The sequence below is a fragment of the Candoia aspera genome, chromosome 10, assembly GCF_035149785.1.
Source record: "Candoia aspera isolate rCanAsp1 chromosome 10, rCanAsp1.hap2, whole genome shotgun sequence".
Lineage (NCBI taxonomy): Eukaryota > Metazoa > Chordata > Lepidosauria > Squamata > Boidae > Candoia > Candoia aspera.
Genome location: NC_086162.1, coordinates 5762575 through 5823522, shown reverse-complemented (window position 1 = coordinate 5823522; position 60948 = coordinate 5762575). Strand labels below are relative to the sequence as shown.

Sequence of the window (60948 nt, the reverse complement as noted above, 5' to 3'; positions counted from 1 at the left end):
AGTCGTGTCCGACTCTAGGGGGCGGTGCTCATCTCCGTTTCAAAGCCTTGGAGCCGGCGTTGTCCATAGGACACTTCCGGGTCATGTGGCCAGCATGACTCACGGAACGCCGTTACCTTCCCGCCGAAGCGGTACCAATTAATCTACTCACATTTGCATGTTTTCGAACTGCTTGGTGTGCAGGAGCTGGGACGAGCAACGGGAGCTCACCCCGCCGCGCGGTTTCGAACCGCCGACCTTCCGATCGACAGCTCAGCGGTTTAACCCGCAGCGCCACCGCGTCCCATGCGTCCATTAAATTGAAAGCAGTTAATAAATTGAGAGATTCCACACTCATCCTTGTGAGAAATCCAGGGGATCTCCTGTGAAATTTTGCAGAAGTGCTTTCCTGTTTGTCCAGTTTATTTCTTCTTGTTACATTTCACCTTCTGTCTGAAAATGGGTGGTTTGGTGTCTTGCCTTTTGGGCTGCAAACTGGTCCAGACACAAAGAAGGTGAAACTGATCCAAGGGCCCGTTTCAACAGGAGTGTTCTTTGCATATACCTTGCTAAAGTAATGTAAAAGATCCAGTATCTCAAGAAGGAGTGTCTGAAGGACAGTTCAATTGCTCTAAGGGTGACAGAGCAAAACATGAATCTTAGTATTCTTTGACCTTAACGGTCAAACGCACCATTTAGAGATCCCTCCTCTTCCACGCCTTTAGCAGAATCACTGCTTCTCTCCACGTATGCAATGCAAACAGAATTGCTTTCTCCAGGCTTCCAAATCCAGGAATTAAGCAGGAAGTGAAACACGCTGACAGTTCCTGCCCGGTGGGAAGATAACTACACAAATATTGCAGAGAAATCAGTGAGCGCACGGCAAGCTACATAATGTCTGAAAGTGCTACATTCCTAAAAAAAAAATATTAGCAGTGCTGCCTTCCTTTTTTTCCCCCTTCTCCTTTTTTTTAAAAGGAACACTAGGAGAAAGGCCAAACCTTCTCCTCCAAAGATGCAAAAGGAAAACAGGACTGAGAAAGAAAGAAAATCTAACGTGCTATTCTGAAGTGGAATTGACTGTTGAGATGCTGTCTGAGATGTTTCAAAGATGGGAAACGGTTTACTCCTTCTCAAAGGCCATTTACTTTGAGGTGATGTAGCAGTCTTGAAACGGGCCGTCCTACCATTTTTCATAATACACGTTCCTTTTCTTCCCCCTTTCAGTTCCTCCCCCACCACCTTTTGGATTTCCCCTACTTTGCGCACCCAGCGAGGGAGGGGCAGACAGGTCTAAAATCACTGGAACGATTTTCTCTTCTTGGAGGAGGGGAAGAAAGGACGACGGGAGGAAAAGATGCGGAATATTTACAGACCGTGCTCCCGGAAGCTGTGGTAGAGCAAGGCATTCTCCGTTGTTGTGTTTTCTTCTTTAAGGACCAGACGGGCTTATGGAGCTCTCCAGTGAAGACTGAGACAGGCGCCGAGTAAGGGGTCCAATAGTGGAGTCTGCCAACGAGGAAGTGGGAAAGAGCTTATACCAACCTGTCACTACATTGGACAGGTCGAGCTCATCTAGGACGATCTGAGCCATTCCCATGAAGCACTTATGGTCCATGCGGCCATAATCTCCCCAGACAATCACCTAAAGGGAAGAAGGAGGAAGGAGGAAGAACTGAGAAAGGGGAATCAGAAAACTAGAAGGCCTTCATAGCATCAGGTGGAAATGGGGAAGCCTTTACGGTCACCCTACGATTAATCCTTGGGGGTGTTTCTGTTTCTGGGTAACACCCTGGCCCCATGTACTAGTATCGTAAGTAATTAACAGCACAGTCCCACCTACGTTGACTCTGAACTATGTTTCATTAGGTTCTAGGACTATTTCTCTTAGGTAAGCATGTGCAAGTCTGATTAACGTAATTCCTTTATACTGATTAACGTAACCCTTGCAGCTTTTGAAAACTAGGAGATATTAACATGTCTTTTGACTGGTAGTGTTAGGAGCTTTTTGAAAATACCCAATGGCCGGGTTCCCTAGCACACTTCTTCCCTTTAGTTAAAGATTTAGTGACTGCATCCACATAATATTGTAAAGCTTAGTTAGTTGTGACATTTTTCCCCCACCCCCGTATAGCACGTACAGATGGTGAGTTTTTAGTTCAACGTTCTGTGCAAAACCAGAAAAAGGGTCATTTCAATAGGTAAATTCAGAAGCACCCTTGTCATGCACCTTTCAATATTATCTTAAAGACATCCAACAGTAGGAGTCGCTGAGGAACTGCACTTTGCCCTCATCTGAAATCTAGTATCACATCTGTAATTCTTGGCTTTCCCTAACTGGGGGATAAAGATCCTGAAAAGGGGGAGAGGGAAAGGAAGTATGTCATAATTTTCTTATTCAACTGAGAATGAGTCAATAATCTTTAGTTTCAGTGCCTTTAACAATCAACATTAAAAGTTGCCTTTTAATCCCTATGAGATCCCATTGCTCAAAAAAATATCTTGCCTACACCATGAGTTTAATTAAAATTTTGTGTAAATATTTTCCAGATTCTTCACCAAAAAACTACTTCCTTGTCAGGGATGGGGAACCTGTGTTTCCCCATGTTTAGCACTGAACAATACCTCCCCTTGGCTCCTGGAGGATTTCCTTAGCAATATCTGAAGGGCCATCAGTTCCTCACTTTTTAACTTCTGAATTGAACTTTAAACTCAGCAAGTTTCTAAAGCCAAACATCTCCATTTTTGTCTGAACTGGGGTTTCACAGAAAACTAGATTTTAACATCAGTATTTGAGGCAATCATGGGAACCCGTTTCTTCAGTTGCAGTTTCCTCACAGCACCCAACCTGCCTTCTGTGGTTATGTGGCCTTCAGAGCCTCTCAGGGGCATTTTTACAAAGCAGGAATTTCTACTGGAACTATACAAGTTCTCCTCCTAAAAGCAGCTAGGATCTTATTTCCGATAAGGACACCAGAGACCTTTTCTGAGGACAATCCAACAGGAATTTCTACGGAAGTCATATCGATGGTCTGCTTAAGAGCTACCAGAATCACCTTCCCATATAGGCAACAGGGAAATTGACTGGAATTTCTACTGGACATATGAGAGTTGCCTGCCTAAAGGTTACTAGGATGTTCTCTCCCGCAGGGACACCAGGGGACTGCTCTGAGGGCATCTTAATAGGCCTTTGGTTGGATTATGGCTCAGAAATGCATATGGGCAGAAGGAAGATCCTCTTATCCTTCAAAGAGGAGGAAAGCATTCACCTGTAGCATTTTACCCTGAGGGCCCTCGTCAAACAGGAGGGCCTGCTGGTAGAGTGGGTCACAGTTCTTCTTGACAGTCTTCGTTTTCTTCTTGGCCAAACAAGCCCCATTTTCCAGCAGATACACTTTAACGTACGTGGCTGTATCGGCAGAGAGAGGGGAACATAAGCGGGTAGCTTAATAATAGCCATTATGCCCCAGGCTAGAAAGTTTTCAACGTTCTACTGGGTGCATCTGTTGGTGTAAAATGCAGTGGCGCAGATGTGTGCCTCCAGAGTGGTACCTTCTATACCTCTGCTCCGTGAGCTGCACCAGTTGCCAATTTGCTTCTGGGTCCAATTCAAGGTGCTGTTTTTGACCTTTAAAGCCCTTCATGGCAGGGCCCGGGTTATCTGAGGAACCACCTCTCCCCAGTTACAACTGCCCACCCATCAGGTCTGGCGGAGAAGGCATGCTGCGGGTCCCTTCTGCCAGGGAATTACATTTGGTGGGTCCCAGAGGGTAGGCCTTCTCTGCCACGGCACCCACCTTGTGGAATCTTCTCCCAGACATGAGATTAGCTCCACCCCTCTCATGGCCTGGCTTTGTGATCAGGCCTGAGATTCCAGGAGACCAGGGAGATTTTGCGATGCCCCCCTTACTGTGGCTGATATCACCCCCGCTTGTTTTATGTGCCTTTTTATAGTTATTTTTAATTGTGATTGTTCTTATGTATTCATTGTTTTTAATTAAGCGTTGTATGCCACCCAGAGTCACTTTCATGCGAGATGGGCAGCTATAAAAATATGATAAATGAACAAATAAATACACTCCTGCCTTCTAGTGTATGTGTGTGCGTGAATGCGTGCAATGGCAAGGATGCCTTGATCCTTGCAATAATATTTTTGGCCAGCATTTATCACAAAACTGCTGTGCCAAGAAACTCAAATAAAATATAATGGCCCTTTGGTGTAGGAGAATATAGACACAAGAACTGGGCTCAGGGGAGGTCATCAGTCCGAGGCCACAGATATTTTAGTAGCAAAGAATCTGATTAAGCACATTTTAATGCAACTGCCTCTTGTATTAAATGCTAAGCATTTGTTAACAATCCCAGTCACCCAGATGCAATACAGTATGGATATAGCAATACCTGTGTATCAAGCTTCAATCCAGCAAGCTAGACTACAACAGTTAATAGTCACACAAAGATATAAGAATTTCTGATTTATTGTAGAAAAGCCACCAAGCCGTTAGGAAAGAATTCCAGCTGCTTTCGTGTGCCAAACGGGAATTCCAATTATACTGCAATCGGTTTTCAAATTACTTCGCCTCTTTCTCCTGCCTGTTCTATGTAAAGGGCTGGAAGTGAGTGTCTTTTGGCAGGGAAAGGACAGTTTCCACTTGTTCCTTGTTTTGGCAACAGCCAGATCTGATATCAGGGTGTCTGCTTTTGAGTGGGTGAGAACTTGCTATCAAACATGCTGTCTCAGTAAAAATCTTTAGGCTCAGAGTTCTTAGAAAGTCTGAATAGACTTCAGAATATGAGCATTTGCTTAGAGCTTTTCTAAATTCATTGCGTGAATTTATCTCTGTTATATTTGAAACATCAGACAGAAAGTATACAAATAGCTTTCTATATATACCAAGAATGGTCCCATGTTGCTTTTCACCTTACCTCTATCCAGTCCTATCCTGAAGCAACTACTCACCAGGAACAGACTTGGATCCTAGTTTTGGCATGAGGCCTCGGGCTTCTATCACTTCCACCTCTAGCTGTCCATTCCGGTCAACCATCCCAACATAGACATCACCTAGGAAGCAGCAGAAAAGTCAGTACGGACACAGCTCTAGAGTTTTGTGCTGTCCATGTGTGATGGTGCAAAATAAAGAAAAAAATGGTGTGAGGAAAAAAAGAATCCTTTATTATTTCAGAAGTCCGAACACAGCTTGAATGTGCCCATCTTTAACAAGCTGTTTGATTAATACTATTCCCCTGAAAAAGAGGTCGTCTTTCAAAACCCATTGGGATTTTTTAATATAATAAAGAATAGTTCATCCCTCGCACCAACTTCTTCCCACATTTCCATGTGGGGTTTTAGTGTCTTTGCTCATCTTAATGCTCTGTAGTAGTTCTATATTTAGAAGACCTTGTTAAGTTATGGAAACCATGGATCCGTGATAGAGAATTTATGGCTCTCCAAATATTGCTGAACTGTATCTCCCAAGAAATATAAGAAGCAGGGCCAACGGTGAGGAACATGGAAAGCTGTAATTCAGTAGCATCTGGGGAGGGGGGTGGGGGTGTCACAGGTTCTTCATCCATGAGTTCTAACCAAAACAAGCTGCACTCTCCTTAAATCAACATGGAAAGTTAATTACAACTTACCCTGACCTACTCATTTCTTAAGATAAAGATGAATCAAAAATAGCCCTAGAATATTGTATATACACTGAAGTGGTACTTTATCAAGTTGAGTCCCACTCCCCTTCTGAAATTTGCTGACAGCCAAACCTGACCCATGTCAAGTTTGTTGAGGTATTAGGTGTAAAGATTTCCAAGCCCTTATTGTTATACAGATCCTAGGTATGACTTATAATAGCCTTTATGTTCACCAATTTCATGCAATATTTGGGGATTTGCCACAAAAAGCTTAGAGTATGAACCAAGGCTGGGGAGAGAATTCAAAAATTCAAATAAGGACCAACGTTCCTCAGTCTCATGTCCTCCAGATTCACTGGAGCTGCTCCTACAAATGTGACCACTGGATGAAGCAAAACTAAGCAAATTTTGCTCTGGCTGTTCAAGTTTAACCACATTCTCTAAAACCTACTTTGGATGTTACTAGAACACTGTCATAGCTTCCAAAACCAGGAGCTGCATTGGCTTTTGGAAAGCTGTTGGTTTTAGAGGGGAGATACAAAGGGATTCCACTTTATGAGTGTTCACCACCCAGAGTCACTGGTTTGAGATGGGCAGCTACACAAATCAGATAGAAAGATAGAAAGATAGAAAGATAGAAAGATAGAAAGATAGAAAGATAGAAAGATAGAAAGATAGAAAGATAGAAAGATAGAAAGATAGAAAGAAAGATAGAAAGATAGAAAGATAGAAAGATAGATAGATAGATAGATAGATAGATAGATAGATAGATAGATAGATAGATAGATAGATAAAATCCATACTGCCCATGTGGTGAAGGAGCATAGAAACCACCAAACATGCCTTACTGTACTGTCCATTTAAGGCCAACATTGCTGATTCCACACCTAATTAATTAATTATCCCGGTCAGTTCCATTCAAACATCAGATTCAAATGACTATCTGTCCTAACAACCAGGAAACACACTGAGACAAGGAACTGGTCTCTAATATTTATTGCTAGTACTTAACAGGAATCCTAACAAACTGAAGAAGCGTGGGAAAACCCAGACATATAAACCCCAAAGGTTAAGGCGGTCCCAATCTGTGTCTCTTTGAATGGCTGACCAATTCCTCAGTGCTACGCATGCGCTTGACAGTCTGGATGGGAGCCCCCTGCTCGCCACCCTTACTCATGACACTATCCCCTTAAGTGTGGCCAAATTCTGTCATGTTATATGTACGATGCACAGCAGTTTGATTGACAAATCTGTTTACCCGACTAGCTAATCAGTATCAATTTTGTGTACCCAAATGTTTTATGGACTGGTCATCGACCGCAATAAAGATTCAATTCAATTTGATTCCAGAGAGTCCATGAGATTCAGAAGTGGCTAGCTGCACCCACAAAAACTCAGATTTTCAGATAATGTAATTAGTGGTCAGGATATTCCAACCACTCCTTTCCACCACTGCCTCCCACAAAGCAGAAAGCTCAATTCCAGGCCCACCTTATTGCTCTGGAAACTTTTGAGCCACGTGTTCATCCTGTATTTTCTCTCCCCTGCTCTATTTTTGATAAGCTTTCAGACTGTAGACTTGCTGGCTCAGTCTGTGCTGAGACCATTTGAACAGCACAGATACCAACCTTTGGGGCCTGCTCATGGGAATGCCATTCTGGAATAGATTTCTTTTTGCTTGCCCTTCCTATCTTAGCCAACAGAGAACCAAAGAGAATCAGTATTCTCTACCAAGAGTGCAAAAGGAGAGAGTTTCTAAAGACCTTTAGTTAAGGAGTAAAGGAGCTGTTAGTTGATAGTCTACCAGCAGAGGGTGGAAGTATTCAGCCTTAGAAGGCTATTTTTAAAAAAAGAGCAGCAAAATCTGGTACAACGATAAAAGAAAATGCAGAGTGCATAAAACATGACACTTAACCAATCCAAGAGAATATCTGTAGCTCAGGGTTGAACTGTGGAGTCCTTGGTGCTCTCTGAGCTGGGTTGTCCAACCAAGCTCAGAGAGCACCAAGGACTCCACAGTACACACAAAAGTGTACTTTTAACAAAACTGCTCTGAATTCTTCCATTCTTGAATTGCCTTATTTTCAGCAATATCCATGAGGATGTTTTGCTACCAAGAATGCTGTTATAGGCAAGCAGAACTGGCTCATCTAGTTTGCAAATTTGAGTACACATACGCCCTAAGGAAAGCAAGCTCTGAGATCCTGACAAGGGATGAGTCTTACACATTTATTATGGTGGTTTTCCCCAGCTTGTTAGTTCAGTTTCAACTCCCATAATGTCCCGCTCCAAAGTACGCTTAACCATGCTGGATGGAAAGGATTGGAATTGTGGCACAGCACTTTCGGAGGCCATCAGGTTGGAAGATGATGGACCTGAACTCTCATCAAGAGTTCAACAAGTGTGGAGAGCATCAAGTTGGAGAAGGTTGGAATAAGTGTTTAGTGAGACGTTGTGACTAAATTAGGATCTGAAGCAGTAATTCCCACACCAGACTCAAGAACAGGTAAGTATAAGAGAGAAATCTCTGGCTAATCTGGGAATGCCCCATTCTGCCTCAGCTGCTCTCTGGGAACCAGACTTCATAGAAACCGGGGAGATACTGCACACTAGTGTTTGCACTGAATTGATCACACTAATCCTGAAAAAGCTAAGCAGGGTCGGAGCTGGCTGGATGGGACCCTACCCAAACACCCCCGCAATTTGTAGGCTAGACAGGGAAGTCAAGAAAATGTCTTGGAAGAAGGCAACAACAGACTACGTCCATGTTACCTCAAGAATCTAAATAAAGATGTCTATGAAGTCACCAGGAATCATGCTTACCTTGAAGGAGATTTTACTGAATAAATCACAATTGGATAGGTTAAAAAAAAGAGCCATAAACCATGATTTCTAAACCACTCAGCCATAAACCATGATTTCTAAACTACAGGGGCAAAAAAAAAAAGTTATGGCTCCATATATAAATATTACACCTATACAGTCCCTCACAAGACCTGAACCCAGGGAGACTGTCAATTAAGAAAGATCAAAACGAAATCCTCCTCCATCAGGTGACCCTGAGCCTCAAGGGCTGAGGCTGTCAGCACAGGTTCACTCACCCATCGGTGGAGTCGCCAGTGTCTGCCGCCCTACAATTTGCGCTGGCCCAAGACCATCTAGGAAGTCGCTGAACTGGCTTTCAACTCCCAGCTTGGTTGTGGGGAAGATAAATCTGAAGGGGAGGGTGAGAAAGACAGCGAGTGAGAGAAGGAAGTCAGAGCCCGGAAGAACGTGCCAAAAAGAGATGCATCCCTTTCCTCCTACGTTTTGTCCCACAGCAAAAAATGCCTCTCCCTGCCTTCGCATGAGACTTGGGCAAATAAGGCAACTGGATCAAAGACCATTTTCATACTTATTTATTTTATATTTATATTTCAAAGTTCTGTCACCACCCATCTCCCCCAAGAGGGACTTCCTGTTTCTTTGGTCCTGTCTGTGAACCACCATTGGCAGGACACGTTTTCCTTTAGAAAAATGGAGCCCTGGTCGTCATATTCTCTGTGCAGTGTCTACCCTTCATTCAACGATAACGTCAACCAACAGCTGGTCTTACGTGCCATCGGAGCTGTTGCTGTTAGTGCTTCCATCGGTTGACTCCCGACTGCCTTGACGGGTGACCCTGTTCCTCATCTCCACAGCAATCCCCGTCTCGGTGCTGCGACGAATGTTACTTCGGAGTTTCTTTAGGCCACCATCTAAGGGAAAAAAAGAAGCAGTAGTCACATGAATGGAGGGTGGGGCAGTCCAGGGGCACCGTCTCACAGACAGGAAAGGATGAGACTTGTCCTACAATCCATTCCAGGAGACCCAAGATGATACCGGATAGTTTCTTTCTTGCCCACCGCTAGCTTTTGAATGGATGCAAAAGGCTCTCGTCCTCTGCATTCCCACGTGAAAGTAAGCCCTCTTGAGTGAAGTAGAAATACTGCTGATTTTGCTCTCCTCCTTCCTCTCTCTTTGGAAAGCCATCAGAGGTTGAATCTGAACAGTTGCACTGGGCTGATATGTCTGCTTTAGGGTTGGCATCCACAGACAGTGTTACTGGGTATCTGCAAAGCCCATATCCCAGTAGGGGACAGCTCCAGAAGCCTTCTTCTTCTGTTTGCAAGCAAACAAATAAACAATGAAGCAAGGATGAGTACTCACCACCACATGTTTTTACCTCTGGGAGGCTGAGCAGATCAGACCCAGAAGGAGAGACAAGCAAATCGTGTTGCAGAAACAGTGGCAAGCTGGGAAAACGGATGCCCTTGGGATCAGGACCCATAGAAACATCTTACCCATGGGCTTCCCAAACCCAGGGACCAGTGCTGATTGTCCCTGCAGGTTTCCATATAAGCTTTTTCATTTTATGCCTTTGTTCCTGATCTGAGGAAATACTTGTATGCAGTTGTTTTTGTCTGTGATTTGTGGTCTTGTCTGGGTAGATGTCCACTTAAGTGAAACAACAATGTAACGGGTTTATAAGTCAGCCAGGATATTTAGTTTACTTGCCTGTTGGCTGTAAATGCACTGAAGGGCATGCATTTTAGAATAAAGCTTCAAAAGATCACTTTCTGGCTGTGCTGTTTTTGCAGGCAATAGAATCAGGTATTGAGATTCACACAAGCAGCTTACCCAGGCCAGTTACAAACCTAACAGCTGCATTTGCACAATATACTAAGCTTGACTAGTTTTAACCTTGGTTAGGGCTTTCTTGTAGTTCAGAATGTTGCCTGAATTCATTCTGTGTGGTTAGTATATGGGCTTAGTGTTAATCATAGCAAGATACAGTTGCTGTTGACTCTGAAGTCCTCTGATTCCAGAGAAATTCTGAGTTTGACTCTACATGGAGTTGCACTCCCAAACAGAGACCAGGCTTGCTATCTGGGAAACTCCTGGACTCATAACCCTTGATAGACGGCCAGGAAAGCATTAGCCCAACTTTGGCTGATGTGTTACCTTCCCTGGAATAGGCGGCTTTATTGTTGGTTATGCGTGTGCTTAGCATCTCACAACCTGGCTACTGAACTTCACTCTACATGGGCTGCCCTTGAGGACCATCCAGAAGCTACAGCTGCGTACATGGTAATAATTCAGTCCTAATTTAGCCATATAACTCCACCTCTGAAAGAGTAGCACTGTTTGCCAGCTGGCTTCCAGATGCAATTCAAAGGGCTGATTGTCACCTCTAATGCTTTATTATATGGACTTCTATGGACCTGGGTATCTGTGAGAACTTCTGCTCCAAGAGAAATCTGACCATCTGGGAAAAGCCAACAGAAAGACCTTACAGGTGTCTTTCCCTCAGGAGTGATGATGACAGAGGGACTAGAGATGAGCCATTTGTCCTTTTAAGCCCAGAAATTGATTAATTCAGGAGGCAGGTTGCATGGGTTGTATATTACACATCCATTTATAAGAGATGTTTCACAAAAAGGAACCTCTTGACATTGTAAAGTGAACAGACAATGCCCCCCCAAAAAGCAATGGGAATCATCATCTTCATCGTCGTCATCACCCCCATGTTACAGCTTGAGGTAAGGTAAATTGCAACTTACTCAGTTTGCATAATTAGCAAGTTAAAATGCAGCCCACTGGCACGAGACTGTGGTCTGTCATACAATACGGAAAAATTAGGACATTTTTCTGATTCCTAATAAGGATGAAACCGGTCACATACTGCCTCCTGGTGGTCAATGTAACTGATATCCCTAAGTAGACATCTTGGTGGATCACACTTGTGCACCTCCTGGCTCACAGCTGACTGTCTTCATCACCATACAGAGATGCCAACAGAAGAACGCCACCTGATTTGCTCCTATGCCTTTGGAGGTAGGAAGTAATGCTCTCCAAGGCACTGACATGACTACGGCTGCTCCTGATTGCTGCTCTCAGGTTGCTTTATAAAATACAGGGTCTCTGTTTCAAAGAGGGTTGGCAACCTTACTGCTTGTAAAGGCTGACATTGACAAAGCAACCATTCTCAGGCCAAATTATTATATAAACATGGAACAGGTATCTCTGATTCTCAAGGCCATGTAAGAACAGCTAAAAGCCCACTGAGTTGAAAGAGTGGGAGGAAAAGATTAGGATTTAAACCCTGCTGCTGACATCCACCCGCCCACTCCCTGCAGAGAGCTTAATTCCTATGTTCTACAGTAGACACAACTAAAGCAACTGATCTACCAGCATTTAGCACCTCAATGCAGATTTAATTTTTCTGGAAAGCCAAGATTTATCACCATGCCTGGTGGGTAGTCTGACATGCCAAACACAACTCGATCTTCCCACCAATCGTATGAAGAGCCAACTTCAGAATTCACAACAATGAATTTGGAGCAGTAAAATCTGTCTCCGCTTGAGGCTTCCTCCAGCTCTTGGGTCTAATTTGCAGAGCTGCACAGGAACTAATATCCTCCTGATCACTCAGCAAAGGAAAAAAATCCTTTGGGCTTCAGTTTTATTGCTCAGCTACCCAGCATTAGAAGTGATCTTTTCCTCCAGCAGAGATGATGGCAGCCCCAACTGGTCAACTCCCAGAATGGTGTGTGGGAAGGACCTTGGGAGACAGAAGGGATGCAGACTGGACAACGGTCAGATAAGGGGCAGCTGAGCCTGCAGAAGCAATGGGGATGTGGAAAGTATCTCAGAAGGGACCCTCCCCAGTTTCTTGGACTGCAAAGGCGAAGGAGGAGAGATGTACTTTCAGACGTGCAAGGTTCTCTTGATGTAACCTTACCATAAAGTTGGTAGTCCTGGCTGTGCTTCTTCTCTGGACTATCTCACAAGGCTGACAATCCCACAGAAATGTACCTTGCTTTGCAGACCCAGGATTAGGAGAAGGATGGAAGAACAGACAAGAGTCCCTCTTTTGGGGGAGATGGGCAGTAGCAAAATTTGAATGAATAAATAAATAAATAAATAAATAAAGGGCATTAGATAAAAGAGCAGTGCCTTTCCACTGCATGCTCCCAAAGAGATTTCTGATCCCCATATGGCCATCTCACTGTTGCAGAAATGACCCCCCGAGATCTAACCAACTTTTTTTAAAAAAGGATATTTAAAAAACTTAATGACAAAATACTTACATTGGCCTCTAGAACGAGTGCAATGCCAGACATGACATGAGCTGGGTATCCAATTCAGAACTTGTTTTTGATGTATTAACTCAGCCTGTGAGGTTATAATTACAGAAAGTGGTCGCCTCCCCTTAATCTCCAAGTCAGCAAATCCACCCTCTGCATTTGTAGCAGCAGAAACAATGGTTAATTTTTAGGCAGGAGGAAACTGCCAAATAAAATTACAACTTGCCAGATGCTCACTAGGTGGCTTTAAGAATCATTCCATTAATCACAGGGTTCAATATCAAACAAATTTCAAATGAGACTAATTCATGCAAACAGTTGCACTACATACACACACACACACACACCCAGAGAGAGAGAGAGAGAGAGAGGGAGGGAGGGGACTTCATACACTTAGGAGAAACTCTCCAGAACTGAAGATTTTAATGATAGCTAATTTGCTTACATGAATCTGCAGCTGCAAAAGGCCTACAAAGTACAAAGGCCAGATATTTGACATATCTGCCATATTCTGCCTTCAAACTTCAATGTTACAAGGACTAGAAATACATAATATCTGATTTTGCCATTTTTTTATCTTGCTCTTTTAAAGGTTCTGCTGGGATGTTTGGAGAGTCAGTTTGGTGTCGTGGTTAAGGCATCAGGCCAGAAACTGGCAGACCATGAGTTCTAATCCCAGCTTAGGTACGAAACCGGCTGGGTGACCTTGGACTCTCTCTCAGCCCTAGGAAGCAGGCAAGGGCAAACCACTTCCCAAATCTTGCCAAGAACATTGCAGGGACTTGTCCAGGCAGTTGCCAGGAGTCAAAAACTGGTGCAAAGGTGCACACACACACACACACACACACAGACATCTCCCACTAGAATCATAGCAATGAAAAAACCCAGTTGAATTAGAACCATCAGCTATCTGGCACTCACCATATATGACTGTGCAATGCTATCACACCTTCCCAACCTATGCATTCTCTTGAGCAATGGGTCCCAGCCTATGGTTTGCAAGGGCACAGGATAAGGGGTGAGGGTGGTACAGTAAAAGTATTATTACTATAACTATTTACACTTTGTGTGATTTTTGCAGTCTTGCTAGAAATATTATGAGATTGGATGTTCTCATACAGTGAAGCTTGCAAGATTTCAGCTACTTTAAAAAAAAAAAAATCATCGATCCAGTGAGAATCCTACCAATGCCCCTGGGGAGAAGCCAGGCACATTATGGCACTCCTGAGGCCCACAGCATCAATTCCCGGCTTAGAGATGCTACAGCAAAAGCTTTTGAAGATGATGTCATGGTTGACATAAAGGACTGGATTAGAACCTGCTGCATTCAATGTGCTGAGGATGCAACTTGAATTCCCAATCTTTTGTATAACTTTCTGAAATAGACAAACCATCAATACAAGCAGTCCTGCCAAAAAGGTATAGGAATCCAGCATTTTCCCCAACAAGACTGTTAAACCTTGGCTGTTATTGTGACCATCAGAACTTGATGGAGCTTATTTTCACACAAACATACATCCCACTGAGTATGAAAACTCAGTTAAACCTCAACAACGGCACTGAAGTAAAGGAGCTTGTAACATGCTAGATGGGCTTGGATGCCTCATAAAGCAAGCTGCCTTTCCTGCTAAAATTGCCCTCAAGTTGCCTTGTTCCATCTCATCTTCACTCCAAATATCGGGGGGCTCAACAGTAAATCATGAGGCTGTCTGTGAATGGTGCTATGGAGCTCATGTGGGCTGAATGTCTGCCCGGCCCCTGGAAATCCTAAGCCAAACATCTAATTTTAACCAGTTCCAGCTGCAAACACAGCCTCTGGCAGCAGCATCTCAACAGCCTGAAGCAGAGCAAGGAAGTGGGCGAGCCCATCTCCCGGGAAATGTAGCTTCCCCCCTCCAGATCTCTGAAGACCAGGTTGCAGCCAGTGGATTTATCCTGGCAGGACTGAGGTCAGTACATTGCCGAATCCTCTATCATGAAGGACGGAGAGTCCTCCAACTTTGCAGCCAGCCTGAATAACCCATACCTGTTCAATGAGCACGTCTTCCAGTTGCATTAGGGTGGTCTAGGATGGTATTTCCTTAATCAGGTGGCAACGCAAAAGGCAAAGGAACCTTGACTGCTTCTACCAGGGCTCACTACCTGCAACATCTAGCAAGACATCATCATCATCATCATCATTTATACATCACCCATCTCACTATAAAAGTGACTCTGGGTGGCTTACAAATAAAAAAGTCATAAAAACCATTATAAAGATAGAAAAAATACAAAAAAATAGAAGATAGAAGCGGGAAACTAAGAGGCGGAGAGAGCGTCTTAAGCCACCAACCACCCCCAGTGCTGCCCATCACTCTTGGGCCCCCAGGCTAGTTGGCAGAGCCAGGCCTTGACGCTCTTCTGGAAGGCCAGAAGAGGGGGGTGCAACCTCACCTCGGGGGGCAAGAGGTTCCACAGGGTGGGGGCCACGGCAGAGAAGGCTCTCCTCGACCCCGCCAGTCGGAATTCTTTAGCCGACGGGGTCCGCAACGTGCCCTTCCTGCCAGACCGGGCAGGAAGGGTCGATGTGATTGGGACAAGACGGTTCCTCAGGTAACCTGGGCCCATGCCGTGAAGGGCTCTGGAGGTCATAACCCACACCTTGAATTGGACCCAGAAGCACACCGACACCCAATGCAGCTCGCGCAGCAGACATCCTATTTAGGTGCACACCTCGTTCTAAACCATGGTTTAATGGTGGCTTATTGATTAAACCCCAGTTGGCTATGTACAAACACCTTCAATAATTGTGTCCAAACGAATGCGCCCAAAAGAGCATGGCAAGTGACGCTTGCTGAAACGCTCGCTTCTAGGCAAGGATGGAAAGTGCCCGAGCCCCCATTCTGTTGCATCTGGCCACCCTGCACCCAGCCCAGAGCTTCCACCCTCATCTCGTTGTCTCTGGAAAACACACCCCAGAGAGCCAGCATTGGGCAGAGAGGTACTCTGCATTAGAACTGGGCAACCTCTTGAAATCAGGGGTTGCCCTTAATATTTTACAGGAAGATAAAGGCCTTTGTGATAAACAGTACATAGGGTTGTTGATACATGCAAGGATGGCTGGGATTTGCAGGTTTTTCCAAGGTTTGGGTGAGACGCTGGTAGATTTTCAATGTTTTTTAATCTGGGCAATGCAGCTTTGAACTCCGCTTAGCCTCGTCTCGCATTTCCAGAAGAATCCAGCTGTTGCAAGCGCTGGAAGGAGCTAAAAAAATGAGAGCTGCAGAGAAAGGATCAAAGGAATATGGCTGAGTGAAGCGGCTTCCAAGCGTTGGCCTCACTCCATCTTCCACCAATCAAAGCATCCACTCCATGATTGTCACCGCCCCACTCTTTAACACCAACAAGCCTACTTTGGGGCTTACACTCCAGATGTGGTGTGCATCGTACTTCAAAGCAGCAGGAAGCCACCCTGCTGATTTTCAGCCGTTATGATAATTGGGGTTTGGGTGGCTTGAGGTTACCTAGCTTAGAATTAGAAATCAGGACCCTGGACCAGGCCAGCTGGGTTGATTCCCTACTGATTCTCCATTGCGCTTGGATTTGCACAAATGTAGACTCATTGATCCTAAGCATTCCTTACTTAGCAGGTGAAGTTTTGGCAGATTTCTTAAAGGCACAAGACCCTACAGGCAGTTCAATGAGGAACGCCTATGGAAGACAGCAAGCAGAGTGGTGTAGACATTCAAAAGCAAAGAAGGGAATGGTAATATCTTAGCTCCCTTCGGCACTCAATTTCTTTCCTAATCAACACTTCACATGCACCTCGGTGTCTCATTCACAGGTCGCCATGGCAACTCTTCCTCTTCTTGTCCTCCCCCCCCAAACCCATTTCTTCTTTCTGTCCTGTTTGCAAAACCAGCCTTCCAGTCACTAATACTAATTTGTGTGCCTGCATCCTCCATCAGGTCAGTCCCCAGGGGCAGGAGAGAGATCTGGCAGAGTTCCTGCAGCCCAGAGAAAGGCCGTAGGCTGCAGATTTGCAGGGCCAGATGCCAACCAGAGAGAGGCATCAAGGGTGGATTTAGAAACCCTCAATTTATGAAATCTCATCTGGCCCCAAGGATCAAGAAGGCTGAGGAGGAGGAACGGAGCAAAGGGCATCAACCTGGGATGCTGAAGAGAGAGGCGTGGGATGAAAGGTGTGGAGTTCTGCTGATGGAAGCCTCCCTTTATTTGTTCCTTCACCCCTGAATTTAGCTGCTCCCCAATTTGGAGGCAGAAGGTGAACTCTCCCCACTGTCAAGAAGAACAGCTTTTTGCCAGGCTTAATTTCAAGGGAATAAAAGACAGCCCAAGAAATTCCTTCCACCATTATAGTACCATCTATCTACTGAAAGGGGCCGAGACTGTGAGACTCAAAGATGAGCATCCATGGATTGGGAGTGGGAACTACAGAAGAGCCAGCTACCTCCTCAAGGTAAAGGAACTGAAGCCACCTTGAGTCTCCCCAATTCAGCAGCTTTTTAATCTACAAATGATCATTATGGTGGCTCTCGTTATTAACATCTCCAAAATGACCTCCTTCCATATCAACTTGTCAGGGTCCAGGATCACGCTCCGTGTGAAACCATCAGGCAACAGTCCCAACCACACTGTTATTTGTAAACCATGGTTTCTGACCCACCAATTCAATAAATCATGGTTAAGCAGACTTTGCCTTGGCAGGCTCACTGCTAGCTCTCACCCGGTCAAGAGGATGGCAAGAACATTCCATATGAAATGGTTAATCCATATTTTTGGAGGGGAATGTGGAGATAACCTTGAGGAAGAAACAGAGGAACCATTAAGGAAGGAAAAACAACTCAGTTCTGGAAAATGGGAGAATGAATCTCAAAATAACCTCACTTTGATTCTGTTTGGTATAAGAGGGGACTGAGGAAACTCTAACAGGCTTTCAAGATTCTGTTATCATACCCTACAACAATAAACTAGAATTCCTGTAATCCTGGCTGTCTCCTGACCTGACCTAAGGGCTGACAATTTTAGAGAAGCAGCAGAGCATTTTAGTCTGGTGATGGTTTTTGCAATAAAATCTTGACAACTGTTGTGGCTTTAACAATGTGGGTCTTGTTTGCTTCAGATTATTTCCCATGCAATCATATGCACTATTTCGAAGTTAATCATCTTGGCTGTGTTCACACAACAGATTTAAACAGGTCAGATGCAAATCTAGCAGCTGTATTTCTACATCATGCTTAACTTGGTAAATTTTAACCTTGGGCCTTTGCATCTAGTGGGAACCAGCTTATGTGATTAGTGTACAAATCAGTATACTCCGAAATTCAAGGATACATGTTATTTTAATAAGCATTTGAAGTGCTTATGTAAGTCCAACCCTGAGTTCAATGGTACTTGATTGCCACTGTAATTATTATTATTGTATCTCTTTTAGTTGTCCTTATTATTTCAAATGCTAGATGTAACTAATTAAATGTATTTCCATCTACATGCATGGATACCCATCACACTATTTTCTTTGGAGATAAGCTACATTATGAGAAGCGCAAAAAAGGAATAAGTAAGTCAATGAAATTAAAGGCAGGAGGTAAGAAAAAGAAAAGGAAATAACACCCAACTAGCTTACATCAGCACCAATCACTAGACCAGTGTTTCTCAACCTTGGCAACTTTGAGATGTCTGGACTTCAACTCCCAGAATTCCCCAGCCAGCATGCTGGCCTAACCCTAACCCAGCATGCTAGCTGGGGAATTCTGGGAGCTGAAGTCCAGACATTTCAAAGTTGTCATGGTTGAGGAACACTGCATTAGACCTTTCCTTACTTTTCCACCCTTGCAAATCAACCTTGTTTGGACCATTTCCATACATTGTCTCAGATACCGCCCTTTGTTGTTTAAACTTCACACCTCTCCCTTGTTAGGAAATCATCAGCTCCATCCAAATGCAACTTTCTCAGTCTTCCTCTTCTGCTCTGCCCATTCACTCTTCCTTCAACTATTTGTTTTGCAGTTTGATCCTCATTCATGCTCTCGCTATGAACAAAGGGTTTCTTCCATGCCAGTCACTAACTACTGCATTCCGTCCACAGTCCTTCAGCATCCACTCATTCTTGACCTTGTTCTTTTCTTCTGTCACTACACCACTTCTTAAGTAACTCATTCCCACTGCACCCAACTTACCTCTATGTTTCTCCTAACATATCAGACTCTCATTTCATAGAACGCAGAAGGCAGAAACAAGATCCTGTACGCCATCATTTTCATGCCTTTTGACAAATATTCTTTATTCACACAATTACTACCAACTAACTACCTTTCTAAGTCTGTCCATTTGCTTCCCTGTCTTTAGCAAACATTTTACCAAGATAAACAGATTTATCTGTCTGCTAATTTTTCACCATTTATATATAACTTGCAATCCTTCTATTTTCCCAGAAAAACCCGACTACCTTGGTCTTCAATACATTCATTTCCAGATTTACATTCCTGGTTGCATCATCTAACTTCCACTGCAAATCATTCAGGTACCCTGCCAACAACATCACATCATCTGCATATTAAAGTACATGTATATTCACATCTCCAACCAACACGCCTCTATCACCACCACAAGCATTCCTTACATATTTATCCATAAAGACAGAACCATCACACATTCTCGTCTTACTTCCTGCTCAGTGCTGAACCATTGGCTAAGCATTCACTTGATTCTCACACATTTTACTTCTATCATACACCACTCTGAACACTTCAGCCATCCACCTTTATATTCACACATAAAACTTTCTATAATTCAAGTCCATTTCCTTTACCATATACCTTGTGTAAATCAAATGTGCAATAAAATCTCCCACATTCATAATTTGTCAATGACCCAATGAAGAGAAAAACTCTGGTCTACACGCACACACACCACTGGCTCAGCATAAAGCAGCACCGCCCTTCCCAAGTTCTGCTCCTTGTTACTTGCTCTCTCTTTTTGATCAGAATTATATCAACCTCCTTCCCTGGCACACGTAAGAAACTAATCCCCTGTAGCTTTTGCATTCAGTCTTGCTATCTTTATTTATTTTTTTGCAGGAGAACAAGAACAACATTCTTCCAGTCACTGGGAGCAGGAACAAGTCACACAGCCACACCATCAACAAACCACCTTCATGCTTCATATTTCTTCAGTCATGCCATCTACTCCTGAAACCCCATCGTTCTTCTACATTCCCTCAGCATTGAGGACTCGCCACCCATCTTTTTTTTTTCTTGGATGCTAACGTTTACAATATTTGTTTCAACTTCACTCTGTCACGATTGTTCCCATACAAGTCTCTAAAATACTTCTGCTAACAGTCCCTCACTTTTGTTTTATCCCCAGTGATTTCATCAGAGTTATTTTTCATTCCACTCACTCTGGAGACTCTTGTTTAGCCCTCTTCACCTGCTTCCAAAACTTTTTTTTTTTGGGGGGGGGGGTATTTCCATCAAAATCGCTCTGCATTTTCTCTGCCTCTTTAATCTCACCCACTCCTTTCTTCCTTTGAATACATTCTTTGAAGCTTTTTCTCTGTGTACATCTTTCTCTCATTCTCTTCCTTTGCAACCACTGTTCTCTTGTATGTTTTTTTTCCTTATCCACAGCCTCTTCCACCTCATCTTTTCACCAAGCATCCTTTTTTATGCTTTCCATTAGTGTAACGCTGCACATGTTTGTGGTGTCCTGTGACATAATTCTTTGTTTTTTATTCCAAGTAACTTCCACATCCTCTTTAGTTCCACCTTCCATTCAATCTGTTGGAAAAGTCTTGTCTCTTCTAATACTTTTTCATACACACTCATTCCTTTTCTTTCTAGTATTTTCACTCTAGTTTCTCTCATTTACTTTCTTTTCTTCCATGTCATCTTTTTTGCAAGATCCACTCTTGACACTACCAATGAGCTACCCTACAGTAAGAACCTCCCATCATCCTTCACTAATTCTTTTAATTTTTCATTCTAATCATAAGGCTTTTAGATTTATACTCATTCTTGTGTCATATATTTATGCACGTTTGAACATATACCTTTTTCTAAGGAGATACTCATCAAGCAGCCCCCATTTCATTCATTCTTGAATTTCCACATGGTTTAATCACTTTTTCTGTACTCTTTTTTCTCATTCCCACGCGTCCATTCAAGTTGCTTATCCATACAATTTTCCCCTGGATCACATTCATCCAGGTGTTACACAGTTTTGCTCCAAGTTCATATCTTGTTCTTCCATTGTCACTTTTACTGGAGTACAACATACCACGGTCATCAACCTGTGGATTCCTATCTTCTTACACATACAAAAACTAGAAGACACCAATGCATTCTTTTTAAACATATTTTCAGACCTGCAATTCCTAATTAAACCTACATATTCCCTTTCCTGCATGTGTTTATAAACTCCACTCGAAAAAATCAGACCACCTTCATTCAGACCTTCCCATTTATTTTCTTACTTTCACAGGCTCACATCATTTTTTTTTCTTTGATCAATCCAGGCTTTTATACAATGCTTTTCAGTAATTTATGAACAAGGATATTAACACTCTAGGTAATTATTTTTTTAAAAAAGTCCCCACCTTCTTTCAATGTCTTGTTACATAAAGCTGATTTCACGATCTCATTGCAGAGTTTGGCCCATTCGAGAGACATCCCAGTGTGGGCACACTCCAGAAGGCATCTGAGGTTCTTCCACCAAGTGTGCTCAACAAAAATGAAGATCTTTTGTCTCAATCTGACATTGTCGGAAAAGGTGGATGATGGGAGCTGTATGTCATGTTCCCGTTCCGATGTTTATGGTTCCTCGTAACGTTTCACATGTCATATCTGCAGTTGCGTGCCTGCCTGGCCACGCTGGTAAATTTCCTTTGTGCTGACTTGTGATCTTCTGGAATGTATGTTTGGGTTATCTCTGCTGTTCAAGGTTACTTTCTCAGGCCGATTCTAACGGTTGCTAGCATCTGGGGTGGGTGGTTGCTATGCTAGCCTGAGGGGAGGGTTCGCAACGGGAGCAAGGCTTTTTAAGTTTGTAATTGGCGCGCTTTTGCTCATTCTCAGCTTTCTTCGTACTTTGCATACTATTCATTCAATAAATTAGTTTTCTCTAGTAATTACTGATGAGACTCCTTTTTTTGGAATAGGCAATCATTACATAAAGCTGAGAATCTTTAATATCAGTCTGCTAGCATCCATCCAGTTTCCTGTGAGGAGTTTAATTAGCGATGACTGAAACTGCCCCAACCTCAACCACCGGCTCGGGGGAAAGTCAGCTCTCCAGAGGTGGGGAACAAGAGCCCATGGGACCGCGGAGAGAGGGGACTCTCACGCCAGGGTCGGATGACCTCTCCGAGGCAACGGATTCCAGTTGCGATACGGAGAAGGCAGTGAAGTCAGTGGTAGTCAAGAAGACGGAGGGACCCTTGTATGGGTCGCCACCAGCCCCAGCCAAGCCGGTGTATTCCTCGCTGTTTCCGACCGTGCAGATCACCAAAAGGACAAGAGCAGTGACACCTACGGAGATGGAGACGGAGAAATCCCAGCAGCTGGAGGCGAGGATGAAATCCATAGAGGATTTGTTGGCAAAGTTAACCTTTACCAGGGACACTCAGAAAAAGGAAAAGATGGGAGGTGAAGAAGGTAGTGACTCTCCTGACACCTCCGCGTCCCCAACCCCCCCTTCCCCCGTAGACAAACAGGGAAAGCAACGGAAATATTGGGGGGGAGGGCCCCCGCCGAGCAGGCCTCCAAAGAAAGCCTCCTTACCTTCCCCAAGTAGGGAGCAGAAGGAGAGAGGACGGAGCCGGGAGGGGGGGAGATGTGTGAAACTTCGACTGGCAGAGGCTCAAGAAATAGCGCCAGAGGGGCAGGAGGAAGAGCCACCACAGCCACGAAGGGCTAAGCACAAAAAGAGACACGATAGCCCAACCCGGGTCCGATATCGAGACTTTAATGTGAAGTTTAATGGGAATCCCACAAAGCTGTCATTTTTTTTGACGAATGCACACAGCTATATGGAAGAGTTTGGGAGCGTGTTTCGTTCTGAGCGGGCTAAGATTAATGCTGTCGCGACCCAACTAGAGGAGAGGGCAGCAGACTGGTTCGTGAGACTGGTTGACATGGACGCTTTGGAGTTGGATTGCTTTGATGATTTCATGTGGGCAATGAAAATGCATTTTGGTGATCCTCTAGCTGAGGAAAAAGCAAAGGTAGCCCTAAGGGAGTTGGTTCAAGGCTCCAGATCAGTCTCGGATTATGCGCTGGAGTTTCAAGCACTCTCCGGCAAAGTACAGGATTGGTCTGCCACCACCCTTGTAGAGATGTTCAAAGATGGACTAAGACCAGATATACTACGATGGGCGGTTGTACGGGACGACCCAGCAACGCTGTATGAGTGGATACAATTGGCTGCGAAGGTTGAGCAAGCCCAAGCTAAGTATACTCAAACTAAAAGAGGTCCCAAACAACAAGCGATGGGGAAACCTACAAGGCCAGCAGCTACTGCTAGCAAACCAGTGAGACGGTCGTGGCAAGAAGAAAAAGAAAGCCGTTTTGCCAAAGGATTGTGCCTGCGGTGTGGTAAGGAGGGGCACCTGGCAGCTGCATGTCCCCGCAGGAAGCCAGAGGAACGGAGAGACAGATCGGGGGGGAAATCACCAGTGGCACCGAGGAAGCTGAAAGCGACAGTAGCAGAGCTGGTGGAGGATGCAGACTTGTTTTAGTATGGGAGCCCCCACGCACACGCAAACAGCTGCAATCGTTTCTCGGATTTGCGAATTTTTATCGTCCATTTTTGGAAAAATTTGCTGAGATTGCCTTACCCCTAACCGAATTACTCAAAACAAAGGGTGTGGGAGACACCCGCAAATCAAAGAATCCAGGGGCACTCCTAAAATGGACGCCTGCTTGTCAACAGGCGTTTGACCAACTCAAGCGACTGTTTACCTCTGAACCAATCTTGCAACACCCCGATCCTGACAAACCATTTGTGGTGCAAGTCGATGCCTCAGACTTTTCTATTGGTGCCCTCTTATTGCAAGGCAATGAGCAAGGACAATTAAAGCCTTGTGCTTATCTGTCACGTAAAGACTCCTTTTTTTGGAATAGGCAATCATTACACTGTAGCTGAATTGACCTGGGGATTCCAAATTGGGGAATGCTGACCTATAGAGGGGACCTTGTTTTGCACAATAGAAAGGCACAGTGACTATAGTAATGTGAACCCTCAAGCTTAAGTGGTTAAGGTACTAGGCTAAAAACCAGGAGACTCTGAGTTCTAGTCCTGCCTTAGGCACAAAAGCCAACTGGGGGACCCTGGACCAGTCCCTCCCTCTCAGCCCCAGAGCCAATCAGGTGTGGTATGAGAGTTCTAGTCCCGCCTTAGGCATGAAAGCCGGCTAGGCGACCTTGGGCCAGCCACTCTCTCTCAGCCCAAGAGCCAATCAGGCGTGGTAGGAGAGTTCTAGTCCCGCCTTAGGCACAAAAGCCAGCTGGGGGACCCTGGACCAGTCCCTCCCTCTCAGCCCCAGAGCCAATCAGGTGTGGTAGGAGAGTTCTAGTCCCGCCTTAGGCACGAAAGCCGGCTAGGCGACCTTGGGTCAGCCACACTCTCTCAGCCCAAGAGCCAATCAGGCATGGTAGGAGAGTTCTAGTCCCGCCTTAGGCACAAAAGCTGGCTGGGTGACCTTGGGCCAGTCACTCTCTCTCAGCCCCAGAGCCAATCAGGTGTGGTAGGAGAGTTCTACTCCCGCCTTAGACATGCAAGCTGGCTGGGTGACCCTGGGCCAATCCCTCCCTCTCAGCCCACCCACCTCTCAGGGTTGTTGTTGTGGGGAAAACAGGAGGAGGAAGGAGTATTAGCTATGTTCCCCGCCTTGAGTTATTGATAAAAACAATAAAGGCAGGATAAAAATAAATAAATTAATTGAATGTCCAAAATGCATGTTCTTCTGTCTTTCCTAGGTTTGATCTACAGTCCTCTGAGAAACATTTGTGGGAAATGTTCTGCCAGATCATCACAGCACGTAGGGCTTTCAATTCGTTTAAAGGTCAAGAGAGGACCTGCTGGAGGCTGACCGCTCTCATACTACCAGCACTACAGCAAATGGCACTGTGGAACAGCAACAACCATTGTGTTGATCCTGAAGCAAGCAATTGTTGCAGGGAAGGCCACGGGAGAGGCCAGTAGACTAATCTGATATGGCATCTCCTCCGGTTTTCTGTGGGGTGACTCATCTCCACTGATCATAACCTGAACAGCAGCAGCCTCTGAACTCTGTGAGCCATGCTCCAACAAGAGCGGCATTTCTCAGCCTTGGCAACTTCAAGACGTGTGGACTTCAACTCCCATTTGTACACTACACAGGTCAGCTGCAGAAATGCTTATCTTGGGAGGGGAGGCAGGCAGGCAACGTATATGAAGCAGTTGGTCTTCAGATTTGGAATTAATCGGGCAGAAAACTGGAGCGATGGCATCAGGCTGGATTTGGTCTAAGATGAAGTGCCTGTAAGAATTCTCTCTGATTAGCAGAGTTCCCCCTTCCCCTTGCAGGAAAACCTGTGCGCACTCAATGTTCATTGTCTATTTTATCAATAAAATTAGGCTTACAACAATGTCATACTCTCTACTACCCACAGGGACCATTCAGAGAAATAAGGGGCCAGTTTGGCAGCTGATGGACACGCAGAAAATAATGTTTTGGGTTTTAGTGTTAGCTTTAGTATTTTACAGCCAGGGAGAGAGACATTCTAGAGGGAATTCCTATCTAAGGCACCAAAACAACTTGATCCGTTTGGATATTACTTGCTGAGATGCCATGGAATTGTACTTGACACCCATTGACTGCAAGGGTCAATGCTTGCCATCTTGACCTTCCTCTGGTAATAACCCACAGCTCTTTCAAAGACATTTTCATCATCTCTTTGATCCTGTCCATCCATCTGCTTTGCTTTTCCTCCACTTGCCTCAACTTTGCCATGCATCACTGTATCTTCTAATCGACCATTTGTTCCTATTACATGCCCTAAAGTATGTGAGTTTTTCTTTGCTGATTTTTGCCTCAGGGGAAAATCAGCCTTCATTTGTTCCAGGACTGATGGATTGGTTCTTCTTGCAGCCTGTGGTACTCTTTGTAACTGTCTGCAAATCTATAATCTGGAGGCATCTATCTTTCATGGAGCTGTGCTGTTCAATAGCAAAATGTCCTCAGCTGCCTGCAACAACAATATAAACAGATGCCAGACGAGATTTCTTAATACATAATTCTTCTGTTGTCATGAAAGAAATGGCTATAGCCTAGACAAATTTGAAAGCTCAGTTTGGAAGTAAAATCCCTGGATGCTTAGTACCATGTATATTCCATCTTTATTCTCAAGTACTACGTCAGTCACACAGCCCCTGGGTAAGAACTAAGATATCATTCAGTTCCCATTGTGTCTGCAAGCTGTAGGTATCTTGAATCTGCCAATTCAGTGGGCTGTGAAGGCGAGGAAGATGCCCGTTGACATGGAGCTAGCCTGACAGGACAGCAGTTTTGAACTCCCATCATCTTAAGCATTAAAAAGAAAAACAGAATTACTCATCTCCCCAATCACCTTTCAATTGTGGTAGTGTGTTGCCCTGTCCATGGTGCTGAACTTCCCAAATGGAGATGTAAGAAGATTGGGGTAGAGCTGGAAGGCTATTGGGACCCTCTATGTTCATGATAACGGCTCTTTCGGATACTGCTTGAACCTGAATCCTTTCCCACTCTCTTCCTTTCAACTGAATTCTAACCGACAGCGTCACAAAGTCAGGGAAATAGGGAAGATCAAATAGAGGCACTAATCATAGCTACAAATGCGCTGATTTTGGACCCTTTAAGCCCCCCTCCTCCAAGCCAGACCACTGGGCAGCTTAAAATCAGCCGTTTAGCCACTGAGTTTTGACAATGCAATCTGGGGTTTCCCCGAAGTCACCACATTGGAGCTGGGGAGCTATATGGGGACTGTGAACCAGTCCATCTCTGATTTAAAATTAAAATGAGATATTACAAGGTGGGAAAGTGTGCTACTGATTTTTGGCCATTAGCTGTGGAGTTTTAAAAGGCACAGATAATGGGGGAGAATGAACAAAGGCTGCAATAAAGTGCTTGGGGGACATATCAGGCCCTAGGCCTTGGATTCTTCAGCCCTGATATTAAGGTAGAGTAGCCTAAAGGATCCGCTGCACACTTAGAATGCTGGAGCATGCTAAATATGGCAACTGTTAAGACTGGATTAATCAGTTCATTGGATTAGTTTATGTATGAACAAGAAAATGGATTGATTCAGTTCATTCATTCATTCACCAGGTCAACTGTATTGTGTGAACACTGCCTGTTTGGCAAGGGTTCTGAGAGTCTGAGAGAGACTGGCCTTATTCCCATGACATCCTTAACTGACTCAAGTGGGGACAAGGCAAGAATGCATCATGGGAATACTAAATACTAAATGGAGTCAGTTGACAGTCAAGCAATCCAAGGGGTTCCATTGAGTCCTGAGCATATTTAGTGTTACATAGGGTTAAACTACTTAGAAGTGTCATGGGAAATGCTGACTCTTAATCTGAGAATCAGTGTAGTGGTTAAAGGCATTGGGCTAGAAGCCAGGAGACTAGTCCCACCTTCGACATGAAGCCAGCTGGGTGACCTTGGGCCAGCCATTCTCTCTCAGCCTTAAGAAGGCGGCAAAGGCAAACCACTTCTGAAAATGTTGTCCCCAGAAAGCTGCAGGGACTAGTCCAGGTAATTGCCAAGAGTCAAAACTGACTTGAAAGCACTAAAACAGAACAAAACACTCTTAATTCGTCCATGATCAAGACAACGTCCTAAATAAACACTGCAAAATGAGGCCTCTTTAGATATTCTATATCCATGATGCTTCTGTTTTCACCACACCATGCAGTATATTTATGCTGGAAAACCAAGATGAACAGGTCACAAACGGGTAAGGCTTCCTTTCCCAGCCTAATCATGGCACTGTGGATTTCTTTTTTTTTTTCCCCACTCCAGTTTGTAGGGGAAAAAAAGGAGAGACTCTCATTACTGCCTCGTCCTCTGTTAAGCAGATGATGGTTGCGATTTAATCAGGCATGTGACCACAAAAACACACATACGCAGACTAAATGGCCGATTCACTTCTGTTACAAATTCACTCAGCAGCTTTGGCAAGGGACATCTTTATTTCCATCTTTATCTGGAGCTTGGAAATTGCTAAAGCAGCCCAGCTCTGATTATTGTACTACGGAGATAAAATAGATGACCATTTTGATCATTCAGAAGGTATATTTGATACGTGTTTCTTGTCTGTGATTGGCACTACAGTAGTCAATCATCATTATAAAAATTATAATTTTATTATTTTTAATACAATATTTATTATCATGTTTTATTTATTTCTCTTTCATTATTCTTAGCAGTTCTGCTATGGTTCTAGCGTTCCTTTGCCAACATTTGCAATCCTCTGTGGTATGGGAATGGTTTGCCATTGCATTCTTCTGGATTTCTTTCTTTTCCCTAATTTTCCACTCTAGCCAAAGCCCTGTATTTCCTGATGGCCTCTCCTCCCCATATTAATCAGCGTGATCTCCTCTAGCTTTTTCAGGTACTGTAGGGGGTGCCACGTACTGCGATGAATAAATGCCTGTTGTTTTAGAAAGTACTAGTTGCAGAAAAGCTGAAAAATATATTTCAAACAGTCAAAGAACAGCCTTCGCTGTTCTTTCTTCCATACAGTCAAAATGCATCAAAGGGTTTTGTTTGTTTCTTTGTTAATATCCCAAATTATTTCCCAGCATCACTATCTAGCTGAATTAGCATGGATTCTTATCATTTTCCACCTCTCTATTTATGATTTTCCCCTATTTCTTTTCTTAGCTTTTCTGAACATAATTACAACCTTTTGGAAGCATTTCAAATGCACAAGTCTAATAAGGCTCCGAATAAACTTCTTTTCAAATAACAGCTGAGCCATGAAATGCCAACCAGAACCAGAACAGAATAATGCAAGGGAAGTCACCAAGATTATAATTGTCTCTTCATACTGAGGAGGGGGGCTTTTCCCCTCCTAAATACATTGAGCACATACATTTTTCTTGAAGCTTGAACAGCTGACAAGCCTCTTTAATTCTGAGAAAAGCATTTCCCAAGCCCCTTCAGTAACTCCATGTAATGATTTCTTCTATAGATTAGTAATACTAAGCACAGAAGACTGAATCACAAAAGAATACTGGCTATTCTTCTTTTTACCCCTTATACAAGAACTCACTACAACTACTATTTGCTACGTCTTTCTTATTTTCCCTCACAGCCAACGCTGAGTTGAGCAGCAGACACCATCCCTTGGAATAGAGACGGGCTGAGAGAGAGGGTGGAATTGAATCCAGAATGCCATCTTTATAGTAACGGTTTGGTCTCTTTCACCCAAATTCCTTCTAAAAAGTCATCTTTTTCTGTGATGTCTTTGACGCTTCAAAGCCATCCCAGTCAAAATGAAGATGCCATCTCAGTAATTCATTTCAAACTGTCAAGACTCCCCAAGAATTTGGTGGAAGCTTCTCTAAGACTTGAAACAACAGGGGTGGGGTGAAACAGTTCTGGTAACTCAGGAATGGGAGTGGCTGACAGCGACTAAGCAGCCTGAGGCCGATGCAGAATTCTTCATTCAAATCATGTTGCGCACCTTTTTCAGGTGCATAACAGGCCTTCCGCTTCTCCTAGTAAGTCATCCATGATAGTTGCAGACTTACACACCCCATATTCCTGCTCTGAGATTCATTTTATTCATGTTGTTGTTTGTTCGTTCAGTCGCTTCCGACTCTTCGTGACTTCATGGACCAGCCCACGCCAGAACTTCCTGTCGGTCGTCAACACCCCCAGCTCCCCCAGGGACGAGTCCGTCACCTCCAGAATATCATCCATCCACCTTGCCCTTGGTCGGCCCCTCTTCCTTTTGCCCTCCACTCTCCCTAGCATCAGCATCTTCTCCAGGGTGTCCTGTCTTCTCATTATGTGGCCAAAGTATTTCAGTTTTGCCTTTAATATCATTCCCTCAAGTGAGCAGTCTGGCTTTATTTCCTGGAGGATGGACTGGTTTGATCTTCTTGCAGTCCAAGGCACTCTCAGAATTTTCCTCCAACACCACAGTTCCAAAGCATCAATCTTCCTTTGCTCAGCCTTCCCTTCCCTATGGTCCAGCTCTCGCAGCCATATGTTACTACAGGGAACACCATTGCTTTAATTATGCGGACCTTTGTTGTCAGTGTGATGTCTCTGCTCTTGACTATTTTATCGAGATTGGTCATTGCTCTTCTCCCAAGGATTAAGCATCTTCTGATTTCCTGACTGCAGTCAGCATCTGCAGTAATCTTCGCACCTAGGAATACAAAGTCTTTCACTGCCTCTACATTTTCTCCCTCTCTTTGCCAGTTATCAATCAAGCTGGTTGCCATAATCTTGGTTTGAGGTTTAGCTGCAAGCCAGCTTTTGCACTTTCTTCTTAGCTACTGTATCTGAAATGTCACATATGAGTGTAGTATCACTGACTAGAAAAGCAGCAAAGGATGGTGTGCTAACTGCACACACTGCCCTTTGTAAAAAACAGTGAAGGAAGGAGGACAGATAAGAAAATGAAGACAAAGGAAGAACATAATTTTTCAGATATGCCAAGGCAGCACGGTAGTTTTTGATCTCTGAAGAAAAGGACTTATCTTTAACCTCAGTTTGCAGTTTGTCATTTCAGAAGGAATGGGAACTCTCAGCAGGCCTGATGTTCTCACCTCTACTGCTTTGCTTGAAGGGTTTCCAAGTAAAGATGCACTTCATCTTGTTCAGGAAGAAGAGAAGCTGCTTCAGCCTTATGAGAGTTGGTCCTACCATTTTTGAATCATATGGATAACTGGCAAGTAATGTCTTGTTGGCACTCCTTGCCTGCCTCCTTCAATTCTGCAGCCTTTATGTGCTCTCTCCTGCCACTGTGAGGCCTTTGGAACGTTTTGACACCCTCTGTTGAGCATTATTGTTTAGAGGGGGTTAAACAAAGTATCAGGAAAAGGAGGGGTTTGTTAATGCATGGTAACCATCACAGGTAAGCAAATGTCCTGCTATTACTGCTAAGTGGATGTAAGACGTGATGGGATTGTGGTCTGTCCCAAGAGAAACCTCCTTCAGTTCTACAAAATATTTCCCCAACCTGAATACCTTCAGTTGTGTTGGATTATATCATGACCTAGGGGGCTAGGACACTGGAGAAAGGGTTCATGTTTACCTTCTGCTGGATATTTGCGTGGGTGTATATTGTGTGGGTGACCGATTGGTTGTGTTCATGCTTCACTTAGTTTCTGAATGAGCCCACCTGCAAGTAACTTAATGGCCGAGGTTCACACACTGTAACATGTTAAGCTACCAGAAAAATAACCATGATTAAAGCTCATCAATCTTAGATGTTATACGATGCAGCTGCTAGGTCTTTAACCTGGTTAAGTGTGTTCGGTTTCCTTCTCTTTTAATCAAAATCCCTATTTTCATATGTTGTATGTGTGCCATCTTAAACATGAAACAGCAGAATAAAAGTGGTTTGAATACGTGAGTAACAAACAGATCAGCTGCAAATAACATTGATTGCACCAACACTCAGGGGTGTCTCTACTGGAGTAAGTACAGAGTTTTCTTCCAAATTTTGGGGCCATGAAACTTCATTTACGTATTCATTTATTTATTATACTGTTTTATATAGCTGCCCATCTCATAACTGTGATCCTGGGCAGCGAACATGGGATTAAAACCTAAGGTTTGCATCTCAATCACATGGTTGACTGGGTAAAACAATTGTGTTTTTCTCCATCAAATCTTGGTGGTTACAAGAGGAATGGGATTCCCCTTCTTAAATGATCATAATTTGATCACTCTTCTGGCATGGAAAGTGCAGGTGGTAGACGGGCTGTGAGCTGTCCGTTAACCTTCTAACTTTTCCAAATTCCCTGGGAGAAAGCAATGGTTTGCCAAGCATGGTGCCAGCTAGTGTCAGTTGATCCTGATGCTCACAACTCAGCAAGAGCAAAAACACATTCATGGTCTGCTGGGTAGAAAACAGCAGCATGGATTTTTTTCAAGGAGAACCATTGCATGCAGGAAAAAAGGACAAAATGCGAGCACAGTCAAGAGGAGGACAGATGGGCTGTACAGTAGCAAAACATAAATTGGTCCACTGGGCCCTCAAATCTAGTTATGGCTCCCTAAGATTTTGAGGAGGACTCTCTCTGACCCCACTTGGAGATGCAAAGAACGTTCTGTTGGTGTGGAAAAGGACACACAACTTGGAAAGAGCAACAACAACAAAAATCCTAAAGCCATTCAAAGTTGCATTAACAGATGCCCCGTTTTCAAAATGTGGAAGGCTCACCATTTTTATGGCCACTATGGAGAGCTAGATTTAAATGCCTGCTCTTGAGCACAGTCAAGACTCAATTACTAAAAATAATTTTACTGTCGTAAACCAAACAATACTATCACTGGGCATGAGCAATAACGGAGGAGACCATAAGAACTTAATGCTTTTAATAACTGAGTATCTTCTGCATCTCATTTGCATTTCACCTGTATAATCCTTTGTTAATACAACTGTTACTTGAAAGAAAGATAGCTATGTTCCCCTAAATAATTTACCTTTAAAATGGTAAATTAGGGTTCCTTTGTAGGAGGAGAACCTTGTCAGTCTATGGTGGCAAAAAATCAGAGGGAGTAGCCCCTTTTCCAACTAACTAATTTTATGAAATGGCATGAAGTTTTCTTGAACTGCAGCTCACATCTGATGCATAAAATGGCAAGACCAACATAGGATTTAAACGGGGAGGTGGGGGGGAGGTGGGGGGAGGGAGGAAAAGTAGAGAAGGCAGGTTGCTTATACAGATGCAGGTCACACGTGAGACAGATTATAAGTACCTTATCAATTAACAATTGTAATGTGTTAAAAGCCCATTATGTTTGTTGAGGCCTTCTGAGACTGCATAAAAACTTTTGATGTGAGTCAAGCAACCTGTTGCTCATTTTTTTTTTTCCTTTCCAATTGTATCTTATGGAGTGAAGTGCAGGAGTCATCTTAGATTCAGGTTGGCCTCCCCATCAGTTAAACTTGAGGTATATTCAACTTGCATTTGGGAAGAGTGGAAAGCAGAAAGACTGAAAAAGCTCACTCAAGTTGAGTCTACACATCATCTTTTAAGTTCTGGTTTGGTTGATCTTAGTTTACTGAGAAGACCACAGGCTGCTAGGTTTTCATAATTTAATGCCATACCATTATAAGCCAATGGTTTTGCTCCTACAACACACTGAGCCAAAGCTTAAAGTAGGGTTTCTCCGCCAGGGTTCTGTGGCACCCTAGGGTTCCACAGGAGGTCACTAGGGGTTCCCTGGGAGATCACGATTTATTTAAAAAAATTATTTCAAATTCGGGCAACTTCACATTGAAGAGGTACATCTTGTTCTTTATTTTTAGTTTAAGAACACTGCTCCTATACAGGCTTACACACAAAACGGATATCGTAATTTTGAAACGTCTGGCCTCTATTTGAGACTGAATGGGCAGGGGTTCCCCAAGGCCTGGAAAATATTTCAAGAGTTCCTCCAAGGTCAAAAGGTAGAGAAAAGCAGGCTTAAAGGAACCACATGATAGTTTAATATCACATGTGAATCCAACCAAAGATACCTGTGTGCTGAAGATTTGTGGCAGGGCCTTCAGAGGGGCCAGAATTCACAACCCAGAGTAGCTTGGTTCCTACAGTGCGCCAAGCCAAAGCCAAACCAAGCACATTATGGCTGGGGATGACGTGTGGTTCCAGTTCTTGGATCAACCAACCTAAAGACCTGCAGACTGACCAGACAGAGCAGAGAATTGTTCCAGCAAAGGGAAAACCCAGATCATGAAGCTGCTTACCAGGATGGTTCAGCTGCATTGTGCTCTTGCTCCACTGTGACAGCCCCACAATAGCCACCATCTTGGCCCCCAGGCTGGATCGCCGCTTTTTAGTGGAAGAGAGGCTTGCCGAATCAGAACTGCCACCATTAGTCTTCTCTAGGTTGTACATTTCTCCACTGATGCTGGAGCTGCGGACCACATTCCTGGCTGCTGAGGAGCTCGTCTCCCCATTTAGCATGGCCGCCTGGGGGGACCTCGCTGGCTGCTGGCCAGCTGGGTGAAGCTGCAAGAGAAGACCAGGAGACATGAAGCAGGAGAAGGTGGTCCTTTGGTTGACCATAGAGGCAGACACACTGCTTTGGGCTGAACAACAAATCACATTTAAGTCACTATGTCTTCTCTGAACAGGTGGGAAGTTTTCAAAGGCTGTTCCAAACACTCTATGGCAGTGTTTCTCAACCTCAGAAACTTTAAGATGGGTGGACTTCAACTCCCAGAATTCTCCCGCCAGCATGGGTGGACTTCAACTCCCAGAATTCTCCTGCCAGCATGGGTGGACTTCAACTCCCAGAATTCTCCCGCCAGCATGGGTGGACTTCAACTCCCAGAATCCTGGGAATTGAATTTCCACCTTAAAGTTCCTGAGGTTGAGAAACACTGATCTATGGCTTCTCACTTGGTTGGGGGGCAGGGTCAAAGCCAATCATTGTGGACAATTCACTGTTTTCTAGAACAATACTTTAGCTTTGCACAAAAATGTTTGGGTGTGCACCAAATGCTTCAGCAGATCAGACCCAACAGGTGCATTTGCATAATACATGGTTAGTTTTAACCGTGGTTTGTTCTTGTGGTTGACTATGATCCCAGCCCTTGGGATTGGTTTTCAAGCCAACGCATTGTGCAAACCCAGAAGAAAGACTTGATCCCCAAATTCAGTGCTGTTTGCATGAACCCAGCACTTAATACAAATATTGCCCTTTTAGAGACTGTGTTGCTTTACTACTTCTTTTTTGCTTTTATCTGTTAAAGACAACAAAACAAAATAATGGTAGAAAAAGAGAAAGAAAATAAAGAGGAAAAAAAGGAACAATCACAGCAATTAATATGAGGGCTTCTCCTGTGTATATAAAAGGTTTTACACAATAATTTCAATAAAAGACAACCTTAATTCCTTGCAATAGCATGACTGCATTTTATGCTATTGCTTTTCATGTATTCTTTCCCTTCCTGAATTACTTGCACAGCCATTCCACAAATCCAGAGCCCACTCCAAAGACACTCAAAGAGGACAGATCATCCAGAAAAGGACTGAGAATTTCTTCATGTATAAAATGTTCCCTGCTGCCCCTTCCATCTTCCTGTCCCCATGCTTAAGCCAAATAAGTTTATTTATAATGTAGATGTATGAAGCTGCTCAACGTAACACTGATCCTGGGTAGAGGATGGAGTAAAACCATCCTTTACCCAGGATGATTTTACTCTTAAAACCATCTTTACTGCTGAAAAACAAAAAGTAAGCCTAACAGTAAACATAAGTAAGCACAAGAAGGGGGACAGAATACCCTAATTGAAACAGATGCTGCACATGTGATGGGCACATGCCAACCAATCCCAGATCTTGGAGAAGGAAAACAGGGTTTCAGAGGTCACTTAAAGAAGGGTTCCTCAGCCTTGGCAGCTCCAAGCTGTGTGGACTTCAACTCCCACAGCTGAAGAATTCCCCAGCTGGCTGGGGAATTCTGGGAGTTGAAGTCCACACAGCTTAGAGTTGCCAAGGCTGAGGAACCCTGACATAAAGGCTTGCAGGACAGGTAAGCCTGAACCTCTAGGGAGATGCTATTCCAAAGGGCAGGTGCTATGACAGAGGAAGCTTGCTTTCCAGGTATCCTGGGTCAGATTTTTGCTTAATAGATGGGACAAAAAGCACATCTACCCTGTTGGATCTCATGGGGCAGGCAGAGAAGAGGAAGAGAAATGAGCCTTCAGGTAGCCAAGCCCCATGCCATGAAGGGCGTTATAGGGCACAACCAGCAGCCTGAATTGCATCCATAATCTTGCTGGTAACCATTGCAGCTTATGTAGCAGAGGTATTACCCAGGCATACTGCATTCCTCCCCTAAGCGTTCCCAGCACTGCTTCTGGACCAGCTGGAGCTTCCAAGTCCTTCAAGGATAGTCCCAGATAGAGCTCATTGCAACAATCCACACGTGAGGTGATCAAGGCATGGATGACTGCAAGAAGAGACTCTTGGTCCAGGAAAGGGTACAACCAGCATATGAGATGAACCTATGCAAAGGCCTTTCTAGCTACAGCTGCCACCTGCTCTTTGAGCAGGTACCATGAGCTCAGGAAGACCCCAGACTGCACACCAGTTCTGTATGGGAAGTGCCACCCCATTCAGACCAAAGATGGAGAATCTCTGGCACTGGAAGAATGTGCACCGATAGCCACTCAATCTTGCCAGTGTTGAGTTTAAGTGTGTTCCTCCATTTCCAAACCAGAACAGCCTCCAGGCACTGGGACAAGACCTTGACAGCATCGTTTGGTCAACTAGGGATGGGGACATACAGCTGAATACCATCAGCATACTAATGATACTTGATTCAATGTCAATAGATGACCTTACCCATCATGTAGATATTACGTAGGAGGGATGACAGTGACACTCGAAAGCACCCTACAAACTAGGGGCTTCAGTCTGACCTCTCCATACCTGAACCAATCGTAGAGAAAGGAACAGACATCTTGTCTACCATTTATAACCCCAAAGTTGCCCAAAAACATACCATGATTAATGGTACTGAAAGCTGCTGAGAGATCAAGAACAAGATGGTTGTGCTACCCTCATCCCTGCTCCACCAAAGGTCATCAAGGAATATGATCAATACTCTCTCCATACTTTGCCCTGACCTGAAACCCAACCAAAATGAGTCCAGATAATTCTATGGAGCTGTAGTCTGACCACCATCTCAACAACCATACCCAAAAAGGGAGGAATGGAGACTGAATGGAAATTGTCCAGAACTGTTAGATCCGGCAATGCTTTCTTGAGGAAGGGGGTGCACCACCGCCACCTTCAGAGTAGGCAGAATCACCTCCTCTCTCAAGCATGAACTTATGATCACATGGACGCACCCACACATCACCTCCTGGGAGGCCTTAATCAACCAGGAATGATATGGATCTAACAAGCAGGTGGACAGACTAACAGTTGTGAGGATCCTGCCCACTTCCTCAAGAGTCACAGCATCAAACACTTTTCAGGTAACAGAAAAAGACCAACTCAACAGGACCTGCCCAGTTGGAGTCTAACTCAGAGAAGATCCAAGCAACTTTATCCAGCAGAAGACTAGATCATTCCTCACAGCAGCTTTGTAGATATGTAAGTTGGGAGAGGAGGCGGCGAGGGAAATTTCCCTTCTTTTTGTTCCCACAACAACCACCCAGTTGGGTTGGTTGGGCAAAGTGTGTGACTAACCCAAAGTTAGGGAATTTCACAGTGGTGCTACACCACAATAAAACAGTTCACAATATAAGATGTACAGTGTCATGTTCTCATTCTAATGTCTAGTTAACATTGTAACGTTTCACATGTCATTCTCTGTTCCGTGTCCCTTCACCCGGAGTTTTTTCATTCTTTCGCCCTCCATTGTTTTGAGGGCTTGGAATGCATGTTTGGGTTTGCGCTCCTGTTCAAGGTTACTTTCCCAGGCGCGTCTAACGGCTTTCAGCACCTGGGAGGGGGAGCGTCCTGACGACCGACGGGGCGGGACCTGCTCACAAGCAAGGCTTTTAAGTTTGTATTTGGCGCGCTTTTGCTCATTCTCAGCTTTCTCTGTATTTGCATACTATTCCTTTAATAAATCAGTTATCTTTAAGCCCGAGCTTGTGAGACTGAGTATTTGGGTTTAGGCAATCATTACATAAAGCTGAGAATCATTTTATCCATTTTCCGCTAGCCCCATCCAATCATTGGATAAGAGGGAACGCTAGCGATGACAGAACCTCAACTTCGCGCAAGTGAGGGAAGCGAAGAAGAGCGGGAGGCGGCCAAAAGCCGGCCAGTGCTAACTTCAAGAGCGCAAAGAGCAGCACGTCGGGAGTTGCGAGATATCCAATTGGACGAGCTGCTGATATCCATGCAGGAGAGTCTTAGGAGTGATCATAGAACCGTTATGGAAAGAACACAGGGGAGGGGGTCTCCACAATTGACCTGGGAGCACGAAGTCCCCTTGTCACCGAGGGTGGTGGTAACTAACCAACCCTCGGAGGAGCCAGTCACTCCGGCCCGAATGAGGGCATTAGAAGATAAAATGGAGTTAATAGTGACGATCCTCAAGGATCTACCCAAAGAGGATCTACCCAGAGAGGCAGAGCCCAACCTGGAGGATTGGGAGGAAGAGCCGTCACAGTACCCCAGGCATAGTACCATGTCGACCCGGGGGAGAAGCAAGACTCGATCAGCCCGTCAAGGAGGGGAGAGAGAGGCAAGACCTCCTAGGGATCGACCACCCATGGGGGCTCGGCGCACGCTGACATTCGCGGCACCGCCACAGCCAGCTGAGCCGGCAAGAACCTTCCCACCCTTTGGAGTGAAGTTCGATGGGGATCCCACAACGCTCTCCTTCTTTATTACTAATGCCAAGCACTATATAGAAGATTGGGGTCGAAATTTTCGGTCTGAACATGGCAAGGTCAATTTCATTGCCAACAAACTGAGAGGAAAGGCAGCGGATTGGTATGTGCAACTATGCCAAGCTGAGGCAACTGAGTTAGAGGACTTCGATGAATTTTTGTGGGCACTTAAAGAGCATTTCGAAGACCCCCTAGCTCAAGAAACGGCCAAAAATGACCTGCGGAAACTCTACCAAGGGTCCCTCTCAGTTGCCAAATATGCGTTGGAGTTTAAAGCTTTGGCAGGAAAAGTGGAAGACTGGTCTGAGCCAACAATCATCGAATTGTTCAAGCAGGGGCTGGAACCCGAAATCCTTCGATGGGCTCTGGGCAGAGATGATCCGAAAACGCTATATGGGTGGATTCAGTTGGCGGGCAGCGCAGAAAATGCCCTACGAACCTATGCCCATACCAAAGAGCTTAGACAAACACGTCTCGCTAGAGGAGCGCGCACATCTGGACTTGCCAGCCGCCCCAAACCAAAAACCTGGGAAGAAGAAAGGGAGCAACGGTTCTCCAAGGGCCAGTGCCTCAGATGTGGGAAAGAAGGACATCGAGCCACGTCGTGCCCAAGACGCCGTCCAGAGGAACGACAGACGAAACCCACGGTAAAGACACCTGCTCCTGCTCCACCGCGAAAACTGAAGGCAGCCCTCGCGGAACTGGACCCCCCAGACCTTCCTTTCGGAGAAGAGGAGGAAGAGTTGCAATTCGACCAGCCGGCGGGAAATGCCTACCACCTGCCCTGAAGGGCGCCCTAGGGCAGGTGGAAGAAACCGGGCGTAACCATGATTCGCTTACTCAAACCCTGCCTGTCGTCAGACCGTTGGCATCCACAACCCATTCCTCCACCTCCCCTCATGATTGACAACCAGCAACACTTCGAGGTGGCATCTATCCTCGACTCCAGACGCCAGCGCTCCGCTTTACAATACCTCGTCCGCTGGAAACATTTCCCTCATCCTGAATGGGTTGCTGCTCCAGACGTGCATTCTCCTCGTCTCGTAGCCCACTTTCACTCTGCCTATCCTGACAAACCGGCTCCCTAATTTCTTTTGGGGGGGCAATATGTCATGTTCTCATTCTAATGTCTAGTTAACATTGTAACGTTTCACATGTCATTCTCTGTTCCGTGTCCCTTCACCCGGAGTTTTTTCATTCTTTCGCCCTCCATTGTTTTGAGGGCTTGGAATGCATGTTTGGGTTTGCGCTCCTGTTCAAGGTTACTTTCCCAGGCGCGTCTAACGGCTTTCAGCACCTGGGAGGGGGAGCGTCCTGACGACCGACGGGGCGGGACCTGCTCACAAGCAAGGCTTTTAAGTTTGTATTTGGCGCGCTTTTGCTCATTCTCAGCTTTCTCTGTATTTGCATACTATTCCTTTAATAAATCAGTTATCTTTAAGCCCGAGCTTGTGAGACTGAGTATTTGGGTTTAGGCAATCATTACATACAGTGGCTTGATATGTTTATCATTGCACAATTACTCTCCCCAGAGGTTGAGCCTCTCTGGCAGCAAGATGTCTGTTGTTTGCTATTCTGTTCCAAAAGGATAAAATGAACAGGATATTGCCTGAATTTTAGAAAAGGTCAAAATGCCCATTATTGAATCTGCATCCTGGAGGCTTCTGCCAGTGAATTTTTCATTTGTGTTTTGTCAAAAGTAATTAGGGCTTACAGATGCCAATCCTCTCTGTCTGCTCAAGTTCCTGCCAGGGAGTTCTATTTGCACTGTTGGGTGACCAACACCGACCACTAGACACAGTGAAAGCCGATCCATGCCCTTCTGGAGAGCTAAACCATCTTTAATGCTCAAAAGAGGGGTCCGGTTTGCTAGGATGCGAAAGAGGACTAGCAAGCATTCTGCACTGCTTCAGGGAGAAGGTTTGATTGAAATGCAAAGTTTCTCAGAATAAATTCAGGGGGACCCACATTTTAACAGCTGAGTGGGTGGGACTATTCCTTCCGGGAACTCATTCTCTGCATTCCAGAAGCATTTCCTCTAATCCCAGAAGTGCCGGTTGAGGAAGTATTGGGACCATAGGTCAGTGACACAGCAAGACCTTTGTATGGAGATGGTCTTTCTTCATTCCCTGGCTAGCAAAGACCCCTCTGAAGCACCGCCAGGCATGTTTGCCGGTATCGTACAACACAGGTGTACCAAACCACAGAGATGACCTTGGAGAAGGATGTGTTGGATCTTCCCTGCTGCAGCGCAGAACCTGGCTACCCACTCCATTAACTGTAGGAATTTCGTCTATAAACAGCAATTGCATCTACTCAGGATCTGTGCGTCCAGGATGTTTGCTAATCAGCGGTGTAATGAATTTAATGCAGATGTCTTTGTAGAAGGCACAGTGCAGAAGGACATGGTCTGTGGATCCAACCTCCCCTGAGTCACACGGACAAAGCTTTGCGACCAATGGATTTTTTTTAATATTTGCCCTCCAATACTGCAGATGGGAGAGCATGGCAGTGGGCTAAAGAGAAGGCTCTCCGATGGGTGGGGGGATCCATTCTAGATCCCCTTGCAATGTGGGGGAAACCATGTTCCTATCATGTGGGGCAAATATTTGTGGGGGTGGAACTTTCAAAGGCTCACTGGTGAACCCTGAAGTTTTAGCTGAAAAAGGCTTGTTTTGTTCCATAGGTGGTGTTTTTTGTGGCTGTGGTGAATGAATCCTCCTAGCAGGAGCAATAAATTCATTTTGCTAAAAGCCATGAACTTCAAATATTATTCAAAATTAGCTAGGCAGCCTGAAACCAAAAACTAACAGAGCTGGCATGCACAGATGACTCCTTTACCTAGATAACAAACAGGGACTTTACCATAAATACATAAATTTGGGGCAGCTTTGCTAGATCCAGAGCTAAAAATGCCCTATTGCTGTATATTCCTCAATCTCAATATTGGGGCTGATCACATTTTTCTCTTAAAAACCTCTTTCCTCCCTTGAAAAGCATTTAATGTAAATATTTACCTTCTCCAATCTTGTCCATACATTCCTTCACTGGTTTATTGCTGCTCTATCACTGCTTTATCTTTATTTACTCTTTCTTTTCCTTTCCTGGATTAAGATTTCTTCCTGTGTTCAGTTACTTGGAAGTAAGGCCACAGAGCTCGGTTATACTGTACACTGGGCTTCATTTTGAATCTCAGAAATGATTAGGTCAGCATTTCCTCAACCTCCATCCTCTAGGTGTCTTAGAACTACACTTCCCAGTTAAATTCTAAGACTTGTACCCCAATACATCTGGAGGGCACCTGGTTGGGGAAAGCTATTCAAGACAAATATACTGACTGTATTCACGTGACACGCTTAAATTGGGTCAGTTGTCCTTCCATCCGCTGCATTCTCACATCATCCTCAGCTTGACTAAGGTTAACCTACATGCATTTTTTGTTTTGTTTTATAACTTTGCATGTTGGGTGAACCCAGATCATTTGGTTAATTTATGCTTCAACTCGTGCAGACTGGATTGAATAAGGAGCTGCATGGTAGGTAAACCCAGACCCTGATTGAGATAACATCACAAAGCAGCTCAGCCTATCATTTCTTGGCAAGGTGCCCATGTGATCAAAGGCAACTGAAGGGAAGAAAACTCAAACCATAATATTTTCTGCATTATTCACTCCTAATCACAGTGCCAAGGCTGCTTTTTTCAAAACAACACCAGCGTCATGCTACAAGTATTCTCCCAAGATGCCTAAATATTATTAAAGCGTTTGCTGGAAAATGGCAAAACAGAGGGAGCTACATTTTTATTTACAGTGCGAAATTGTCATTCTGTAGACGTTTTGTGAATTTTCCAGAACAAATTTTCAGGAAATCCTATGCAGATTTCTTGGAAGTCAGTTAATGACTTAATGGAACAGCTGAAGCATCTTTCAAACCAGGGATGCAAATATTTTGTCAGCAACACCAAGCTTTGCACAATATCAAGAGGATTCCTCTTTGAAAATGGGTAGAGCCAGGACCTGAAGTGAGGCTAGTTTTGTAGAGGGATTGGGATTTAGAATTTAAGGCACAATCACTCCCCTTGAAATCTCTTCAACTCCCCAAAATGAAGGGAAAGAATGGAAAGAACAACAGCCAATTTTCCTCCACCATTATTCTGAGGGCTCAAAAACCATTCCGAGGGAGATGCCAGCTGCACATGGTAGGACTTTTTTGCCACCCTTTTTCAATGATTAAGTGATAATTAAATTATTTAGGTTTGTATTTAAGGCAAAGAATAAAACAGAGAGATCATTCCAAAATGAAGACATGTCCACAGCTTTTTCAACTATTTACACTTGCACAGAGAACAGGAATGTTAAAGCACATTCCTATTTCACCTGCTGGAGATATGCACATTTCATGTCTTTCCAATGTATTCACCTAGCAGGAACACCTAAGAACTGCAAGACCTCACAGGAGGAGAAATCAAATACTACTCTGATGTGGAGAAACCACACAATGTGGAGAAACCAAGGAGAAACAGAGGAGGCTTTACTCAAGACCGGCATTCTCTGGAGGAGTAATCAAAGTGTACTGAATAGTCCCATCTTTTTCCTCCCAACTTGCTCCAGACCCACCAAGACTGATCGATCATTCATTCATTCATTCATTCATTCATGTTATATGGCCTCCCAATTCACAGCCACTCTGGGCAGTATATAAACAAAAACAATCCTACAAATACATACCAAAACAGTGGAACTAATTGGCAACTGGAGATGCTGATCAATACACTACCATGCTTTCTAGAGGTGGGTTCTACAAATAATGAAGAAATCTTTTCAGTCTAAGAACTCAGGGAAGATTGATGCAAGGATTGAGGCTGGTGAGGTGGGAACCAGGCCTTCCCAGGCTAGATATGGCCGCTATGCAAAGATACAACTACCCAACTTCAAGGCTGCCAAGTACCATGCCAAATAACCATTAAATCAGGAAGAAAAAGCTTTGAGTTTAAACCTTTGAGAAGATATAAGCGTGCCCAGTATCTTTGCACTGTGGTGGGCAATGAAATTTTGTGTTTGTGGCTTCAGTGCCTGACTGCAATAAAAGTACTAATCTAGCCAAGCTATGCCTGTGGATCTTCTGCCAAGTGAAACCAAGAATCTGAACTAAAAGTGAGATGTAGGTTAAGGACAAATCAGTGGTTAAGGACAAGTCCAAGAGCAAAGACTGACAGGTGAGAAACTTTTCAATTCGCACCTAGCTGCTGCTGAGACATCTCTCTACCTGTGCTTTATGGTGGACAGTTCCTCTGCTAACCTAGAACTACACACCCAGCCCTTGGCTTGTGGAAGTTTTCATGTTTCCCATCTCAAAATATCAGGAGGCTACAGTATATTGTCAGTGTTAAGCAATCATGGTCAGAATAAAGGGGGGCTGCAAGAAGAGGGCAAGTTGCTTAGCCTTGTCTCAGTAGGACAAGCTTTATTCTTGGAGCAGAACTTGCTGGAACAGAATAGCATGCTTTAGGGACCACTGGACTCACTAGACATAAGGTCATCATCTAAGACTCAGGGAAGTCTTTGATTTTGAACAGGATAGACCTCTTTCTTCTGTCTTTTTACATGCCACCTTCCTGAGACATGCAATGTTCTGGCTCCTTGGTCTTACGCAGAAGTTCTAGCTTCTAAACAACCTTCTGAAATTCATGAAGAAACTTCAGTATGGGTCACAGTAGGTGTCATAGTTGTGAGCAACCTTAATTCCTCCCCCCTTCAAGCCCCCTTGGGCAATAGGAAGAACTACTCAGCTCACCTGGGTCCTGGCATTCCCCAACCTAAGACTTGAGAAATGGAACATATCAAAAGGTAGCCAAATTTAGAAAACAAGAACATCTACTAATATGAGTTAGTAACCTGGGAGCATAGTCTAATTATTATTTTTTAACAGGCTAGGCAGTTGCTGAAGGTTTACATATCATCCACCCCTTCCAGTCAGGACTTATCAAAAATCAGCAAGCATCAGACAATTTATGTTTATTAATTGTTATATTGGGCATAGCTAAATATAAAATGGACTCTGCTGTATGAGTTTCTTTAGAGGCAGAAAAAAAATCCTTGATTTGGTACAGATTACATTTTTAAAGCAAGCGATGATTACATCTGGTTTTCCTAGAGCTTTTGTTCTTTGGATTGAGATTATTTGCAACCTTGCACTAGAGTCACAAACAAATTATTGCAGACTCCTTTTGCCCTTGCTTTTTAATTTAACCCTTGAGCCTTTAGCTATGACTGTTGGTCAATCTTTGGATATTATGGGTATTCCTCTAGCAGGGTGCAAGTACAAGTTATTTTTATACGCTGATGATATTTTAGCAATTTTAGATAAGTAATTATCTAAAATAAGTAAGCCTAATTTTACATAGGTAGTACAGTATTTCAGAAAGTACTCTGGCTATAAGATCAATGGGTAAGTCTTGTTTACTTCCCTTAGGTGGTAATATTTCAAAACAGTTATGTAAAGAGTTGGGATTTGTGAATTCCACTGATTGTATTAAACACTTGGCTCTTTATATTCCCCAAAATATTTCTAAATATGTGGAAATAGATATGAAACTTTTAGAACAGATTGAATTGGATGTAAATAGATGAATTAAAATCTCACTATGTCTGTGGGGAGAAATTAAAACTAGTATCATCCCTCATCTGATTTACGTCCTTAGAGATATCCCAGTGTTAATACCAAATCAGTATTAATAGGCTACTTAGGAAATTTGGAATAATAGCCACCAAGACTTTCATTAGCTAAATTGAGGAGGGTGGCTTTAATTTATTTGATTAGCAAAAATATAATTGGGCTTATTTTTATCAGCCATAAGTACAGGCTATGCTGGAAAGTTTCTGGAACAACATATAGCAGAAAAGGTGTTTCATTTCCAGGAGCATATGCTTCAAGAAATCTTTGGGCCATATTGGGGTGCAGACTGGGTTTTGATAAGGGAACTCATGAATATTTAACTCTGGAAAAAATCTACTTTAAAACTAGGTGGGAAAATGTTTTATCTCAAAAGTATGGGCATAAGCTGGGACAGCAACTTTATATTATGATGCAATTAACTATTTTAAGGATTTTCCCTGACTTAAAATTGAACACTGTCTTTCTATTTCTCAGCAGAGGCAATATTTTTGACTTAAGCATGTTCTAAAGCTGTGTTTCTCAACCTTGGCAACTTGAAGATGTGCGGACTTCATCGCTGGCTGGGGAATTCTAGGAGCTGCACACATCTTCAAGTTGCCGAGGTTGAGAAACACTGTTCTAAAGGGTCAGTATAAGCCAGAGTCTGGCTGCTTGAGGCACTTAAGATGCTTTCCTATTTGATGGAATCCATGACCCACAACATATCTTTATCAAAAGTCCAAGAATATTTTTAAAACGAACTCTACTGGGATATATCAAAAATGGACCAAAGAATTGGAATCCCCAGTAATGCCCCATGAATGACTTCATGGTCTTAAAAACATTTAAATGGCATCAATGGATTTGACATTAAAGCTGATTCATTAAAAAATGTATATTGAGTTTACTGGACTCCCCAAAGAATATATTAAAAAGGATGGTCATCAGATTTTCTCTGTTGAAGATGTAAAAAATTTGAGGGTTCATTGACCAATATGATATGGACCTGTGAATTTCTGACATTTTTCTGGAATAGTATTTTAATCTACATTCATTTGGTGCCACCCATTCATGCTGACCTTCTCTCTCCCTGTTTGGCCACACATGCTTCCCACTGTATTCAACTCATTGTAATGTTTCTCCTGCATACCCAACTCTCATTTCCATACAGCAAAGTAGGAAGAAGCACACTGTACCTGTTTGGCCCTGTAGAGGGCACAGAGGATAGCCCTGGAGGACAGGAGGAAGAGCTGCTACCAAGGTCAGATAAGAGGGTCTTGAGCCCGGGCCAGGAAAATAACTTTGTCTCAGACAAGCCCCTCCCTAGTTCACATGAAGATCAGGGGAGGGAGGGGGAAGCACATTCAGACATGCAAGATTCTGTTACTAGAGCTGTTACAACAAAAGTAGTCCAGACCTAGATGGCATTGGGTTTTTGGTGTGGTCTACCTTGTGGGGCTGGCAGGTCCACACCTACTTCCTTCTTTGATCCCTGGATTTCAGCTCCTCCATCTGGGTAACTTGGCAAGGTGCAGATGCTACAAATAGCATCTGGGGACCTTGATGAAACTTGCCCCCTTACACACACACACACACACAACCCAGATTCCAAAATTAGGGCTTTCCTTGGACCATTTCTCCCTTTGGGTCAGCCTAGGTCCCTGGTCTGTCATAGCAGACATCTGATTCTGGGCGCTGCCAGAAAAGGTGTAAAATGCCCAGCCAGATTAGTTGCTTGCTTTTGTTTTTCCTTGCTATGAATAATTCAACCTTCCAGGGTGATGGACACCTTCATCTTCCTGAGGAAGCTAAATTATTCATTCCCAGCCACTTTGCAACAACAGAGGAAGATGGTATGAGCAACACCTGGGAAAATGTTTCCAGGAACACCACTGATGAGAGAGGGAGGGAGGTGGAGGAGGCAAAGAGGAAAGGGAAAAAGGAACAGAAAAGAGACAAAAAGTCATCACTCTTGATCACTGAGCAGTGAATGGCACACCTTTCACCAACTTCTCAAGATGCCAGTTTAGTCCCCTGGAAGCGCCAGGTTGCCTGGACAAATTTGGGATTCAGCAGCTGTAGGTGACCTGAATCAAACAGGGAGCAACTTTTTCTTCTCTTCCCTAGCAACTTCTGTGGATTTTATTTTAGGGAACGGATGTTATTTTGATCTCCAAGTAGCGGCAGGGGAAATCAACACATTTGGCCAGGCCAAGCCAAACTGTCTAAGTCAGGGATGGGTCAACTGGGAGCCATAAGTGGAAATCAGTCCACAGCTGCTCCCCCAGCCACAAACCTCAGGACCCTTGTTCTGAATCAGTCTTCAAAGAGCCCCCTCCATTTCTTTGCTAAAGAGAAAGGCCATTTTTCATAGGTGGGACTTCTTACATGCATCATTCAAGAAATGCATTCATTCCACAATCCACTTGTTTGCTTTTCCACCTCCACTCATTATTTACCTCCCGTAATTAACCAACCATATACATTTCAGGTCCTCTGTGGTCCTAGAGGCCAGGAAAGCATAGCCCGGGCTAATATCCGCCTACATCGGAGTCTCATCAGTCCAAGACAGCAGGAGAGCTGGAGGTCAATATGTCTGCAGGACGAGTGAGCGCGAAAGGCAGAATGAGGTCAGGCCAACTGTGTGAGAGCATCCAAGTTTAGCCACCATAGCAGGACCTGCTTGGCTAAAGAACACCCTGATGAAGGGGAGCTCAAGAAGTACTAGCCCAAAATCTTGGGGAACGTTCTGTTAAAGATACAGGTAGTCCTTGCGTAAGGATGGTAACTGCAACCAGCAACTCAGTCACTAAGCGACACGGCCGTAAAGTGCGATGTCACATGGCTGCAACAACGTATGATGGCAGTTCTGGCATTTCCAGTTGCTGTCGTTAAGCAAATCCTGCACGGTCATTAAGCACAACATCACATGATCACCATTTGCAACTTCCTGCCAGCTTCCCCACTGACTTTGCTTGTGGGAAGCCAGCAGTGAAGGTCACAAATGGCGATCGCGTGACCGTGGGATTCTGTGACCATCGTAAGTGCATGACAGTCACCAAGCGCCTGAATTGCAATCACATGACCGTGGGGACGCTGCAACAGCTGGAATTTCGAGGACCAGTCGTAAGTCCCACTCGTTCAGCACCACCATAACTTCAAATGGTCACTGAACAAGCAGTTGCTAAGTGAGGACTACCTGTATTGCCCGGTGCTCAAAACTTCATCATGTCTCTGATGACGTGAGCAGCACATTATGCCTTTTAATAAAATATGTTAGTCAGAAAAGGTGCTACTCCTGATTTTTTTTCCACCATAGACTAACGTGACTCTCCTCCTACAATGCTAGGCAATGCTAGGCCACCACGCAGGCCTTGCTCTGCACTCCTGGCTGTTTGCAGAATACATGGCCACCCAGGAACAAAGAATCTGTTTGGGTTTTTTTATCTAAACCCCCAACCTCCAACCCAAGAGTGCTTTATTTTCTTTCCAGTCTCCTGCCTTACAGCTTTGTCATTCTTTCTTCTCCTCCAAGCAGAAGCGACTACAGGTAGTCCTCACTTAACAACCATTTGTTTAGTGACAGTTCAGACTTACAACAGTGCTGGAAAAAGCAACTTACAACCGGTCCTCACACTTACGACCATCACGGCATCCCCACAGTCGCATGCTCACATTTGGGGCACTTGGCAACTGGCTCACATTTATGTCCATTGCAGCATCCCGTGGTCATGCGATGGCCATTTTCAACCTTCCTGGCTGGCTTGTGGCAAGCAAAATCAATGGGGAACTGCATGACTAGATGGTTCACTTAACGACTGCCACAGAAAAGGTCATAAAATCAGGTTGACTTTGCTTAATAACCACTTCGCTTAGCAACCGAAATTCCAGTCTCAATTGTGGTCATTAAGTGAGGACAGCCTGTACTCATAACAAAGATTTCCATCCCATCAAATCAAAAACAACATTATCCGCCACCCACTTCCTGCCCCACCATGGACTTCCATCCGACTCTCCACTGTCATCTGGTCAGGTAGGTGGCAACCCTGTGGGCAGCTTCCCCACCCTGCTGCCACCTAGGAATGCCATTCCCACAATCCCATTTGGAACTTGCGGTCTGGGGGTGGCAGGAGATCTAGTCAAAATGCAACGGGAAGGTGTCAAGTTGGGCAAAATCGTATTAGAAGCTGTAGAAGCTGCTCCAGCACAAATCCGTTAAAAGACAACCTACAAAGAGACTTAGACGGGCCTCCGGGCGGACCTGTTAGGGAAAACGTGACCTAAGTAGTGGAAAATCCTTGCCAGAGCAATAGCAGCTACGCATGCAACACAGCCAGGGTGAACATAAACCTGTTCTCTCCACTTACCCAGTCCTCCAGGTTCACGCAATGGAGCAAGCTACAACGAACCAGACAGGCTGAGCTCATGCACAGCTAAAACAGGGATGGTGTTCCCTTTTTCTTAGAAAGAGTGTTTGTTGGGAGGTCTTCTCTTCCCAGGGCAAATTTGCTCACTGATCTTGGCGTGACCAACTCTCTCATCTCTAAGGCAAAACTTTGATGGGCAGATCAAAAACAGCTTGCAAATCATCCAGCGTTCATCCTATCTTAGAGAAACTGTTTATTTGGGTATTGTTTTGTTTTTCCCATCTCATGTATTAAGCCCAGGTCTTCCAAAGGGCAAAAGAAAGCAGCACCTGAAGTAATGAAACATGATGATAAAACTATTCCCTGCAGGTAGAAAGCTAGCTCTAATTGTGCAGGATTTTTTTTTAATACAGAAAAACCATCATGTTAGGACTTCCTAAGTGATAGAATTGAGAAACAAATTCACCCCCCCTACTGAGAGCCAGTTTGGTCTAGTGGCTAAGGTGCTGGGCTAGAAACCAGGAGTCTGTGAGTTCTAGTCCTGCCTTGGGCATGAAAGCCAGCTGGGGGGCCTTGGGCCAGTCACCTTCTCTCAGCCCAACTTGGTGCAATGCAGACTAGCCTCCCCGTGGTGCACCCTGGGCAACGTGACTGGTCACAGCTAAATAGTCTACACATCTGGCTGCTGGACCTCACAAGGATTTCCCAGCAAGAAAAAAAGCAGCATGAACACCAAACTCTGTGCCATACGATATTAATCACTGATAGCGTGACTTGTCATGGCTAAATAGTCTACACATCTGGCTGCTGGACCTCACAAGGATTTCCCAGCAGGAGAAAGCAGCACAAACACTGAACTGCTATGCCATATGATAAAAAAAAAAAAAACAATCCCTACTTACTGGTTGGAAACTCTGAGAACTTCAGAGCCTTCACATCTGGAGGCTGGGGAAGTCCAATGTAAACCATAGGCATTACCCCATGCTATCTGAAGGGAACTGGCAAAATACCTGCAGTAATGGGAGAAAACAGAGCCAGTTTGGAGTAGTGGTTCAGGCATCAGGCTGGAAACCAGGAGACCATGAATTCTAGTCCTGCCTTGGGCACAAAGCCAGCTGGGTGACCTTGGGCCAGCCACTCCGTCTCAGCCCCAGAAAGGAGGCAACGGCAAAGCACTTCTGAAAAAACCTTGCCAAGAAAACTGCAAGGACTTATTCATGTAGTCACCAGGAGTCAAGCTTGACTTGAAGGCAGTGAGAGCCAGTTTGGTGTGGTGATGATGGTGCTGGACTAGAAGCCAGGAGACCTGCCTGAGGCACAAAGCCAGCTGGGTGACCTTGGGCCAGTCCCTCTCTCTTAGCCCTAGGAATCAAGCAATGGCAAGCCACTTCCGAAAATGCTGCCAAGAAAAATAGAGGGACTTGTCCAGGAAGTCTCCGAGTATCAGACACAATTGAACAGTTTTTTTTTTAAAAAGGGTAGATGGGTCCTATTGGTACCTTCCATAAACTTCCTTATTCTCTGGTGGGACCTCTGGATGATACTGTTTTTTCCAAGAAGAGGCAGATTTTGCTGTTTCACTGGGAAAAAAAATTGGGGGGAAGTATGGGTATTGTAATCTAATATCTGTGATTCAGGTTGCAGAAAAAGGATTTAGAAAGGAAATGGTGAAAGAAGAAACCCCCCCCCCCCCATTTTTCACTTGGGTACAAAACAGCTGGCTTCTCTTTGCGGCCCTGTTCCAATCAAATTCCAGAGAGAAAGCCGATCAGCCTCTCAAAATTCCAGATAAGTCAATTTTATTCTGTGTGGGGTTAGCGCAGTCTCAGTGGAGCTCATTTTCACAGCAGGGCAAGGAACACTAAACGAAACATGTTCTCCTAAACAGGACTTGGAATGAAGGGGAAAAACCCTTCCCAGGAGCTGCTGAAACTAACAACGGCGGTTGAGTTGAGTGCATGAATTGTTCCCATCTATTTTTCATGGGCTTATGCAATAGACCTCCCCAGCTGATGATCTCCTTGGCTTGTTCCAGTTGTCTTCCCCCTCCCCAACAAAAAGATGTGGATCCACAAAAAATCCACAAAAACATATGATGCATAAGAAGCCGGCCACATGACCACGGAGGAAGTGTCTACGGACAGACGCTGGCTCTTCAGCTTTGAAACGGAGATGAGCACCGCCCCCTAGAGTCGGACACGGCTGGACTTATGCACGGCTGGTAGAGGGACACCTTTACCTTTACTAAGATGCAAATAATACATTGTATCATGTGGGGGCAGTGGTATTTGTACAGTGTTTGTCTGGGTTTTCCCACGCTTCTTCAGTTTGGTAGGATTTCCTGTCTGCTAGTCCCAGCTCCTGCCACCTAGCAGTTCGAAAACATGCAAATGTGAGTCAATTAATAGGTACCACTTCAGCGGGCAGGTAACGGCGTTCCATGTAGTCATGCCGGCCACATGACCACGGAAGCGTCTATGGACAAACGCCGGCTCTTCGGCTTTGAGACGGAGATGAGCACCGCCCCCTAGAGTTGGACACGGCTGGACTATGTTGAAATGCCATCACCTCTAGTGCCTCAATTAAGCTCATAAATCAGCCATTCTCCAGGAAATCTAGATCAACAGACCTCTCCTGCCAGCCTTTTAAACAAAAGCCTTCACTGCCATTCCAGAGGGTTAACCAGCAGCAAAATAGATTAGCTGGCCTCTTTTCTTTTTTCTGAAAAGCAACAAGGCAGGGGTCTCTTTCCCCACCCCAACCAAAAATGTCAAAGCAATACTTAGCACAGCGGTACAAATTAAATAGTAACACAGTAATCAAAATCACGAGGCCCTTAACTTTTCAGCTTGCTCTCTTTGAAAGGAGTACTTTGGTTTTCATTTTGGTGTAATTGGCAGATTTTGGCATCAATCTCATCCCCCATGCTACTTAGCCATTCAGCTAAGGAGGTTTAAACATACAGACAAATAGCAAGGTGTGGAACAGGCTTCCCCGGCCTGAACCCTCCAGATTGGTGAGCTACAGTTCTCAACAGACCCAACCAGCATGGCCTTATGGGAGCTGTAGTCCAAACATTTGTAGGCAATCAGGCTCAACAAGGCTGTTGTTAAATTGTAAGTGCATCTTCCATACAAAATGAGGATAGGAAAATGTAAGTAAGTGACACCTTACCTAGGTCTGGTTCACACCCCATGCTAAACCATAGCTTATTAAACAATGGTCAGTTTGGTATAGTGGTTAAGGCACTGGGCTAGAAACCAGGAGACCATGAGTTCTAGTCCTGCCTTAGACACAAAGCCAACAGGGTGTCCTTGGGCCAGTCATTCTCTATCAGCCCTAGGAAGGAGAAGGCAAGGGCAAGCCACTACCGAAAAACCTTGCCAAGAAAACTGCAGGGACTTGACCAGGCAGTCGCCAGGAGTCAGCACTGATTCAAAGGCACTTTTTTAAAAAAAAAATTGAATAAATCACAGCTGGTGAGACTTATTTCTGGAAAGCAATGATTTGTTAAATAGTCCACCACTGTCTAGATTCACCCACACTAAACTATAAACACCAGTTTATAAATCAGAGGGACTGGGTGCAAGCAATATGTTAAGCCCACGAAACAAATGGAGGAAGTCGGTCCAAGCATATTTTCATGTGGTGGCTGCAATGCACAAATGACTTCCTCCATTTATACCCAGGTTTCCCCAGAGCAAAACCCTATGAAGTAAGTGGGGCAGAGTGAGTGACTGGCTCAAGGTCTCTCGTGGAACACTGTGGTCACGTGGGGATCTGAACCTGCATTTTCTGGATCCAAGCTCAACAGCTCAACATCACAAGCACCGTGTAGCTATAGTCATCCCTTATACATTGTTCAGTAACATACACCAAAATTGGTTTTGCATCACTTTCAACTGCTCTAGTTTCATAGAAAGAAATGGATATTTTAGTGTAGAAAAAACATTGAGAATTCTGTTAGCAAGTTGTTTACCCCATCTCACAGCTACAGTGCCTGAAGTTCCTTAGGGAGAAAAAGCTGTTGAGTGGATTTTAGAAGTCCAAACCTTTTAGCAGCTTTTACACACAAGGGGATTTTAAGCTATAAATCATTTCCAGGAGGCAGCACCATTCTTGGTTGAGCTTAAAAATTTAAGTAGGTTCAGATCTAGTTAGTATTTGAACAGGGGACTATCAGGAAATCCCAGGGCTACGGGCTAGACTGGGAAGTTGAAGAACATATCCAGAAAGCAGCAATGGTAAACCCCCTCTATACTGTTTTCAATATAACCACATGGATGTAGAACAATATTTCTGGAGAAAGGTAGACATTTCTTCCATGTTTTTAAGGGGAAATTAGCTTGGCCTGTCACACACATCAATATCAAATGCAAACTTGAGATAAGCTTCAAATGCTTGAAGATGTTGCTCACATGCATGTGAAAGAATTTTTGCACTGAAATCATTAATTTTTCTTTCTTTCAAAAAAAACACCCCATGAACTGTATCCGTCTATGTTAAGGGATCTGTGTAAGCCATCTTCCCATAGGTAGGGTGGAGCAGATTTTTGAAGGGGCGCTTCACTTCTGAAGCCCAAGTTGATACCCCTTCAGAGCTGCTTCACAAAACAATGTGACCCCCTTGCTAATAAAAGTGAAGCAGCCAAATTGCTTTGCTTCTCTTATAAGCTCTTGAGCAATTTTAACAGTCAGAAGAAGCTTCTACAGACATATTACTCTTAAGCACCTACTTCTGGTTCCTGAAGTAATCAGTCAATGCTGAGCACATCAAGAAGAACCACCTCACTTTTCTACCTTGAGAAGGAGAATCATCTCTCCACTGCCAAACAAGGCATTCCATCAAAATACAACCAAGCTGTGTTGCAATTCCTTTTGGTTTTCCTAAAAGTATCTTGCATACTTAAACAAGGGTTTTCCGTTCCACATAGCAGGCTCAATTCTTGATCGTTTAACTCCCTTTCTTCTTTCTCAAAAAACTCACTGGCCAAAAGCACAATATCCACCTCGTTGTATTCTTTTTAAAACAATAACCCTTGTACGGCCGATTCCTGCCCATTCGACAAAGTATCGCTAAGCATGTCTTTAGAAGTTGGGTTCACAGATTGCACAAGCCCGTTGTAAGTTAGTTTGGTTTATCCTAAAGTCCCTCTCCAAAAGGCAAGGCTGAATTTGGAGGCCAGTGGCTTTGAAAACAGGGAGATCTGAGTGTGTGCATTCCAGGCAGGTGCACAAAGCTGAAACGGGGCTTTGGAATGGGTGAGGCTGTTCACAGATCACTGCCTACAACTCCTTAAAGCAGCTCTGTCTTTTCCCAGGACTGCACAACTGCCCTCCAAAGGGATGAGACAATCCCAGGAAAAGACACCTTTGGGTTTAAGAAGATGCCGACAGATGGTAAGTAACTGCTTTGCACAGAGTCGCCACAAAGATCTTGCCTTCTTTTATAGCTTCATCATTATTTCATTCATTATAAGAAATAGAGTAATTATGCTGCCCCCAAATTGCCAGTTTTGCTACTGAACCACTGAGTCCCTGGCTTCCGGCTGGCCATCCCTGATTTATGGCTTAGCAGTCCCGTGCCAAATGGGTCTGATGTTCACATCCTGCTTGACAGCTGGGCTCACTAAGCGATTCAGGGAGTTGGCGGTCCAGCGCACCTGGAGGGACCGGGTTGGGAACGCAGACACAGCAGTGAATTGATCCACTAAGCCTATGGGATATGTTACGTGCAAGTGTTACCTTTTGCATATCTATCTTAATACCAGGCACAGAGGAAATGCCTTGATTGCCAGCACAGAGGGGACTAACCCCTTCTTCTCACCCCCGTCCTGATGGATAGTTATTCTACCTGATCCCAAACTGCCATTTGACTAGCAAAAGCTGAAATGCTAACTCTGTTTAGCAACTTAGTCCTTTGCTCCTTTTGCAAACGCTTTTCTCTGCCACTGAATTCAGTGGGTTACCTCGGAGTAGGCCTGTATTCTTCTCCTTTCTCCCAGGACACACACAGCAGAATATTTATTCTCTATCCTCCTCCTCCTCCTTTACCAACTTGATGAATTCCAGATATGCTGGACTTCAATTTCTATTATCCTATTCAGTATGCTGGCTGTGGATGATGGGAATCGAAGCCCAACACATCTGGAGAGCATTGGGCTACTCTACAGCATGAAGGGGTGTTTCTGGGTAACTCACTGACAAGCAATTCCAGAAAGGAAGGCAGAAACACAGTGTACCAAAATGGTTTGGGGTTGATATGCTGCGTGAGCATAGCCTGTAATGGTTTATCTAATAATCCATAGTTAAAGAAATCATGGCTTGGCACACGGCATACCCAGTCAGTATTTCTCAGATAAAAAGGCTGCCGTACTTTCCCTCCTCCTCTGCAAGCCACACTGGGGGCAAATTGGGCAGTTTCCCCAAGACAGTGTGCTGCTGCTGTGACATTAGCAACAGTGGCAGGGATGATGGGAGATGTGGCATTCTCAGGATGCTACCTCAGAACCTTACAGCACGATCGTAAGATAACTCAGTGTTCCTCAATCTTGGCAACCTGAAGACATGTGGACTTCAACTCCCAGAATTCCCCAGCCAGCATGGCTGGCTGGGAATTCTGGGAGTTGAAGTCCACACATCTTCAAGTTGCCAAGGCTGAGAAACACTGAGATAACTGAATGGCAACTTAGTTTGTTACAGAACACTTCGGCAAGAAAGCCAATGATTGGGCAAGAAATACAGGTAGGAGGTACTGTGGATCTGGAGCCAAGAAGCGTGCAGCTCTTTTTTCCACCCCTGCAGTTTCATTTTCTTTCCTGTACCCTCTCAGGATGCCTTCAGGACAGCTGCATGTTCTGTCCTGCCAGATGGAGGGGTGTCCTGCATGCTTGGGGGAAGTGAAAACTGAGTTAAGTCAGCCACAGACGGATTGCCTTGTTCACAACCTCATCCCCAAATGACAACCTGCAATCCACCCATTCCTGGGTTGCAATCTTATTGCATCACTCTCCAGGTAAATGGCAAACTAGGGCCAGAGTTGGGACATTCACTATGCCTTCAGCTGTTCACCTGTTTCTTTCTCTGCATAGCATTCTGTGTCCATTTTCGTGGCACAACCCTAAGCCAGATGTTCTCGATTGCAATGTCCATCAACCTCAGACAGGATGGCCGAGGCTGGGACATGATGGGAGCGGCCATCCAACACATCTGGAGGGCGTCTTGTTGGCAGCTAAGAGCTTATTTCAGGAACTGAGGAGGCAGTGAGTTCACTAAGCCCAGAGATGGGCAACTGACTAATTTAATCCTTATCTAAATGCCTGGGATTAATCCCCATTGAATACCCTCACTGGGAATTATGGATGCCAAAACAAGGTTGAAGATCATCATGCCAGATCTTCTTTCTGAAGCCTTCTTCAATCAGCCATTCAGAAAACGAGTAAATGGTATTTAGACCTCCCTCTGGAAAGAACAGCCATATATTATTATTATTACAACTGTTTGCAGTGATGAAGATGAGGATGTTAATGATGCTATTAAAGCCGTCTTTAGATCATGGTAGTCACTTGGATATTCTTAAAAAAAAAAAAAAAGAGGGGGTGCACAGAAATGTTCCTCTCTCCTTACTGGGATAGCAACATTCAGTGCACAAGCAACCATGCTCTAGCATTGGTCGAGCGACAAGAACGCAATGCTCTAGCAACAAGAAACAACTTAATTTATCCTTGCGTTATAAACCTGTGTTTTTCCCTCCTCCTGTCAGTCCACGAATGTCCCTGCCAAGGATCAGAACCCAAGGCCGGGCTCCTTTGCCTTTCCCTCCCCTCCCCTCCCTCATTCACACAACCCTGAAGGTGATCCAGATCTGCTACAAGAGAAGAAAGATTCTCCTTACCAAGAGACACGTCCTACTGCAACCAAGGAGGCATGGAATCGGCTCACGCCCGCCCCTGTGCCACGGACACACCTTCCCTGCTGAAGCAGACAGGCAGCACTTTGCCCCCACGGGACTGGGATTCAGATCCTCAGCCTCATGGCTGGCGTCTGCAACCTAGTCCATCTGGATCATCAAGGCTCCTTCTGGATGGCGAGAGCAGGGGAGAAACGGAGAGAAGGCAGGCGGGGCGGGGCGGTGGATGATATGGGAGACTGTCTTCGCTTAAGCATTGCCATGGTTACTTCGGTGACCCAATTCTTCTCACATCCAAAAGCAAAGAGATGGGGAAGGGGCAAAGAAGTGGGAGGAAATAAGACAGGCAGGAGGAATATACCGGGCACAGGAGAAGCAGCATGCAGCATGAAGGACAGGAACAAACAGACAAAGCTTTTCTTCCCCTTTCTCCCAAGTTTTCTAGTGGTCTGTCTTCTGTGCTGGTGGGGGGAGGGGGGTCATACACAGATTTTATACAGTATAGTATCCTCCAAGTTTGTTGGTCTCTAGTCCTGCACTGGAGGGATTAACAAGAGGACCAGTCAACCAATTTGGAGGGCAATTCCAGAAACTGGCAAGAGTGGTACTAACATTGCTATTATAGCTGAAAGATCAGCTTAGTTTGGCTCCCAGGATTAGAAACTTTTATTAACAACAATAATTATGTAATCATAAGTGTCTTGGTCCTCAGGGGGGGAAGCTCCCCCCCCAACAAATCCACAGACTTTGATTAGAACTAATGAACAGGGGAACAAAAAGCATGCAAACTTTTGAGTTCTCCAGACTTTTTGGTTGCACAAGATCTTAACCAAAAGCAAGAAGCCCACATATCAGGCCAGATGTTTCAGGCACGAGGGTGCATGTTTCAAGCCAGCCTCTAAACAGAGCATTAAAGGGGGCAAATGCTGAGTTACATCTAGAGTTTGGGGCAAAGAAAATGCCTGTGGAAAACCTCATGTTCACGACTCGAAGGAAGCGAAACATCGGCTCTTGACACTCTGGAGAGCTGCCACCACACCACATCAGCCAATGCCAGGCTAAATGAACCAATGCTTCAATTCATAAATGTGCATCATTTAACAGTGACTGCATCAGGCAGCTTTCTTGGGTATGAACCAAGAACTACAGGTCAAATGCCAGAGACAGAGCTTTTGCACTAATATAATCTCTCGGGACATCAAGCACACTTTGTTTCCTGGAGCTAAAAAATCAGAGCCAGTTCCATGTCACTGTTCTTCTACACCTTGCCTCTGTTGCACCCCCCCTGTTCTCAGGGTTTTGGCATATGACTCCAGCAATTGCCAAAGGTCAGTGCTGGCTGCACAGTTTGCTGCTAGTGTTGATCATCGCTTTTATCCTTCCTTAAATTTAAGCTTAAAGTGCCCAGAAGAGAGTTTTCTGAAGCACCAGGTGCATGAGAATCTGGATTCCTTCTCAGTGTTAATGAAATCAGAGCATGAAACAGGACACTGATCTTCAATTGTACCTACACTCATGTGACAGTGTTTTAATTAATGCACATAATGGCTGATTTCACACATTGCTAAGACTTTTGGTTCTTTTAACAATGATTTACTGAACCCACTAAAGTGGCTTGGCTTACATGAAGTGCCAAGATCTAAACCACAGTTTACAAAGCTGAGTTCACATAAAACACTAAAGAGAAAAGGCTCAGCAAGATGTTTGAGTCTTTTGAGCTTATTCAGTAATGTGGAAAGATGTTGACTTCACACACACAACGTCCTGAACCAACCCATTTTTCTGAGTTTGCACAGTAAACCACCCAAACAGCTCGGTTTCAGACAACACATTAAGCCATGAGGAAGCTAGCCAAGTTAGAAGTATCCATGCATAGGCTGTTGTGCAAAGGCAGCCATTAAATTTGCAACTGGCTTGGTTAAGTGTGTTGGATGAAGACATCCAGTCAACAGCCTGAAAGTGCATTGACTGAAGACAGACAGACAAAAAACTAGTGAGCCACTAGATGTGAACTTCATTGGACCAACACAATCTGGTAGTTGAAAACTCCAGGTTCTGGGCTAAGTTTGGAGGAAGGAAGTTTTATTGACCCCTCTTGAAAAGTTGCCTTCTCCCTTCCTCCATCTCTTTACAGCTGATTCAAATCCTCCAGAAGCCAATTCAGAACAGGCCACTATGAAGGACCAACTGGACCAAAGAAACAGCAGTGCCTTTCCATTTTTGGACTGGCTCACACAGATATGGTGGTCAGTCCTATGATTTCTTCACCCTTGGATATTCTGCACGTCTAATGTGTTCCTTGTCTACGGACAAGTGCCGGCTCTTTGGCTTTGAAACGGAGATGAGCATCGCCCCTTAGAGTCGGACACGACTGGACTTAATGTCAAGGGAAACCTTTAATGTGTTCCTTGGTGCTTGCTGTGCATGTACAACTCCACTGTCTGGTCAGAGACTGTGTCAGACCAGACTAGATGAAGATTCAATATCTGAAGTTTAATCCAGACAATTGGAGATACCATTAGTGAATGGATTGTCATCCAGGGTATTACTTTGTCTAGCCTGAAGACATTTACACACACCCACAAGCACAGCAGTCAAGGCTCACGCAAATCATGTCATACTGGGCTTAATAATGGTCTCCGTCATCTCCTGCAGAGGCCTTGTCAAATTAAGCTGAGCACTGTATGGCATTTGGCTGAAGGCTGCAGATTCCTACTCCAGTACTAATCCTCAGGTTTTCCTTTTGGGGGCGGGCAGTCTTATTCAGCTCTAGGTTTAATGGTTTGGAGAACATCTATGCTATCTGCATCCCACCAAGGCTGAGGGCACTTTTACATTGCCCGGACTCCTTATCTGCTTTCTGCAGAGCCGTGAAATGGTTTTGTTTCAGAGGGTGTTCAGCGACTGATTAGTATTCTTGTCTGACTGTATTGTATCGGGCTACCATTTTTAAGTGGATTGATAGAGAGTTACCAGTATTTCACTGCCTGGAATCTTGGGAACTGGCCAGTGTATAAATGTATATAAATAATAAATTTAGAATCTGCTCTGGATCTGCCTGGTCTTGCAACACTGGCTGTGTTCAGGAGATGATTTCTGGGTCAGAAGTGGTATATCTCAAATTGCAGCAAAGATCTTATTTTTGTTCACCTGCTACAATTCTGCAGAGCTTTCAAATGGACTGCTTCTCATTTGCAAGAATCCTTTCTTATCCCACCACCCAGATCTTGTTGCAGAGCATCTTTTCAATAAAACAGAGGAATGGGGGCTTTACAGCTTAGCAGCTCCCCTTCATAGCAACGACATGACTGGGAATGAAAAGACTTTTGTTGTTCCAGGGCCAGTAGCAGCATGGGGTGGAGCACAGAATGATTGTTTTTCTGTGGTTCGTGGTATTCTCAGTGTTTTGAAGTTGGCAGAAAAGAAGATAATCAAAGGTCTATTGCAAGCAGGGACTGTAGAAAATGTCCCACTATAAGACAGCATCTCTGACTGTGCTGTGGAAACTTTAAAAGCTAGATTCCTACAATGTGTTATATGTTTAGGGCCAACTTGAAGACTGCTAGGGAATTTCATTTAGCTCAATGTCCAACTGCTAAATTCCACACTTGGAACTACCTGCCTTGAATACGCCTCCCCAACCCTCCAGTCAAATATATTCCCAAAGAGTACTGCTGGGGTAGCTGTGAGCTACCCTATGTTCAAAAGTATTATGTTAGAA

General features: G+C 44.4%; 1 protein-coding gene across 1 annotated transcript; it reads right to left on the bottom strand.

The window, feature by feature from the left end:
* Positions 1 to 1045: 1045 nt before the first annotated feature.
* RIMS3 (regulating synaptic membrane exocytosis 3) lies at positions 1046 to 33935 on the bottom strand. The gene is made up of 6 exons (XM_063312055.1): positions 33683 to 33935; positions 9206 to 9347; positions 8712 to 8824; positions 4940 to 5041; positions 3249 to 3388; positions 1046 to 1624 (listed from the first exon to the last, which is right to left on the bottom strand). Exons 1-6 carry the CDS (start codon positions 33900 to 33902, stop codon positions 1412 to 1414), a joined length of 930 nt encoding a protein of 309 aa, XP_063168125.1. The 5' UTR covers positions 33903 to 33935; the 3' UTR covers positions 1046 to 1411.
* Between the last annotated feature and the right edge of the window lie 27013 nt (positions 33936 to 60948).

Bases quoted from the DNA above. Each gene is read 5' to 3' on its own strand.
- RIMS3 (XM_063312055.1), bottom strand. From the start codon at position 33,902: ATGCTAAATGGGGAGACGAGCTCCTCAGCAGCCAGGAATGTGGTCCGC. The intron at 5,042-8,711 runs GTGAGTGAACCT...GCTGCTTCCTAG, and splicing joins ACTGGCGACTCCACCGATGG to GTGATGTCTATGTTGGGATG. The intron at 3,389-4,939 runs GTGAGTAGTTGC...CTGCCGATACAG, and splicing joins AGGATCCAAGTCTGTTCCTG to CCACGTACGTTAAAGTGTAT.